The 69,077-nt window shown below is 39.7% G+C and overlaps 9 protein-coding genes and 1 long non-coding RNA gene across 11 annotated transcripts; 3 read left to right on the plus strand and 7 right to left on the minus strand.

Moving 5' to 3' along the window:
• The first annotated feature begins 2,941 nt into the window (after window positions 1–2,941).
• Window positions 2,942–4,524, plus strand: LOC133733496 (uncharacterized). Its single transcript, XR_009857740.1, has 2 exons — window positions 2,942–3,860; window positions 4,018–4,524. It is a non-coding gene; the product is annotated as an uncharacterized LOC133733496 (long non-coding RNA).
• A 129-nt stretch (window positions 4,525–4,653) lies between these two features.
• On the plus strand, window positions 4,654–7,384 carry LOC133729811 (calcium/calmodulin-regulated receptor-like kinase 1). Of its 2 annotated transcripts, none has more exons than XM_062157389.1 (7): window positions 4,654–5,079; window positions 5,157–5,310; window positions 5,404–5,530; window positions 5,905–6,002; window positions 6,079–6,150; window positions 6,561–6,764; window positions 6,926–7,384. In XM_062157389.1, exons 1-7 carry the CDS (start codon window positions 4,784–4,786, stop codon window positions 7,214–7,216), a joined length of 1,242 nt encoding a protein of 413 aa, XP_062013373.1. In that variant the 5' UTR covers window positions 4,654–4,783; the 3' UTR covers window positions 7,217–7,384. The 2 variants fall into 2 exon arrangements, with proteins under 2 accessions (XP_062013373.1, XP_062013374.1); XM_062157390.1 differs by having other exon boundaries at window positions 5,905–5,990.
• A 71-nt stretch (window positions 7,385–7,455) lies between these two features.
• On the minus strand, window positions 7,456–9,875 carry LOC133729813 (anthocyanidin reductase ((2S)-flavan-3-ol-forming)). The gene is made up of 6 exons (XM_062157391.1): window positions 9,435–9,875; window positions 8,868–9,034; window positions 8,570–8,770; window positions 8,281–8,440; window positions 7,940–8,153; window positions 7,456–7,817 (listed from the first exon to the last, which is right to left on the minus strand). Exons 1-6 carry the CDS (start codon window positions 9,565–9,567, stop codon window positions 7,673–7,675), a joined length of 1,020 nt encoding a protein of 339 aa, XP_062013375.1. The 5' UTR covers window positions 9,568–9,875; the 3' UTR covers window positions 7,456–7,672.
• Window positions 9,876–13,924: 4,049 nt separating this feature from the next.
• Window positions 13,925–16,512, minus strand: LOC133729814 (protein HEAT-STRESS-ASSOCIATED 32). Its single transcript, XM_062157392.1, has 5 exons — window positions 16,255–16,512; window positions 15,890–16,081; window positions 15,593–15,800; window positions 14,347–14,570; window positions 13,925–14,259 (listed from the first exon to the last, which is right to left on the minus strand). The coding sequence occupies exons 1-5, from the start codon at window positions 16,375–16,377 to the stop codon at window positions 14,149–14,151; spliced, it is 858 nt and encodes a 285-aa protein (XP_062013376.1). The 5' UTR covers window positions 16,378–16,512; the 3' UTR covers window positions 13,925–14,148.
• A 989-nt stretch (window positions 16,513–17,501) lies between these two features.
• LOC133729815 ((E,E)-alpha-farnesene synthase-like) lies at window positions 17,502–20,515 on the minus strand. The gene is made up of 7 exons (XM_062157393.1): window positions 20,268–20,515; window positions 19,892–20,177; window positions 19,249–19,639; window positions 18,913–19,131; window positions 18,629–18,770; window positions 18,145–18,387; window positions 17,502–18,055 (listed from the first exon to the last, which is right to left on the minus strand). The coding sequence occupies exons 1-7, from the start codon at window positions 20,436–20,438 to the stop codon at window positions 17,765–17,767; spliced, it is 1,743 nt and encodes a 580-aa protein (XP_062013377.1). The 5' UTR covers window positions 20,439–20,515; the 3' UTR covers window positions 17,502–17,764.
• A 12,862-nt stretch (window positions 20,516–33,377) lies between these two features.
• On the plus strand, window positions 33,378–34,131 carry LOC133729817 (protein DESIGUAL 2-like). Its single transcript, XM_062157394.1, has 3 exons — window positions 33,378–33,535; window positions 33,617–33,825; window positions 33,894–34,131. The coding sequence occupies exons 1-3, from the start codon at window positions 33,437–33,439 to the stop codon at window positions 34,120–34,122; spliced, it is 537 nt and encodes a 178-aa protein (XP_062013378.1). The 5' UTR covers window positions 33,378–33,436; the 3' UTR covers window positions 34,123–34,131.
• A 57-nt stretch (window positions 34,132–34,188) lies between these two features.
• On the minus strand, window positions 34,189–34,920 carry LOC133729818 (probable histone H2A.3). The gene is made up of 2 exons (XM_062157395.1): window positions 34,652–34,920; window positions 34,189–34,532 (listed from the first exon to the last, which is right to left on the minus strand). The coding sequence occupies exons 1-2, from the start codon at window positions 34,838–34,840 to the stop codon at window positions 34,326–34,328; spliced, it is 396 nt and encodes a 131-aa protein (XP_062013379.1). The 5' UTR covers window positions 34,841–34,920; the 3' UTR covers window positions 34,189–34,325.
• Window positions 34,921–42,960: 8,040 nt separating this feature from the next.
• On the minus strand, window positions 42,961–44,505 carry LOC133729819 (probable transcription factor At1g61730). Its single transcript, XM_062157396.1, has one exon. It carries the CDS (start codon window positions 44,411–44,413, stop codon window positions 43,175–43,177), a length of 1,239 nt encoding a protein of 412 aa, XP_062013380.1. The 5' UTR covers window positions 44,414–44,505; the 3' UTR covers window positions 42,961–43,174.
• Window positions 44,506–50,153: 5,648 nt separating this feature from the next.
• LOC133733500 (putative disease resistance protein At1g50180) lies at window positions 50,154–53,116 on the minus strand. Its single transcript, XM_062161126.1, has one exon. It carries the CDS (start codon window positions 52,989–52,991, stop codon window positions 50,397–50,399), a length of 2,595 nt encoding a protein of 864 aa, XP_062017110.1. The 5' UTR covers window positions 52,992–53,116; the 3' UTR covers window positions 50,154–50,396.
• Window positions 53,117–66,831: 13,715 nt separating this feature from the next.
• LOC133733501 (oxygen-evolving enhancer protein 3-2, chloroplastic-like) lies at window positions 66,832–68,122 on the minus strand. Its single transcript, XM_062161127.1, has 3 exons — window positions 67,697–68,122; window positions 67,135–67,433; window positions 66,832–67,036 (listed from the first exon to the last, which is right to left on the minus strand). Exons 1-3 carry the CDS (start codon window positions 68,001–68,003, stop codon window positions 66,938–66,940), a joined length of 705 nt encoding a protein of 234 aa, XP_062017111.1. The 5' UTR covers window positions 68,004–68,122; the 3' UTR covers window positions 66,832–66,937.
• Between the last annotated feature and the right edge of the window lie 955 nt (window positions 68,123–69,077).

Genomic DNA, 69,077 nt, shown 5'->3' on the forward strand with positions numbered 1-69,077 from the left:
GAAACATCACAACGACCCATTCCTGATCACTGTGGTCATCGACCACTATCGCTGCCATCGGGTCCTGGTCGATAGCGGCACGGCGGTCAGTGTCATGTTTGGCAGCTGCTACGAAGGTTTGAACCGAGATAAGAAGAAACTCACCCAAGATCACGAGCCCCTGGGGTCCGACAATTTGCGGATCACGCTTGGTGGAGGTAGTACTATCGCCACCATGATAGTGCATTTTATCGTTGTCGACTGTCCCTCTTCCTACAACGTCATCTTAGGGCGTGACGCCATCTGGGGGCTTCAATGCTTCGTCGCAGGGCACATGTTGATGATGAAAATACCCACCTCGGGGGGCATTCTCACCATCCGAGGCGATCAGGAACTAGCACGACAGTGCAACTCCTTGACTATTGTGAGGGGACATGGCAGGCGAGAAGTACTCCTAACCTCAGACTTGCCCTCCCCATCCGACAAGCCTGACGACCCAAGGGAAGACCCCCGAGACTCCGGATGCCTGCAATACAGGTAGCAAAAAGAAGGAAGATAAGGGCAAACTCAAGCACCCGAGACCAGATGCTTTGGAAGATCTGATATCGGTCTCAATATCCGACACACACCCAGAAAGAAAGGTCAAAATCAGTTCCAAGACGGACCCACACTTCCAAGCAGAATTAATCGCCTTCCTCAAAACCAGACAGGAAGTGTTTGCATGGTCATACGCCGACATACCATGGATATCGCCAGAACTACTGACCCACAAGCTCACCATCTCACCAGACGTTCCCCCGATTAGACAGAAAAGAATAGCCTTCACAGAAGAAAAATACAAGGCCATCCAGGCCAAGGTCAAGAAACTCCAAGATATCGGGTTCGTCAGGGAAGTATCCTACCCAACATGGTTATCCAATGTTGTGATGGTAAAGAAACCCAATGGCAAATGGCGCATGTGTGTCGATTACACCAACCTAAACAAAGCTTGCCCAAAGGACAGTTTTCCCCTGCCCAGAATCGATCAGCTAGTCGACTCCACCGCAGGCCATAAGCTCCTTAGCTTTATGGACGCCTTCTCAGGTTATAACCAGATCGCCATGGAACCTTCCGATCAAGAGCACACATCTTTCACCATCGACAAGGGTCTATATTGCTACAAGGTAATGCCATTTGGCCTCAAGAACGCCTGGGCCACGTACCAAAGACTAGTCAACGTCATGTTCGCAGATCATATCGGGAAGATAAGGGAGGTCTATGTGGACGATATGTTTGTCAAGAGCATCAACATCGAAGACCACATCAAGAACCTGGGCATCGTCTTCGACATCTTACTTCAGTACGGTATGCGACTCAATCCAGACAAGTGCGTGTTTGGCGTACTTGGCGGAAAATTCCTGGGCTTTGTTGTCAGCGAGAGAGGCATTGAGGCAAATCCTGAGAAAGTTCAGGCCATCCTCAACATGGCACCGCCAAAGACGAGAAACGAGGTACAATCCCTCACCGGAAAGGTCGTCGCCCTCGCCCGGTTCATATCGCGCTTGACAGACAAATGCGCTCCCTTCTTCAAGCTCCTTAAAGCTCACCATACCGAGAAAATCAACTGGGGACCCGAGCATGACAAAGCTTTCCAAGGCATCCGAGACTACCTGGCATCAGTGCCCACTCTTTCTAAACCCATCCCAGGAGAAGTCTTATACATCTATCTCGCAGTGTCAGTCACAGCAATCAGCGCGGCCTGGTAAGACTAGAGAACAGTGATGTTGCAAGGGGATTTGAGGGTTGAGGGTTGCAATAGCTCTTGATGTTGCAAGGGGATTGGAATACCTACATTATGGGGTACACTTTCGTGTTAGTATCCAGGTTAATTAAGATACCTGATATTGAACTTCCTACTTATTCAGCTTCACTCCCCTTCTTATGACACGATGTTCCTCCTGTTGTGCACTGTGACATCAAGTCTTCCAACATACTGTTTGGTCCAACAATGAAGGCTAAGGTATGTGCCTTTTATTTTTGGGAAAAATTTATGACTAGTACCCGAAGTAAGGCCCCCTACGAATTTCAGTACAGCAATTTCCAAAACATAAACTTTGGTACATCAAATATGAAGTCAACCCAATATACATACACGACGTTAATGACTCCGTCAGACGTCGTGCCATTACGCACATAATGAAGGACAGAATAGGTTTTTCATTTTTCAATGGTTTCCTCTCTCACTCCCCCCCCCCCCTCTCTCTCTCTCTCTTGAAATGGCTCTGCAACACTCTGGGATCTCTTTTCCTTCTTCTTTTTGTTGTCACCGATCACCACGCCTTTCACCACCTCCGATTACTTCAGCTGCCTCGAGGGCCGATCTTCACTGTGCCCAGGCTCTCAGTGAGTCCAGTCCGGCCTCAATTCAAGCCCTCCTTCGTGTCGCCAAGATCACCGGTAGAGCACCCAACAAGCTCTCCAAGATGTCAGACCCTAATTTTGTTTGTTTTCGGTTTTCGGTTTTGGTTTCTGTGTTTTTGTGAATCAGGTGGGATTGATGTGTTTTGCAGTAAGGTTGTGAGGCTTGGGATTGCTCAGGTGTTGACAATGTTCTAAAAAACGCTAGGCGCTAGTCAGGCGGTGACCCAGGGACTAGCGCCTAGGGGCCTAGGTTGGAGCCTAGGCGGGGACTAGGCGGTTTTTATTTTTTAATTTTAATTTTAATATTTTAATAACAAATACATATAAATAGAATAATTCTTGTGTTGTTGATAATTTTTTATTACATAATTATATTCAAAACACTAAACCCACCCATTAAATAGTTTAAAATACTAATTAGATGATATAAATAGACGTTTTATCCTAAACTTTATCAGAAAAACTATTAATTTAAGTTGTAGTGGTCAACTTTGACCAAACCACTTAATAGTTAATACCAAGCAACTGACTCACCTTTCACATTTAATCATGTTTCATCTTCTATCACCTCCAGTTTCTGCAAATCTCTCTCTCTCTCTCTCACTGTATTCAGAATATATGACCCTTTTCCTCCCTCCTTTCTACGGGGTCATCGAATCTCCTTTCATCTCCCCCATAAAGAAAATCAAAGAAAACTACCAAATCATCAAGTGCACGACGAGATGAGAGAGAAATCTTCAAGCTATTGATCATCAACGTCAGAAACGAGAGAGAGAGAGAGGAGAGATGTGACTGCCCAACGCCCAGCACCCAGGCCGCCTACCCCACCTAGTCGCCGCCTACCCCGCCTAGCCACCGCCTAGTCCGCCTAGGCGGCCGCCTGGAGACCCAACGCCTATTGACTTCGCCCAGGCCGAAATCGGAACGGTACACTGGCGCCTAGCGCCTAGGCGGCCGCCTAGGCCGATTTTTAGAATACAGGGTGTTGATAGTGATTTAGCAGAAGTAGAAGGCAGAGGTAAAAAGAAAAAATAGAATGAGTTTGATTCTGGGCTGGGTTTCGGGTAACTGGAGAGATAGAGAAGAAGAGCTGTGGAGATTGGAGCGGAGAAGAAGAGAGTGAGGGCTCTGATCACTTCGTCGGAGGTCTGGGCTGAATTCTAGGTGAAGAATCAAGCCCAGAAGAATAGGGATTCATGAATCCAATGAATTGGAAATTTTGGGTTCGTGTAATTGTACCCAAGTGCTATAGTTCTCGTTGTTTCTGTTGTTAATCGGCCTTCGATGGAATCATGGAAATCGAAGACCTGAATTATAGAGGAAAGTCTATAAGGGATGAGGGTAATGGGTCTTCTTGTTGTTGTTGTTGTTTAACGGGATGGTGATGAGAGGGTTGTATATATTTTTCAACCCACAATGAGAGAGAGATATGAAGCAACCCAGATAAGAAAACTAGCAGCTTCTAATTCAAAGGTATAGTGGTGAGTCGCTCAACTTAGTTCAATCCTAGTCTTCTTCTATCTTTTTTTTTTTTTTTTTACCTTACGATATATTTAATTTAAGGTTTGAGTAGTATAATCTGTTGGATTACTTATTGATTGGAAATTTGGTGCATTTTTTAAGAGTTTAATTTTGTAGGAACATGAAGTCTTGGAAATCATTCATCAAGTTTTGTTTCAATCTTCAAAGAAAGCAAGGAACCAAGATAGTCGTTTTGAGAGTTCAGTGAGAGGAGGAGAGAGATGTGGAAGAAGAAGAGATAAAAATAAAAAATAAAAAATTAATTAAATGAAAAAAAAGTGAGGGTAAGAAAGCTGCCTGCCCAGAAGAAGAGAAAAGAGACAGCTGGGTGCTAAAAAAGTTGAAGAGACCATTTTATCCCTTGAAATATGACAGTTGGCACGAAACTAACGGCGTCATTGACGTCGTGTATGTTTACTGGGTCGGTTTTGAAACCTCATGTACCAAAGTTTATGTTTTAGAAATTGATGTACTGAAATTCGTAGGGGCCCTTACTTCGGATACTATTCATGAATTTTTCCCTTTATTTTTTGTGTTGATGAAGAAATAATCTTTCTTATTTTGTCCAGATACTCAATTAAATAGTATATCCTGGCAAATAAATTCATTCCAATTATTTCATTATTTTTTACCTTTATATTTAAATCCAAAGACATTCAAGCATAATTGAGTACAAAATCAACTCACCACCAAAGCGGACGAATGTACAATCATATGATTGATAAACACCTAATTTACTCGTTGTGGGGGAAAAATTATTGCATAAGACAAAAAGAAATTTACTCAAGGTTCCCACTAAAAAGGAACAAAGGGGAGGACAACTATTCCCTGTGTCTGGTTGACTGTGGCAGAAATCCACGCGCCGCCGTCTTAGTCGGAAGTAATGGAAGGGTTGGCAGTTGCATGGGGAATGCTGATAGGCTCCGTTATTGGGTTCTTACTGGCAGTGTCCGTAGTGATTGGAGCTCTCGTCTGCCTCAAATGCCGGACAAACCTCCGTACGGGTACGAGTGTGTCAGCGTCGCAGAGGATCACAGCCGCCAGCGCCGCCGAGTCGGACTCCAACCTCGGCCAAGACTCACCGCGAAGTTCGGAGTGGAGCAACATGTCCATGTGGCTCGAGGCCCTTAAGAAAAAGACCGTCGTCTCCGCTTGTGGTATACCCAAGTATAATTACGGGTATGTGTACCATATGTATAGTAATTTTTCTACGTATACGTATAGGTATGTTTGGTGATCGTGGGAGGTTTTGGCAGAGACATAAAGAAAGCGACGTGTGACTTCACGACGGCTATTGGGCAAGGGGCGTTTGGACCTGTTTACAAGGCCCAAATGAGCACCGGCGACACTTTTGCTGTTAAAGTTCTTGCTGCGGATTCCAGGCAAGGCCAGCATGAGTTTTTAGCTGAGGTAATAATCATAGATTTACCGAGGTTGTAAAATGTGGTTATTATAGTGTGTGTTAGTGAAATAGTGAGTACTTTTTTTTTTTTTTTTAAACAGGTTTTGTTACTTGCAAGATTACACCACAACAACCTTGTGAACTTGATGGGATATGCTGCCGAAATGGAGCAGCTTATGCTTCTTTATAATTACATGAGCAATGGCAGTCTTGATTCTCATTTACATGGTAAAAAATCTTCATTACTCTCATAGTTGAACACAAATTACCAAAGTGGTTAACTTTTGGAAGTTAATTGAGTGATTGTGTGCCTGTTTATGGTCTTTATGTGACCTGGCCGGTGTGTTGAATTGATTGCCAAATTGTTTGAGGGGATGTGCACATTAACCACGGAGCAGGTTAGAGCTCACGGCATAAGCTAGAGTTCACAAAGTTTATGATCTTCACTGAAGAAGCTTAGCTTCCATTATGTTATATGACAAGGAGACATGTAGTTGCCGGTTTTTCTTTTGTATTTCTCTTCCTGTAGTTCGAAGTTGGAGGTTTTGATCATTTTATGCTCCTTTTATTCTGCACTTTTCTTAATTTGCTTGGAAATGCAGATGATAATCAGGTGCCATTGAGCTGGGATTTGAGGGTTGCAATAGCTCTTGATGTTGCAAGGGGATTGGAATACCTACATTATGGGGTACACTTTCGTGTTAGTATCCAGGTTAATTAAGATACCTGATATTGAACTTCCTACTTATTCAGCTTCACTCCCCTTCTTATGACAGGCTGTTCCTCCTGTTGTGCACCGCGACATCAAGTCTTCCAACATACTGTTGGACCAGTCAATGAAGGCTAAGGTATGTGCCTTTTTTTTTTTTTTTTTTTTTTTTTGTGTTGTTGAATATTGTCCGATCACACCGGGATAAGAGATATGTGGTATTAAAACACGAAAGATACACTTGTGGAGTTGAATACTAGTGAAGCTTCAGTCAATTTCTTGCTGAATTGATTGTTTTATCTACTTCAATGCTTTTGTGATATAGTTCTAATGCCCTCATGCATCAAAACTCAAGACTTTAACAGTGTGGACTGTAGAATGGTTTTCCTGTCCATTTCTTCTAAAAAGTTAAAAAGAATGGTAACAGTTTTAGTTTTTGAAAATTCTTCTTACTGACTGTACTACCATCTTCTCCTGTTTCTGGTAGTGTCTTCAAATTCATCATCAGAAGATCATTTACTAGTGCTTAACTATCGTCATTGCAATCAGGTTGCTGATTTCGGGCTTTCAAGACATGACAAGATTAAATCACGTTCATCTGATATCAGGGGAACTTTTGGATATGTTGATCCTGAGTATGTGGTTACAAGAATCTTTACCAAGAAATGTGATGTTTATAGTTTTGGTGTACTGCTCTTTGAACTAATTACAGGCAGGAATCCACAGCAAGGTCTCATGGAATATGTGGAATTTGTAAGTTGCGGACCTTCATTGCTTTCTTTCATGAAATGAACCTTGTTATTTTGATTATTGACCTTCACCAAGTTGCATGCCTTTCGCTCCGAAGTCTGCAATTAGTAATGATAACGCATGAACAGTACTCACGATCTACGATTTTCCATGGTGATGAGTAGGCCACAGTGGACGCGGCAGGTAAACTTGGGTGGGAAGAGATTGCGGACATTCGTCTTAATGGAGAATTTGATATACAAGAACTAGCTCAGGTTGCTGATCTTGCTTACAGATGTGTTAGTGATGTCTCCAGAAAACGGCCTTCTATGAGGAACATAGTGCAGACATTATCAGGCATTTTGATGAAGAGACGTAGCGCAAAGAAACCCCAGCAAACCCCAACTACAGCAGCTGAAGAAACTTACATTGAAATAGATCTTATAGAGAAGCAGGATGCTTTAATTGAACGCTGAGGAGAGATAAGTAGACAGCAAACTCATACACCGGAGCATCGAACTTGTAGATCAACCTTTATATTTCACTTCCCTTTCTCTCCTTTGAGTATTTCAGGGGAGCAGCATTCAGACTGGAACTATGAGGCTCACTTGATTCCATTCAATCAGTTTCTTTTGTTCATAGTATATAGCTACTTTGTGTTGTTAAAATCAAAAACCTGTGCTTTTCTTGTTAGTACTGAGAAAGAGAAAGAATCTAAGCATGTAACATGTTGTTCGATTGTTGTTGATGTTGCATTTTATTATCAACTAGGAAAATTCAGATACACCATGCTGAAGTACTCGGCATGTTATGATGCCCTATCTACTAGTAGTAGTAGTAGAAAATCAAGAGCATAGCTAGATAAAAGCATACATATATGATCCATGTAAACAGGATCATATTTAAACCACTGAGACCACCAGTCTCTAGTTCTAGCTCTGCAGCACCCCCTTAACTTTCAAGTACTCCACAGCTTGGTCATAAATGTCTTCAATCCCATACTTGAAAGTGAACCCCTCCTTCTTAAGCTTTTCCGAAGAGAGTATGGTCTTGGCCTTGGATGGAAAATCTCCAAACCTACATTGCAAAAGGATTATAACTATCTGAAATGGTGCAGTAACAAAATGAAGTGCAGTTCAAGTTTCCTGCAAGTTCAGTCTTTGCGTTAAATGGCCGTTCCCTTTGAATAGAGGACTTACTCAGTCGGGACTTTGTAGCCGGGATATCTTTTGCTGAGGAACTTTGCAACCTCGGGAACACTGCTATTTTCAGCACAGCATATGTACCGACCGGAAGCAGATTCTTTCTCTGCCAAAAAGATATGAGCTCGGCAGACATCCTCCACATGTGTAATGGATATGGAACCTGATAGCATTTGCATGCCTTTCAAGCCATTTATAAGGAATTCATTTCCTGTAAGAGTCAAAATGGACCATCAAACGGCGCGGTGCAAATACCTTTTTGTTCTAGCTATAGCTACAAGGCCTTCTGTAGCCAAGTTAAAGCAATGGACAACATATTCTAGCTTCTGGTCTGGTACCTGTAATTAAAGATGTGGCGAGGCCTATACTGCTGGGGATGTCTGGAGTGAGAGAAGCACCAGCCATGAGAGAAGGGATCACAGTGATGAGATCAATGTTGTTTTCTTCAGCAAATTTCCAAGCTGTCTTCTCAGCTAGTACCTTGGAAACAGGATACCCCTGCAAATTTGAGGGAAAAAGCTTCTGTTTGGTCACCTGGTTCATTTATCTCAATATAGGTACTCTATTGCCTAGCATCAATTACACAAGACAATTACTCTTATAAACTAAAACAATTTGGTGATTTACCCAAGTAGGTGGCTTGGCAGTGGTCAAGAACTCAACATCAGACCAATCATTTTCGTCCGCAATCAAGCCTGTGCCACTAAGAGTATTGACAGTTACTGCAGCTGCTGATGATGTTAAAACAACTCGCTTAACTGTTTTTGCTTTCACACATGATTTCAGAACATTTAGTACTCCTTGGACTCCTGGCTTGATCATGTCATTCTGTATATTGGAAAGGGAAAAAAGTACATTGTTCTTAAGCTGCAGCAAAAATATTTCAAAGGCAAGTTTTAGCAAAGCAATTCCTATGAAAATGTACCTCCGGGTCCGGTGAGCCAAAGTTGACTGGTGTGGCAACATGGAAAACAAGATCAGAACCTGCTATAGCAGCATCGAAGCTCCCTTCATCGGTTAAATCACCACGAAAAATAGTCAGCTTTCCCAACTCTTGTAGTGCTGTGAGGTGGGAGATCTTCTTCAGATTGTCTGTGCCAAAATGTACAAAATTAGAAGACAGTTCACACCACCATAATATACACACTAAAATCAGAAATTTTACTCTCAGTACTAAAATTTAACAGAGAGATTAACCCCAGTAAATTCCCAGATTAAGTATTTCACTAATGCCCTCCTCAGAATGAAGGTTCATAGCGAGTGATCAGGACCATAACATTTTTTGTGTACTCTCTTTTGTTTCTTGGTTCCAACATCACTGTACATCCTTATCATGTACTCAAGCGGTCCAAAAGCATATGATGAGAAATATTACACAAAACTAATTAGTACTTTTCCATTTCCAATGCTAAGAAAAAATAAAAATATGGGTAAAGCCAAATTATGGGTTTGGAGAAATTAGGGAGAAGAAGGTAGAGGATATAAGTCTAACCAGGGTCTCTAGCAGTGGTTTTGACGACATACCCCTTCTCTAGCAAGAGCTTGACCAGCAGAGACGCCACGAAGCCGGTGCCGCCGATCACACAAGCAGTCTTGTTTGAGACGATGGGTTGGGGGGTGGCCATGGCTTAAGTTCTTCTTCTGCTTTGGTTAATTTGTCTAAGAAGTTGATGGAAGCTAGGTTTGGTTTCTTTTGTGAGAAGTGACTGGATTTGGAATAGATAGCTAGGCAGACGCAGGGACTTCTATATGAGGATGGTAGGTGTCTCAGTGAAGGGGTTTAAGCACTGATTATATAGAAGAGGAATTGAGGAAGGTTATTGGTTCTCACGTCTTCCATCTAATTGAAACTATGTATGAAGAAGGTGAGCACGTGAAGATGAAAGCACCACCAACTCTCTCAGATAGGCAAATACACCATTTGCCATTTGTCTTGTGTATCTCCCTTTCTCTCAACCATGGGAATTTGACAATTTACAGAATTGTTATGTTCGACTCTATTAGAAAATATTGTCAAAGAGAAACTGAAATTTAAGATCATAGGGTTGACCTAAGGCTCAGTTTGGCATAGCTTATAGTGCGTCAAAAGCTGTTTAATTTATGTTTTCGTAGTAAAAAGTATTGGATAAAATTTAGGGTAAAAGTTATAAGTGATTTGAGGTGATACTCAATATTAATCTTGTGGTTTCAAAATATTTAATTTTACCCCTTATGGTTTGCGAAATTGATTAAAGTTGGTCCAAAAGCTAATTTTGACAAAAACTTTCCTATGTACAAGTTATGTGTTAGGATAAGTTTGTCATCTCAATAGAAAAAAATAAAACAAAAAAAAATTAATTAAAATTTTTATAGAAAATGAAATTAAAATTAAAAAAAAAAAACCAGAATTCCACAACCTCCTTTAGTTTTATTTTACAAATGGTATTTAGTTTAATTTCTTTTACTATTTTAAATTGAAATGACAAATTTATCCTTGCACATAAGGGGTTTTTGTCAAAAAGTAGCATTTGGACCAATATTAATAAGTTTCGTAAACCACAAGGTTAAAATTAAATATTTTTAAACCACAAGGTTAATTTTGAGCATAACTCCAAACCACAAGGACTAATTATAAAAATAATTTATTTCAAAAGTTACATAATTAAGTTGCTACTTATAGAAATTGATAAAAGACAGCTTTCATAAGCTAAAAACTAAAGCTATTTATGGTTTAAGACTTTAAGTTTAGTTACCTCAAACTGGGTTTAAGCGATGAAGGGGGTTGGAAATTGAGTTAGGACATGATTTCAGTTCCCCTCCAACGCAATCAAAACAGGAAAATTGAGATTAAGAATTTCAATTATAGACAAACTCCTTGAGTACTTACAAAGATTGGAGTTCTTTTTGTCGTTTAAGTTGAAATTTCAACTCTTATATTATTTTCTTTGAAGTTTTGAACGGCTAATTGACAATCATTTGATTGAAAAATAATGGATATAGAAGTAAATCAAAAGTTTTCAACTCTTATACTGTTTCTTTTCTCAATTTTGGTCAAATGAAGTCTAAATTTTGTTTCTTCTAGTGGACTGAAAATGTTAGATCAACATGACTTGAATTAATTAGTATATACTTTTCTTTTCCATTTATATAATGGTTACCACTGGATTTTAGCTTTAGAGAAAGATTTTCTTCAATGAGATTGGCATGTTGTCTTATTGCAAAGTACTTTATCATAAACAATAACTTGAACGAAGTAACGATCAACAAGTGAAGCATTTCGAATAGAAAAAGAGTGAAAATAATTATATTATTTTAATATACTCACTATTTGTTTTATGTATTATTTTCTCACAAATATTAATACTATGTATGTCGATTTGTATGATGATTAGGAGATGATTAAACAGGTCAAAATCGTGAGGGATTATTATTTGGTGCAAGCCAATTAAAATATCTAATGAGGAAAATGAGGTTATGAGAATAAGGAACCTACACCGGCCTGAGCATGATATACGGAACACGTACTTCTCTAGTGCTTCTTCATATCATACTGGGTCCCTTGTCTAGTTCAATTATGCCCTCCACCTTGCTTACACCTGACCAGCTGATGAGGTTCGGGGAAATTTAAGAGGTTAGCTGGCCACCTAAACCTTGTGCATCACGTGAAATAATACTAACAACTTCCAAACATGAGTAATTCTTGCGTGGCCAGCCGCACCACGTGGCGATGCAGTTGACCAATCAGCATCCAAGTAGATGTGGATATTTTAAGTATTTCACATTTAAAAATTAGAGACAGTTTTAAAATAGGAATAAAAATTTCTGAGATTTGATTGGACAATCGCACTGACACGTAGTGCGGCTGCCCGTACCTAAGAATTTTTCTCCAAACATTACACTCTGACTCTTTTACGATCAACTCTTGAGAACTGGATTCTACTTCAGTGTTCCCTTTAATTGATTTCTCTTCGGGTAATTATTACCTTACTTGATCTCCAAGGTGATCGATATACTTATCATATTGATATCTATAGGATATATACTTACCATATACTACGTAAGGTATAGACCATATTACTTAGTCATCAAAAAGTTCATCGTCGAGTATTCTTAAATTAAATGAGTTAAGAAATTTATTTCCTTAATATTAAACACGTGTATGTGTGATTGGGAGTGTAACTATGAATTCCTCAATCAGTTGATGTCCGAAAACATGTATGAGATATGTAACAAATCTTACATGGTGTGTGTGTGTGTGTATGTTTTGCACTTTGAGAGATATTTATTATCGAAATAAAAAGTTTTACACATGAAATCCATCTATACAATAGAGAATATGTTTCAAACTGTAGCACCGAATCACATAAATTACCAAAAAAAAAACAGGAGTGTAACTACTTAAATTTAGCCATTCATGGTTTTCTAATCATAAAAAGAAATAAAAGAGCATTGTTAGTTATAAAACTAAAAGAAAAACAAAACTGAGAGAACTCTTATCTCAATCTTTAATTGCCTTCGCAAATCACCACAAAACAAGGTAGAATAGCTCTGGAATCTTGTACGTATAGATCGTGGTCATTAAGAGCCACTGCATCAAACTGATCCAAAGTAGGGGCAATCTTTCGCTGAGAGCACAACCTAGGCTTTACCTTCCCGGCAATCACTCTGCACATTAGTACTGCCTTCTTTTGCCCCCGGCTTAACGTAACATGCTTGTTTCTAAGCATGGCCGTTACAGCGGTGGAGGTGGTCACTGCCTGTCCCAACCCCTCTTTGAGAACCAAACATAAACGACATTGAAACGAATCGCATAAATCTATGGTAGAAGTAGAACTACTGCTCGAGCTGCTGCTAAGTGAGCATGAGACAGTTGTGCCATAGTACCTTTGAAGCTCATTCCCATTAGCCCGGCAATATGCTGGTTCATTCAGCCTTCCCACCCCTTGTCCTTTTTCCTCTTCAAACCCGGGAAAGTTCACCTCATTAGCCTGGGAAGATGGTGGATTCCTAGCTCTTGTCATCACCGCTTGTCTATATTCTTCGAACTCAGAAAAGGTCTCCGGTATATTCTTAACTTCAAACACCCTCTTGATCTTCAACGCGCCTTCCTTCTTCAACCCTTGCTGGCAATCAAGTTCTACTGCTTTCTTTTCATCTCCATATAGTTCAGTGAGACCGGCACACCTGGAGACATGTTGACGGCAACGATCTTCTAGATCTCGCACTTCTAGCACTATATCATCGATCACAACTAGACCCAGTGTTATCATAAATATAGTCTAATGTGTCATCTAAGAACTCCGACGGTACTCTTGACATTGAAGATGTCTTAGCGGCCGATAAATCTGAGGGAATACTTGACCTTGTGGATTTATTACCACTGCCTTTTCGAGAACCCCCATGCCATCTTGTACTATTTGCTATTGCTCGGAGGCCTCGCCTTCTTATGGTAATGCCTTTACCCCGAAACAACTTCTTCAGGATAGCTAAATTTTTCAGAAGATTTTGTATCCCGGCCATTATTTATCTCTCTAGATCAGATCACTGAAAGAATGTGCAAGCAATTGTGTTTCTATGGTCTCAACCCTTGCACCAACCTCTTAAATAGAACTAAAACTATAGAAAAGCGATACCGAGATCGAAAAGGATAGTTTATTACTTTACTAGATCGATAAGGATTTATTATGTTGTCTTACCGATTGTGAAAACTTTCCAGTTTTGAGATGGATATAGAGGAGAATGTAGTCCTGATAATTCATAGACATCAATGGTACACGCTAAAGTAGCTGTCTCAGAATCGTGTTCTTCCTCAATTACCTTGCTTCCGGAATACCACAACATGGAAGGTACTATCCTTATCCAAAGAGTGTTTCTGCAGCTACTATCTGACCTATCGCAGTTCACAACCTTTGGTAAACCATGGCCGGGTGTTCTCAGTAGAATGGAAAAATATATGAAGGTGGAGGTTTGAGCTCCATAGATAGTATTCAAATAGTATTCAAATTCGAAGGTTGAATCGTACTGTGACAGAGCAAATTTTACTGAGCAAAAGTTTTCAGTAATGTTACAGACCTTGGAGTAATACATACTTGATAAAACATTAACAGCACAAATTCACAAGACAACAGGACAAGACACAACAAGAGACATCCACACATAGGCGCACATCTTGTGATCACATTCTCTAGTTTCTCCTTTTTTTCCAGGTTGAAGACTGATCACAGTGTTTATAACAGAAAATACGAGGAGCCCAACACAGAAGCATGGTTTCTACCTAAGTTGCGTCCCCGGAGGCACTCCAGGTCCATCACATGAGAGTGGTCCACAAACAGATTGACCTGAAATTCGGCACAATATCTAAATGAGAAAACGATATATAAAAGAGAATTATATATGACAAAAGGACATGTAAAAGAGAGTTCTACCCTTGGACCATAATGCTGGATGAACCACTCCGAGGTTCTTGGATTTGATGCTTCAAACATGGTCTTCTCGACACCAAGGCGCCCAATGACCTTTGCAATTATGTCTGGCCGCATTGAATCAGCCTGTTTACAGACATCATCAGCCTCAATCATTATCATGTCAGCCCCAGCTTCTAAGCATCTCTCAGCCCTTCTAATCAACAGATCAACATCTTCAACAAATTCTGCAGAAAGAAATTAAGGCAATGTTCATGTCATAAGTTATAACTATACAGGTGATTGTACATTTGTACTACCTCTCCATCTTGGGTCAGAGCACTCTCAACAAAGTATTATCAACTTATCTTCACAGTGAAAAAACAGTGCTGAGGAAGTGAATGCAAGAAGGAACAATCATCATTGATAAGAAAAGACGGCAGAAATTTCACACAGAACATGTAATATTGTCAACCAAAATTGTATTACAGAATCATCATCAATACAGGACCAAAGATTCATACCAATATTCATAACTCCTTGATATGTTATGCTGGCCTTAAAGGAACATTGATAGTTACCATCCCTTTTCTGGTGTACTATTTGGGTTTCTATCCTTCTTTGGAGATTCTACATTTGCTATTCCACATTGAACCCCGTTTTCTTCCCTTTCACTTTCATGGTTATCCACTTATTTGTGGAAAGAGGAACCGTGCATTGATATTACCTAGGGACAAAAGAAAGAGGCGTAGCAGTTTCAATTTTATTTTCTCTATGTTCTAATGCTCAGACTATCAACTGTGCCCCAAAAAAAAAAAAAAGGGTTTTCTACTCAGTTCTCTTCTGATGTCTGGTAATTATGCAGGTGACAAATCGGTCATTTTTGGTCAGTGCCTCAGTGGCAACAGCATAATGGGGTAGCTTATACTCATATCCTTCCTGAAGAATCACTGAATTACACATGTCGAACATGTCTGCTGACCCAATTCAAACTAATTTCTCTGGAACCTACGCACTATTGTTATGTAAACATCCTGGTGCTAAAGAAGTAAAGATGATAAATGAATCTGAACTATTTTTATTAGACACCTCAGAAAGTGATTGATATAATTTATGTAACCAGGATATATAGGAAGATGGCATAATACTAATAACATGAATGAAAGATTAGCAATTCTGGACCATCACTAGCCAACTACGAAAGAAAGAGCACCAAAACAATTATCAAAAAATTTCCGAAATGTTTCAGGAAAGAGTGTGCATATCATACCAGATGATCTTGGTCTCGGGACAACATAGGCTCCGAACGCTCTATCACCAATAGGAATGTCAGACTCGTTAACCTTGACTTCAAACAGAGGCTTCACCTTCAAGCCACCGCTCTTAATCAAGCGCACAAGTCTCAGAAGCGTTTCCTCAGGCATTCCGAGAGATCCCACATTCAGCTCAATTGTGTCAAATCCCAAGCTCTTACACTCCTAAACAAATACATTGCTTTAGACACTGAACCAAATCCCCTAACAATAACCACATACATACATTTATGGACACCAAATCCAAAACTCACCTCCACATACTCTTTAAAAGCCGAAGGGCCTTTTCGAAGTAAATTCTCAGCCCAATCACCAGTGCTTACATACACGTTATGTTGGTGAGCCACATCAATCACCTCTTTAACAAACGACTTCGGCATCAAGCTATGCGAACCTCCAGCAAACTTCAGCCCATCCACAATGTCCCCCATCGACTCGAAAATATCCTATAAACAAATACCAATCACAAACCCAATCGTAACTTGTACCAAAACCCTAAACCCTAAAATCCCAATACCAATGTCCAATCTCAAAAATGCGAAGTAAAATTGCTCTCAATTCCAACCCTCTAGGTACTTGATCAATCAAATTAACACGAGGATCGGTTCGATTTGATTACCTGAAGGACGTTTTGGGTCAAGAGAGTGTGATTGGGGCCTCTCATTTCTGTGACGCCGTACCGGCGAGGCTTCTCCGGCCGGTCTTCGTTCTCGTGAAAGGACTTCCATCGGTACGCCGACATCGTTCAAACCACAATTGCAGAGATAAAGAGAGAGAATTGGGATGAAAGGGTCAAAATTTCCAGAGGATATTTCCTTTTATAAAATCTCTGGAATGTGAATTTTGAATCTTCCAGCATTGGAGAGAAGAGTTGAGCTCTTTCTAGAAATGTTTCTAATCATATACAGGAGGCAACCGAAACTAACCGCCACTTGTCAAGCCCTCCGTTTTTGCTTTAAAGTATTTGTATTTTTATTTTCTTTTATTTGGCACATAATTTTTTTTATTTCTTTTCCGTCTTCAACAAACTGCTATTTTCAAATTTTTAACGGTTTTGGCAGTTCAGAATTACACATATCTTTCACTAATAATGCTCACATATTCAGTAACGGACGAAGAAAATCATGTTCGATCACATTTAGATGTAAATCTAACAGTGAAAGTAATTATACTGATAAGGTGAACACCATTATATCATGCACTTCTTTATCACCACATCATTTTTCTTTATCAAAAGAAGAGAGGGGTCGAACACGAAATTTTGACAAGAATTTAAAAGAAAATGTTTGGACTACTAGATAGAATACTACTTGACATTAAGACATCATCTTTTTCTAGAAAAAAAAAAACAATTTAATAAGTCAGGATTGAAAGAAGAATCTACCAAATCAATGGAGTGACAACTCAAAATCGAGAAAATCTTGTGCATTATCACACCATCGAATCCTATCAATAGGAGGTATCATCTGCTTCTTTCATGATTAATAGGTGTCTCTATATATAGAGGATTACATAGACGATATGCTTGGAGTACAAGTAAAGAGACTTATTACATTGTAACTTAGATACTGATAGGATATCTATAAGATTATTACAGTTAGGTTAAGCAACTTCGTTTGGACAAGGCACACTAGACTCTAACTCCTGCAATAGATTCTATAATTACTTTACTCAACATAGCCTCTGTTAATTTAGAATCCTTGTTGAAAAGTTGAGTATCTTAATCTGCCTCATGTCCATCCTCCACAATGACAGTCTCTTGTCATGTACATTATTATATCTTATTATTCATGAGTTAAAGACTTTTAGACTCCCAATCAATCAATAAGAATTCTAAAAATTACTTTACTCAACAAAATCAAATCATAAATAGTAATATCGATCGATTTATTTATTACACCAGAAATTGTCAACACACCGTTTGAATGGTGCGTAATAAAACAACAAAGAGGGGTAGAACAGTAAACCAATATGGATGGTACTGTTTGTTCGCTAGTGCTTTAGTTTAGATAATTGTTTATGACCGCTATACTTTCGACAGACACTGACATTGCCTACAACTTTCTAGCTAATATGAGTACGACAATAAGAAACTATTAGGATCATTACTACTAGCTAGTTTAACTCCATTAAGAAAGCGGTTCAACTAGTAAAGATTGGATCTGTCCCCGAGTCCCTTGCTCTTGATCACCAAATCCATCTCCATCTTGATAAAGGTTGTGACCAACTCGAGCTATATTTGTGGTAATGTTGATGAATGAAGAAATTTCTGGAACTTGAGTGAAGCATTTTTCATTTATTTTCTTCCATGCATTGTCTATCATGCCTTTGATGTGCTTTCGAGCTATTTCTTCTGAAGCATTCACTTCTCTCATGTAGCATAGGATTGATGAAGCAACATCGCCTCTCTCTTGCTCGACCTGTTATTTAATCACTCAATTAGCATATAGTACTCAGAAGATCGACAAAATAGGCTCTAATATGGAGCAAGCAACAAGAATAAAATTACCGCAGAAGTTCCCAGATCATTTAAGAGTCGAAGTATCAGAGAGATATTGTACACGAGATCTTCATTCTTGTGCAGAAATTCATCCATTCTCTCCTCATGTGCTGTGGCGAAGAATGCATGAGTGAAAATCAGCGAAGCAGATGATGAAATGCAACCATTGCTAAGGTACTCTTCAAAGGACGGTGTGTAGGCCTTATTGTACCACTCTGCCTCCACCAATAACGCTTTACAAAAATCTGTCCACTAGAAGGTTCGAAATAGAAAAAATAGTTCAATTCAAACGTATCATTCTGGTCATAGTTAACCTATAACAATTTAGGGGGTTTATATGAAATATCGAGACAGGACACCTCACTAAGTTCTATGTGCATAAATTTGAAGCCATGTCTCGAGTTTTAATTTTGAAGGCTAAAGATGGCGGCAACTCTCAGATAGGGCTTAGTAATTGGGATGATGAGATCTATGAAAGGGACAAGGCTCGTACCACTTTGCACAGATGAGGTAATACTTGGTTCTGACCCTTCTCCTCCTCGATTTCGTAAGCAATTTCACAAGTCGTGTTGTAAAGTACTTGGAAACAGATCTTCATACACTCCGGAAGCTGCTCAGTTTCCCTAACATCCCACCTGTTCAATTTAAGACAATATATCATTGAAACAACCTTGGGTGGAATTCTAAGCTAGCAAAAGTGCTTACTAGAGTACAGAAGCACTTTCATATATATAACCCTAATAATATTCATGCATTAATTCATCATTTTGAAACTACCTTTCAACAGCTTTGGTGAAGTGATTTAGCTCTTCCAACGAGCCATAAACATCATAAACGTCATCTATGATAAGTATCAAATTGATAACTTTAGTCAGCGATTTTCTAAAAGACTTGTACTGAGGCTCGAAAGCTAATCCCACAGCACACATGAAACATTCGACCATTCTATCTCTTGCAAAGTCCAAGTTCTTTGTGAGACCCAGATTGTTCCACCACCTGATCGAAACCTCAAACCACAATCAACCAAATAAGTAATATGAGGACGCCTGTCTTTGGTAAAGACAATAAGGTTCTTTCATTCCTCAAAAACTAAGGGTCTTTTGGTTTACTTACTTGGATGCTTCCCTTAGATCTTTTTGGAGTGTGGCTTGAACCATGTTGAAGTTAAGTTTAGCCAGTTCAAGTAAAGTGGTCATGTTGGCTTGCTTCGTATTGTCTTCCCCGTAGGCTTTGATGTGCCATTTCACATTAAACCACTGGACTCTCCTTTGTGATGAAAGCTTCAAGGCATAGGCCACATGCTTGGAAATGCAACGGTCTATATCATTACACATGGTATTGGTATCTCTGAGAGTAACCATTAAGAAAGCTTTAGCCTCATCTAGGATGTTTTCACCTTCTAAAGCTAAGTTTGAGGCCTCCAAAAGTTCGAGCATTCCTTTCACATCCCCAAATGTGCTCTTCTTTAATGTACCAATTTCGTCTATGAAAACACCAAATACATCTGAAAAGTTTAGTAAACTGGATTAGTACGTTAGATTAGTTAGAAGATAAATTAGACCACATTTTTGGGTACCACCTGTATCCCATCTTCTATGGTTGTAGATGTAGCACATGCAATACCCAATCTATCAGAGGATTTCATTAAATTACGTGATTGTGCTACATCAACTGCCACATAAAATGGGATGCATGTGGTACCAAACAAGTTATACACCTAGCAATGTTCAACTAATTAGTACATCTGCGTCTATACCTTGTGAAACTTTATAACCATGCTGCCTTAGAATCTTAAAGAGTAGTGTCGTAGCGTAGAGATCACCCTCTGAACTAATGAAGGGATTGTTGTTGTCTTTCAGTTCGACAGATGCTATGGTGTCTAAGGTTTCCTTGATTTCCTTCTCAAAGTAGCTGTTCAGGCCTAGTTTTTGGATGTTGTCAATCAGCTCCAACTTAGCTAGTAAACCCAATTCCTTACATTCACCAAACAAATCCTTAACATCTTCTATTAGCTTCTGAATCTGAATTCGATAACATTCTCCCTGCATGCATTTACATATATTCTAATTAATTAATAAGTTAATGTAGTTAATAGCGATCGACTAATCAGCAAGAAGTTAGTCAGAACTCACATCAAATTTGCTGTTAAGAGATTCAAGGAAATCATACTTCCAAATATTCGGCTTGTAATTGGCAGATCGTCTTTGATCATGTACCGAGGAAGGGGGTTTGGATTTCGTTTGCCATTGCAGTATCTGTTGCTCATCAGCTTGATGGTTATGCAAGTGCATACCACAATCCATAGATATAGTTGAGGAAATTTTGGAAATGGAAACTAAGATGGTTTAAAATGTACCAAAGAACTATGTGATCGACAAGAGCGAATTGTTGGGGTGGCAAATGAACCTTTTTATGAGTATTTATAGGCAAATTTATGCGCACCTAATGTTATTAGACATGTTATGGTTTTTGGTCAACATCCATAAGCTCGCATTTCACGTGAAATCTGAGGTCTACAATTAATGTCACCGACCATCTACTCAGGTACGATCTATTATTGAGAAATAAAAAATATGAAAGAGAAAATCTCACCCACATATTTGGATATGTATGTCGCGTACAAGAAAAATCAAAGAGAGTATAATATCAATGTATCAATCATGATACATGAAAGGGCCCGAAAGGGATATATTCAATTAGTTTTCTTTAACACGTAAATAAAGACGTCATACCAACAATAAATAAAGACGTCATATTAAAAACTTTCTTTTTGTATCGAAGACTATTAAAGTTATGGGCTAAATACAAATTACTACCCTGTGGTTTAGGTCCAAAATCAATTCAGTCACTAAACTTCTAATTTCATCAAAAACACCCCTGCACTTTCAATTTTGATCTAATAGGTCCAATTTGTTAGTTTTCCGACAATTGAGTTATTTAACTTGTTAATGTGGATCATATATGGCCTATATTTTATGATGTGGTGTCAAGGTGGTCTGCATTGTCAATTTAGGAGTGAGTCCTACTATTAAAAATAAATAGTTTTTCAACAAATAATCCAACTATTTGAAAGAATATTAACAAATTGGACCTATTAGATCAAAATTGAAAGTGCAGGGGTGTTTTTGATGAAATTAGAAGTCCAGGGACTGAATTGATTTTGGACCTAAACCACAGGGTACTAACTAGTATTTAGCCCTAAAGTTATTTTTTCACAGCTATTATTCTAATAGTATAATATAAGTTGCTTTTTATTTTATTTTATAATCACAGCTACACCAACCTCGACCTTAGTCTATTCTTGAGAAATCCTTCCAGTACGTCTAGCTACTTCCATAAAAGAGAAAATCTCATCCAAATACAAGGAAAACATAAGAAAGCAAAAGTTAATATCAATGTATAATGCACACAAGATAATCAGGAATGTACTCAACTAGTTTTCCTTCAACACCTAATGCCAAAAAGGTTCTTAATTTTCGCATTGAAGACAATACTCTTAGCTGGACGTTTTTCATATGAGACGAGGTTGTACCTTGGTAGTGCATGGACACGTCCCTATCAACAGTTTTAAGGACCTCCATATCAAAACCAACATGATACTTCTGAATGAGTCTTAGCCGATTAGTTGTAGCCTATTCATTATTTAAAATAACTAATGTTGTTTTTTTTTTTTATCAGGTAGTAATTAGCTGTTAGTAACTCACACACCCATGCAGTGGTATTCTAGCGCCAGGACACCTGCACAGACATTGCGGCGAAAGCCAGACTAATCCACTGCACCGCAGACGCACGAATCCAAATGATCCCTCAAATCTGCTGGCCACAGGGTTATAAGTTCAATTCTTACTAATATCATGGAATAGAGAGGTGAAATTAAAAAATTGAGTTTTTTCTTATATATATATATATAATATTTATCCAAAGCGAGGCCTCGCTCTGAGTAAAGTGCGAGGTTAGAGTTTAGGGTCACTTTTCGGTCTCATATCCACATCTCGACAGTTCAATTGTTAGGTACTAATGTATAGATCATCTCTGCAAAATTTCAGCCAAAATGATGATCTTTAAGGTATCTAACTCGTTTAAACCAATAGATGAACTGAATCTGTCCAACCTGAATCATACTAGCTTTAAGGCAGTTATTAATGCCTTAACGACCATCAATTTGGCTGAAATTTTGCAGAGATGATCTATACATTAGTACCTAAAAACTGAACGGTCGAGATGTGGATATGCGACTGAAAAGTGATCCCAAACTCTAAAAGCGCACTTTAATTTCAGAGCGAGACCTCGCTCTGGATAAGATCTATATATATATAAATGGTCTAATCTACTCCATATAGAAGAGAAAATCTCATCCACATCTGTTTGAATATTTATGTGACAAGAGAGCAATAATATTTATGCGACACAAATAATTGGCTAGCTAGCTAGTTCCTTAAACACGTAAACAAAAGAATTACCATTAATTAGGGCTCTTTTCATGAAACAGGCTCGTATACCCCTAGTCTCGAGCACCCCTAATATCAAAATACCGTGATAGTACTTAAGTTTGTTTTCCATCAGCCGTTAAAGTACCTACTTTAAGTTTGGTAAGTTGCAAGATAAAAGTGCTTTGGCTGGATATAATTATCAAAATAGTCATACATGTTAATACACTAGGCACATTACTCATCTCATCATCTCCTTTTTGTACTGTACTATTAAAATCAAACCAAGAAGCAACCTTGTTAATTAACTCAAGGGCTTGTGAGACATTAATTCTTCCCATGAACATTGCAATTTCTATTTTGCCATAAAAACCAAGCAATCACTGCAAACCATTCTAGCTCCCAATCTTTAGCAACAGTTGCAACATGATTAAAAAGCTCCATGAAATTTCGTTCTTTCCAGACTTTGCAAACATCCACCAAGAAAGTATTTTTCCACACATCAGTAGCTACTTTGCAGTCCCACAAACAATTAATGAATAGCAGTCTCTTCCCTGAAACCACAACTCCCATAGCATGCACTAGACCCAATCTTTCGATAGAACAAGACATGTGAGTTCCGTGTTTTCAGCCGTGTTCCGCAAAAACCATTTTCAAAAGCTACTAAAAGTAGCTTCTGATTTCCTGCTGCCCAGAGAAGCGCTTCCGCCCAAAAGCAACAATTTTGAAGTTTATCAAACAACCTCACTTTCCTCCATAAGCACTTTTGGACCAAAAGCAGGTTCCAAAAGCAATACCAAACTAGACCTAGGTATACTAGACTAGATCTCACCCAAAAAATAATAATAATAATTTTTATAAAATAAAACTTGTGGTTATATGAGATATCATTCGACCACTTACGACTTCATCATATATAAAGATAAAACATGTGACGTCATAAAAAAAAAGATAAAACATGTGGCATGTATATATCTTAGGGTTTATGAATCAGTGTGTGTGTACATCCTCATGGTTAAGTTTACATGCAGATTCATGTACGTACATGACGTTTTTCAGAACCTCTCGTTGGGTTTTTTTGGTTTGGTTTACGTACTCAAGTCGGTATACCGTATACGTGATAATGGCGTGAGACTTTTGGCTGAATGGAATACTGCAAATATAAGAAATGGGGCAGTAGCTACAGGCAGTGGAGTTGCTATTAATGGGGATCGATGTGGCTAGTAGGTGGAAGGTTCCAGAGGTAGGCTTTATAAAACTAAATTGTAATGGAGCTGTGAAAATACAAGGATAAAACGTTTTTCTGGAAAATGGGGATTGCAGTGCACTGATCAATCCTTACTGGGCAGCAGAAACCAAAATAACAAACTAGACACCAGATTTTGGTTACGTAGTGAAAACCTCAAATATGAGATTAAAAACACTGCGGGGCTCTTACTCTTGAGAACCCAAAATAATAATCATCTTATTCAAAAGGATATGTTCTTGTACAAACTTGTATAGCACTTGCTTGGCTATAAGATTTAGACAAAAGCTAACTCTAAGTTTGTCTTCCTTCAAGAACTCCTTCACTTGAATGATCTTCAAATCTTGTTCTTCTTTCTTCACAGTCTCTCTACTGATCTCGAGAGAGTATTATGCATATGAAACTATGATCACAAACACTTATTCATGGACCAAGTGTTTTGACTATTTGTGAAGATACAAACTCAAACAAACATGCAAGACCCTATCACCAATTCTTGCGTTTGTAAATACACACCAGTTGCCGAGTATATTCCTGCAATATATATTCAACCAGCGGCAACTACTCAAACAAAACAGAGACAACCCTAATTAGACTTCTATTAGGAAAGAGCTTTTATTCCAAGATATCCACAAAATCCTAGAATACCTAGGACTTAAAAACTACCCTTTTATTTATCAGAGAAAATCTTTTAAGAGTGTAATTCCATAAAGCCCAAAACCAACTTCCTAAAAACTGACTGCAGATGCAAATGCATGTATACCTGATTCTCCGAGATCAGTAGAGGGACTCGTTGTATGGGAATGCCAATAGTCCCAATACGACAGGTACAAGAGTTGTACCTACAAGCTGCTTCCATCCAAGCAAAGCAATTTGGTACCCCAGCAATTTTGTGGTGAGAAATGATCAAGGTACGTACGTATAATGGTGTTAGCTGGTGGACAAAGGCTGCCCCAGCAAGTTTCAAGTGTAATTGCCGAACTATTGGCAATTAAGGAGGGTTTAGAGACCGTACGTGAAGGAAAGGGGAGTAGGAAGAGTTGTTGTGGAGACTGATTGTCTATTGGCTGTGCAGTTGTTAAATCAAAGAAAAAACACTGCTGAAGGAATAATTGTGGAAGAGATTCAAAACTTTAACGTCAGATCTTAATGTCTCTGAGATTATACATGTTCGAAGGACTGGAAATCAAGCTGCACACGTGGTTTGCAAAGTTTGTAGCATGGGAACAAGGGCGTGTCGAATGGCTAGAGGTTGGGCCTTCTTGGCTCACGTGTCCATCGATAGTGATAGGCCTTTAGCTGAAGAAAATGCTAGGAATATGGGAAGTGCTTGGACTTCTAATGTGTTAGGAATTCATGAGGTTAGTCCCACCATATGTAATTTCTTTTCGTATTAATAAAGCGAAAATTCTAGTATGGACCAAGGTTCACATGCATCGATCATGAATTAATTTCCGATACTGTTCATGAACAGTATCGGGAATTAACTAATAGTGCATGTGGACCTTGATCCACCGGCAGCAAATCCTCTGTCCCTTATTTTCATGTCTCCATCCATGTGACCCATTCGTTTTATGACACCTGTTCATTTTGATTCATAGAACTTAACTCTGTCAAGTCTTAGGTTTTAATTTCAATTAATTATGGGGGGTGAAATTTGCACACCCCTAATTGCAAATGGCACACTCTTTCATTTTTTTAATACTATTTCATCTCACAACTTTTTACACTTCCTAAAATACCCTAAAATCATATTTTTTTTCTTCTTCCCTTTTTGGGTCCCCTCTCTCTCTCTCTCTCTCTCATCTCACAACAATCTGGGCATCTCTTTTCACCATGCAATGATCGATTGTTCTTATTTAATTTGTTTCGGTTGATCATCGTTTTACTTTCTTCAAAAACTATTGAACATAATTTAAGAATACATTCTTCTATCCAGTTTGCTTTGTCATTATTTATAAACTGTAAAGTAATGAAACATGCAACAAAAATGTCCAACAAGAATCCAAATCCATGCTCAAAATAATGCTATCTCAGAGCTCTGAACAAGGGTGAAGTAGAAACCAAAACCCAGAAAGTAGATCCAATTTCAATCCTTCGACAAAAAAAAAAAAAAAAAAAAAAAATCTGAATCTAGTATTAGTGTTCAACTGTTCATCATCCATCACGAAATCCATTTGGCCATATCCATTTCATGCTCCTAACACTTTGCTCATCCATTTGATTCTCCAAAATTCCAAAATAATGATTGGATGGAGAAGCTCATTCTGCACATCAATTTCAAAGGACATAGAGACCAAGGTCCAATTAGCAGAGAAGCAACAACAATGTCAGTAATGTATAATTACAAAAGACCATCAATTAACACATGTTTCTTCTCCTCCTCAACGTCAACGATTCGCCTTCAATCTTAGCCAATCTCAAGCTCATTCCTCCGGTTAAGAACCATCAGCACAACAGAGAGAGCTATGCAGGTGATGAGTAACAGAGAGATGAAGATGATGGTGGGTTTGTGAGAAGGGGTTGAAGTTGAAGAGGTCGAGTCCGTGTTGAAAGAGAGCAGAGCCGCAGATGGGTTCCGCGGGTCGTCGTCTTGGGTCGGAATCGGGGAGGGTTTCATGGGTAATGTATCGGAACCCATCTGGAAAACAGTGATTGTTGAGATGGGTTCGGAGAATTGAGGAATCTGGGAGGTGGGTTGGTCTCAGATTGAGAAAGAGAAAAGGGAAGGTGCAGTTTTGAGTGAGATTCAAGGGTGAAAGGTTGGGTCTTGGTGGAACAGTCTGGTTTTGGGGAGAGAGAGAGAGGACTCAAAAAGGGAAGAAGAAAAAAAAAATGATTTTAGGGTATTTTAGGAAGTGTAAAAAATTGTGAGATGAAATAGTATTATAAAAATGAAAGGGTGTGCCATTTGCAATTAGGGGTGTGCAAATTTCACCCCCCTTAATTATTCAATATCATTTTTATCCTTCTTCCACTTCTGGTCCGTAGAGTTTCTCTCGTTGCCGATTCCTAGCAAAGTCGACCGACAGGACATCGAAGACACATGCAAATGATGCAATCCTGTGCTAATCATCTGAAGTCAAACCACGTACATATTGGGTTAGTAAGTTTTACGTGTCACCATGAAACCGAGTTTAACATCTGCACCCTAGCCAATCTTCTTATTCTCTCACAGCATACTTCTATGACATCTCTATTTATACATCTAAATTTTGAAGGCCATTATGAAAAATCTTTATATAATTGATTAACCAAATGTAGTTATTTCCCTAACCCAGACTTAAACTCACAATTTTCTTAACAAACTCAAACTATTTATCCTGATTTAGATCAAATTTTCAATTGAAATCTCGGAGCCACTTCACAATTTGACAACTTCTCATTCTACTAAGGTAACCATCTGATAGGAGGTTTTGTGGTTTGATTGTTGTTCTAGACAGGTGGTGGTTTTGTGGTTTGAATGCTGGTCTGATCTGGGTAGATTTTGGGCTCTTGATCGTTGGAATAGTTTTGACGATGGTGGCGTTAAAGAGTGCAATGGTGGCGGGGATGATGATTGTTTAAGAGATATATATTTCTAAATTTACAGTACTCATTTCGTGCACAGTAAGCAACGTCCGCCTCTAGCAAATGGTACACATGGGCAAGTCGCTTCCCCAAGTTTTCATTCTAAATTTGAAAAGATTAACCTAGATATGTGTAAACACCAACCTCAAAATTGGCATCTCAATGACTCATCTGCAAAATCCCAGTAAGCACAAGAATTTTGTCTCTCTCAAGCAAGTCTTTATCTTATGTGTTTCTTCTATATATGTCTCTGTGTATATTTGAGCTTCTGATATATTTCTAAATTTACTCCTTAAACACTTTGGTTTTTAATTTCTAGGAGCAACCGTTAACGGTGTTAAGCATACGTTTGTTAAAGTAATAGGTGTCATAAAACGAATGGGTCACAAGGATGGGGACAGGAAAATAAGGGACACAGGATTTGCTGCCTGGTCCGCCCAAGACTCTTCTTTAATAAAGTTTCTTATTCTCAAAAAAGAGGAGTCAAGGGTTCTCACGTTCAATGTAGTAGGTGCCAATAGGGTCAAAGTACTATAATTAATGAGTGGTTATTGGTTAGAGTTTTTCTATTGGACCCTCCAAATTTACTCACTTGACCTCTATGCTTTTTACACCTCTTATCAAATTTTCAAATACTAAATTTACTCACTAAACCTCACTAAACTTCCTCAAATAACCTCACTCATATAATTTACAAACAAATTATTATCTTTAAAATAAAAAATTTAGTCATTTCAATGATTTAATCACTCTATAAATCTTAACTAAATATACATTTCTTAATCAAACTTGAGTTTCAAAAATTAATGTCTAATCAATAAGAAAATGCCATGAACTATTATGTTTTTTTTTTTAATTTTTTTTCTATTTTAGCTGTGCAAAAAAAAAAATCATTTGTTTTTATTCTCAAAAAAAAAAATCATTCGTTTTTTAATGTTTTTTTTCTGTATTTTTTGTACCACATGATTAATTATTTAAATATTTTTTTTTTTTTTTTTTTTTTTTGCAAATATAATGGATTGACTTAGATTTAAGTCATAAATCATAAGAGGATTTATTTTGTTTTCCTTCACCAATATGCGTTCAACATATATATCATACATTTTTATGTCACATGATCTTAATCATATTTTTAATTCTTATTAAATATATATGAATGCTTTAATGAGTATGTAGTGAAATTGGAAAATCAAAATAGATAAGGAAAATAATCAGGAATACAATCTAATATTATTGAATTGGAAAATCTACAGAAAATAAATATAATATTTTTTTGGTATAATTATTGTCCTTAATAGTCATTTTATAGTAGGTTATATATGTCATTTAATAACTCATAATAGAGTGAGGTCAAGTGAGCAGATTTGGAGGTCCCAATAGAAACTCTCTATTGGTTAATGGTTTTAGGATTCAAATTTGCTACGGTCCTTTTTTTTTTTTGAATCAAAGGAGGTCAGTCAAATTTATAATTCAGCAAGCAGTACCAGAAACGACACACCCCAGAGGGGCCGACAGTAAGAGTCGTCCTTTAGGACATACAAAGGACCTATTCTAGAAAAACAGAACCTCGCACTCCCGGGTACACCCACCTTTTAAGGACATTTAAGCACCTTTATTCTAACAAAACCTAGCAACTCAGAAGCGAAATAAATAAAGGTAACAACCGAGCAACTAGATCCTGCGACCCAAGTAACATTTAAACAATAAAGAAAGAAGCCCTAAGGGCCTTTTGGGCCCAAACCAGCCCTATCCAACCCAAGCCCAATATCCAAGATAGATCCCAACAATCCAAGGTAGCAGAAACCCTAGCAATCGATTGCTCCACCCCGCAGCCACCACTGACGACTCTACTGACCATGCCAGGCTCGTCATCCCTGCCAGGCCCGTCACCGTCACCTGCACTCCAATCAGCTAACGAGCCAAGTGGCTCCTCCAACGATAAGTGTATGGTCTTCACCACCAACAAAGGATCCGAAACCGACAGAGCCAAAGCCACCTTAAGCTCCGACCTCCCTGATGCAAAGCCACCGTCGTCGCAAGCCCGACAAAGAGGCCATATACCGCCTCCAGCATCACAGATCGGATCACCTACCGTCGATGATCCTCCTGACCCAGCCACTATACCACCTCCCGCCCTCACACCTTGAGGACTTCGAAGAAGAAAACCTCGACCACCGGCCACATAGGCCGTGATAACAGCAAGAAGAAATAGGCCGCAACCTATCGATACAGATAGTTGCCGTTCAAGCCTACAACCACCATAGTTTAGACGAGAGAGGAGTGAGAAAGCACCCATCACCGTCACAAGTACAGGACTGCCACCAGTCAAGACCAGCCACCGTCGAGAGAACTCTCGCGTGAGAGACAGAGAGAAAAGCATTGTTTGAAAAAAAAAACAAATATACACCAACTTGTACATTTTGAAGCAATCAAATTTGCTACGGTCCTAATTAAAGATTCAAATTTGCTCACCACCAATACTTTGGTATTTGATTTTTTAATTTTTTTCCTAATAAAATCATAATCTGATTTACTCCCATTTTTTAATTTTTTTCTTTCAATTTTAATGTTCTCTATTTCAATCTATGTAAAAAGATTAGTAAATTTACAACTATGATCAATGAAGAAGAGATTGATTTTTTTTTCTTCGTTTTTTAAATTTTTATTTTCGGTGTTCACAAAGAATATTGCAAAAATTTTAATGAAGTTAAAGGTAATGGTTTTGTGAATTGAATAACGAATTAACGATGAGGAGGCAACAAAAAGACAAAAAAATAGTAATAAATTCAAATTTGGGTGGAGAAGATAAAAATTAATGTTATCCAATGAGAAATTAAGTAGTCTTTGTATTTAATTAATTACTTATATATTTATTTTTTCTTACATATTTGGATTTTAGAAAATTAATGTACTTATTAATTATTTTACACTTGGATAATATAGTCTTTCAATAATTCAAATGTTTGTAGGGTGAACTAAGAAAATGGTAGGGTGGCAATAGCCGCACTCAAAACATAATTATAGTTAATCATGATGTTTTATTAAAAAAAAATTAAGCATTAAATTAATTCTACATTACGTGGCAAGTTTTAATAGGGTGGTGATATCACCACAAAATAAAAATGGTGAGTAAATTTGAATCCAGAAATTGCACACAAAACAGGTAATGTTGTCAACAAAAACTGTATTATAGAATCATCATCAATACAGGTCCCAAGATTCATACCAATATTCATAACTCCTGGATATGTTATGGTGGCCTTTAAAGGAACACTGATAGTTACAAAATCCCTTTTCTGGTGTACTATTTGGGTTTCTATCTTTCTTTAGAGATTCTACATTTGTTGTTCCACATTGAACCCCCTTTTCTTCCCTTTCAACTTTCATGGTTATCTACTTATTTGTGGAAAGAGGAACCATGCATTGATATTACCTAGGGACAAAAGAAAGAGGCGTGGCAGTTTTCTCAATTTTACTTTGTCTGTGTTCTAATGCTCAGACTAGTAACTGTGCCCAAAAAGATGTCTGGTAATTATGCTGGTAATAAATCGGTCAGTTTTGGTCAGTGCCTCAGTGGCAAAGGCATAATGGGGTAGTTTAAACTCATATCCTTCCTGATCGAAGAATCACTGAATTACACATGTTGAACATGTCTGCTGACCCAATTCAATCTAATTTCTCTGGAACCTACGCACTATTGTTACGCAAACGTCCTGGTGCTAAAGAAGTCAAGATGATAAATGAATGTGAACTGTTTTTATTAGACTCCTCAGAAAGTGATAGATACAATGTATGTGACCCGGATAGGAAGATGGCATAATACTAATATCATGAATGAAAGATTAGCTATTCTGGACCATCACTAGCCAAATAGGAAAGAAACAGCACCAAACAATTATCAGAAAAGTTTGAAACTGTTTCAGGAAAGAGTGCATAGCATACCAGATGATCGTGGTCTCGGGGACGACATAGGCTCCGAATGCTCTATCACCTATAGGAAGAATGTCAGACTTGTTAACCTTGACTTCAAACAGAGGCTTCACTCTTAAGCCACCGCTCTTAATCAAGCGCACAAGTCTCAGAAGCGTTTCCTCAGGCATTCCGATATATCCCACATTCAGCTCAATTGTGTCAAATCCCAAGCTCTCACACTCCTAAACAAATACATTGCTTTAGACACTGGTCTAAATCCCCTAACAACAACCACACACACATTTTCGACACCGAATCCAAAACTCACATCCACATACAAGGAAGCCGAAGGGCCTTTTCGAAGAAAATTATCAGCCCAATCACCAGTGCTTACATACACGTCATGTTGGTGAGCCACATCAATCACTTCTTTCACTAACGGCTTTGGCATCCAGCTATGCGAACCTCCAGCAAACTTCAGCCCATACACAATGTGCCCCATGGACTCGAAAATATCCTATAAACAAATACCAATCACAAATCCAATTGTTACTTGTACCAAAACACTAAACCCTAAAATCCCGTAACTTCGTTCTCGTGGAACGTCTTCCATCGGTACGCCGACATCGTTCGAACCGCGATTTCAGAGATAAAGATAGGGAATTGGGATCAAAGGGTGAAAATTTGCAAAGTATTTTTCCTTATAAAATCTCTGGAATGTGAATTTTGAATCTTCCACCATTGGAGATGAGAGTTGAGCCCTTTCTAGAAAAGTTTGTAATCATGCGGAGGCAACCGGAATTAACTGCCACTTGTCAAGCCCTCTGTTTTTTCTTTAAAGTATTTGTAATTTTTATTTTGTTTTTGATCTTCAACAAACTTCTATTTTCAAAACACAGTTTATAAATCCCGTGGCCCGCAGATTTGAGGGACCTTTTGGGTTCGTGCGTCTGCGGTGCAGTGGATTAGTCTGGTTTTGCCTGGCTTTCGCCGCAATGTCGATGCAGGTGTCCTGGCGCTGGAATACCACTGCATGGGTGTATGAGTTACTAACCGCTAACTACCCGATCAAAAAAAAAAAAAAAACACAGTTTATAAATACATATATCTTTCACTGATAATGTTCATTTGATCCGAAAAAATTATGTTCAATTACAATAGGATGTACATCCAACGGTGTGAATAATTATACTGACAAAGTGAATACCACTATATCATTCACTTCTTCATCACCACATCATTTTTCTTTATCAAAAGAAAAGAGGAGTTGAACTCGAAATCTTTGACAAGACTTTAGAAGAAAATATTTGGACTACTAGATAAAATGCTACTTGACATTAAGACATCATTTTCTTTCTTGAAAAAAAAAAAAGAATAATTAAGTCGGTATTGAAAAAACAATCTACCAAATCAATGGAGTGAAACAAAAATTATGAAACTAATCCAAAATTGTGAAACTGATATTCTCACTTAAAGATAACGACTCGAATAGTAGAATGGCCAATGATTTAGCTTTAATAAATATTTAATTAACGAACCAGATGTACACCTGTCACATTATTAATTAGTCCAACAAGTTCTTAACCGTTGGTTAAATCTGAGTGTTACTATTACTATTTTTACTTTCTTGACTAAGTTAAGTAGCGTTTTGATTTATTTTATCGAAACCTAACTTTTACTGAAACCGTCCATTTTATCTTATCATTCGGTGTTGTGAACTATGTGATGAATAGAAACGTGCAGGAGTCCTACAAGTTGGAACACATTCTCAATAGGATCCAAGACTTGTGACCTGGGTATTGCTGAAGAGTTTTCACTTTCTGATTCAAAGAACAGTGTGAAGTAGGATTCTTGGCGGCTGTCACACACGTTAGGATCCATGTTAACCCATTTCCCCACCTGGAGATGATTCTCTGCTTTCCTTCCTCTCCATGAAACGAATATGGATTCAGAAAAGCAAGGAATACACAAAAGAAAGTAGAATAAAGAAAAAATGTAGAGACAAAAGAAGCTTTTTACACTTAAAATCACAGCTAATTTCACTTTCTCTATGTCACATTATCCAGGCATACCACTCCCTCCTTTATTCCTATTCCATCTATAAATTTCACACCCTTCTTCTCCTCCTTCACCCAACCCTTTCAAAATGGCAAGAAACATCAGTCCTCTCGTGTGTCTCTCGGTCATGATCATGGATGCTATCGCCGGAATACTTGGCATCCAGGCTGAAATAGCCCAAAACAAGGTAACAACTACACATCATATAGCAACATAATTCGACAAGCTAATCGAAGCATTCACTAACAATATTGCATTGTGAAAACAGGTGAAGCATTTGAAGGCGTGGATTATCGAGTGCAGAGACCCGAGTTACCAAGCTTTCAAACTCGGTTTAGCTGCGGCTGTGCTTCTAGCGCTGGCACACACCATTGGGAACTTGCTCGGTGGGTGCATTTGCCTCTGGTCTAAGCAAGACTTCACCAAGGCCACAACAGCTAACAAGAAACTAGCTTTTGGGTTCCTAATTCTCTCATGGTATGCACATTTGAACACCCAAATTCACTCCCGTCTATAATCAAATCCTAAATGGTTGCTTTTCACAGGATAACTTTAGCACTGGGATTTTCGCTGTTAATCGTTGGAACAATGGCAAACTCAAAATCAAGAAAATCTTGCGCATTAGCACACGGTAGAGTACTATCAATAGGAGGAATCATCTGCTTCTTCCACGGATTGTTCACAGTGGCATACTACGTCTCAGCAAAGGCCACAATCAGAGAAGAAGAAAAGCGCAGGAACCCTACAAACCAAGCCAGCCATCCTCCGGCTTAGACAAACTCCGAATTAGGGCACAATTTGTGAAATTTGATGACTGATGTAAAAATTAAACAAAAGAAATTTGGGACCAAAAGCTAATATCTCTGATTAGATTAAATTTCGAACCATTTAAGTACAAATTCCACCATAAACACTCTTAAATCACTCTACATTTCAGTTTCTAAACCAACTCAAAAGTTTCAGTCTAGGGTTTTCAGTCAGTCCTCGTCGGCCGGAGCGCTCTTGGAGGTCTTCTTGGGAAGAAGCATGTTGTGGATGTTGGGCAAAACGCCGCCGTTTGCGATGGTGACGGATCCGAGAAGCCTGCCGAGCTCCTCGTCGTTCCGGACGGCCAATTGGATGTGACGTGGCACAATCCGAGTCTTCTTGTTGTCCCTGGCTGCATTTCCGGCCAGTTCCAAAACCTAAAACACACAGAAAATCAAAATCAGAATCAGGTTTTCAGAAAATCAGAATCGGAATTAGGTTATCGGAAAATTTAATTTGACGGTGAGAGTGAGATGAGAAGGATTGAATCGGTTACCTCGGCAGCGAGGTATTCGAGGACGGCGGCGAGGTAGACGGGGGCGCCGGCGCCGACACGCTCGGCGTACTTGCCGGATTTGAGGAAGCGAGCGATACGGCCGACGGGGAATTGGAGGCCGGCTTTGCTGCTGCGGGAGGTGGCCTTCTTGGCGGCGCCGGAGCCGAGCGATTTGCCTCTTCCGGCCATTGAGATTTGAGAGAAGAGGAGGAGTCTGGAGAGGTTGAAGATTTGAAGAGAGAGAAGAGTTGGTGATGGAGATTTTGGCTTTGGAGTTTTGGGGGGTTCTTATATAGGGGAGAGAGGAAGGAAGGGGTTGAGGAGCCAATGAGAGGGAGTCACGCGGATAGAAGTTTTTGGCCGTTGGATTTGGGGAGGGTTGGAGGGTTGGATTGGGGTTCTTGAGGACGAATGAGGACTGTTCACGCGGATCTCTATCTGTGGCCGTTGGATTTGGAATGTTTGGACGGCAGATGGGGGTGTGAAGAGTCTGGCGTTTGACTCTGGAATTCTTTTTGGGGAAGCGGGAAATATGAATTTTAAACAGCGCGCTTCACCTTGATCGAAGAAACGGAGCGGTTTCCCAGGCTCTAAGAAACAAACAGAATTTAGCAAGAAAAATTCAAATATTCTTAGAAAAAAAAAAAAGGGGTTTTGTCTATTTACCCCATTTTTAGGGATTTTTTTCCCACTTACCCCATTAAGTTTTTTTAATTCCCTCTTACCCAATACATTCTAAGGGAGTCTTCCCTAATACCCCATTAAGATTTTTTTTTTTTTTAAATTTTTTTTTAATACAATTTTACCCCTCACCCCTTTATTACTTAGAGAGAGAGAGAAAATGGAAGAGAGAGAAACCATAGGAGACTTCGCTGGAGCCCGTCACCGGCCGCCGGAATCCGGTCACCGGTCGCCGGATTCCGGCCAACTTTCACCGGATTCCTGCCAACTTTTGCCCATCGGAATTTGCTGAAAATCTCACCGAAAAGTTTTTTTTGCCCCCAATAGACATCTATTGCCCCCTAATAGAGGGGTAATAGACGTCAATTGCCCCCCAATAGACGTCTATTGCCCCATAATAGACGTCTATTGACCCCCCAATAGACGACTATCAGCCATGTATTGCACCCGAGTGATTCTTGCGTGGGGCAGCCGCACCGCCACGTGGTGCGGCAGGCCAATCATTCCCCTAGCAGGGGGGTATTTTGGGTATTTCACATTTAAAAATCAGGGACAATTTCGGAACAAAGACAAAAAGTTCTTAAATTTGATTGGGCAGCCGCACCGTACACGTGGTGCGGCTACCCGCACCTAAGAATTGGCCATTGCACCCCAATAGACGTTTAGATTACCGAAATGGTAATTAATCTTCCTAAAACTACACAAATAAAACTTTGATTAAAGAAAAAAAACGAGCAGATTACATCAATTCAAAACGTCTATTGCCCCCCAATAGACGTCTATTGGCTCCTAATAGAACTTTCAATTGCCGGAATGGGAACTAATCTCCCTAAATTTAGACAAATAAAACTTTGATTAAAGAAAAAAAAAAGATTACATCAATCCAAAACGCCTATTGCTCTCCTATAGACGTCTATTGCCCCCCAATAGACCTTTAACAAGCCTCTATTGCCCCAATAGAACTTTTTTTTTTTTAATTTTTCTTTCATTCTGACCTTCTGCCCAAAAAGAAGAAGAAGAAAGAAATTGACTTGGGCACCCAGAGAAAAGCTCTGGGCACCAAAATGTCGTTCACCTCCGCCACCGGCGCACCAGATCAACGTTCTCATCTGCCACCGGCCTGTGACGAGCGCCGGAGAGCCTGGATTGAGCACCGGAGGTCGAGCTCGAGCGCCGAATCTCGCCGGAGATGACTGATTTGCAGCGGGCAGCAGTGGAATTGAGGCGAACGCCGGAGATAACGGATCTCTTTCGCCGGAGATCAACGCGATTCCAGCTCGGTCAACGATTCCAGCTCTGCCGGCGCTTTTCTCTTCCATCATCGGATCTGCAGCATCGACTCTGGTTCCGAGTTGTAATTCCAGTTTAGATTCAGGCTCCGGTTGAACATCAAACTCTGGCGTTGGCTCCGGTTGAGCGCCGGAGAACCTTGATCTAGCGCCGGAAAGCCTTCATCGACACCGGAGAACCTTGGTCTAGCGCTGGAGAACCTTGATCGAGCTCCGGATAGCCTTCGTCGAGCACCAGACAGGCTAGATCGAGCGCCGGAGGGCCTACGTCGTACCCCGGAGACGCTGGGTCCAGAGCGCCTGGGTCAAGCGTCGAACGCCGAAAGGGTTGGGTGGAGCGCCGGAGGGGCTGGAACGTCGCCGGAGCTGGAGGTCAGTTGGGGGGAGAGAGAAAGAGAGAGAGGAGAGAGAGTAATCGGGAATGAGAAGCTCGAGTGGCAGTATGTAATTTATTAATTAAGCAGAGGGCAGAATAGTCATTTCTCTTTAAATTGGGTTAGTGAGAATAAAAATCTGTTGCTGGGGTAAGTGGGATAACTTTGGCTCATTTTGGGGCTTTTGGTCAAGAACCCAAAAAAAAATAATAATAATAATAATAATAGGAAATTAGAAAGGATTTTCTATTGGAGTATTTTTAAATTTCAACATAGGTATTGGATCAAAAAAAAAATTCAAAACGTAGGTAGATAGAATGTACACTAGTTTATAGTTAGAGAAAAATTCAGCTACCGTCCCCAAACTATGCTGCCAAGGCCAATTTGATACCCGAACTCTCAAAAGTATCAATGTGATACCCAAAGACCTAAATTGATATCAACGTGATACTTCCGTCCAAAATTTCTGACGATGTCGTCTGTTTGCTGACGTGGCAAGCACGTGGGTCCCAAATGATAGCTAAATTTATAAGCTATTGATTTTCCTTATTCACACTTAAGATTGTCAATTGTAGCAAGGGTAAACAAGGGTCTTTCCCGCAGAGGACTAAGGTTATAACTACTCAAAACAATGTCACAAAAGTGACCACTGTTCCTAGCGAACAGCAGTCGAAAACCTAATTAAAAACCTAATCTAAACTACTCAGAAAATTACAAAAATTTACAGAGATACACTAGACACACAGGGAGTCTTGCACACAAAATTTGGTATTATTCGGATTTGATTTACTATTCTAAACAAATACGAAAATATAGAGTACAGAATCTGAAAATAACAAAAACTGGTTTTAAGATGGTTTGAAAACAATATGATAAAGATAGTTAGGGAAGATGCATCCACCCCGGACAATCACACACAAGATAATTTGTTCAACCCTAATTCAATTAATCTAGATGAAGATACTCAGATTGGCTCGGTACGCTTGAACACAACCTATTACCCTTTCTTACTTCGTACGCTAGGCAGGAAGTGCTCTACACCTAGACTATTCCCAAGCAATGCAACCTAAAGGTACGCTTATTAGATTAAACATACAGAGATCATTAAGGTCTAAAAGAGTTTGAGACATCACTAGGCATCGCAATAAACTTAGCGCCTTGCTAAACCTAGGACTTAGTTTACTTGATAGTGAAAACTAACAATTGCTTCTCTAGAAGGTTTGAGGAATCCAACTATTGATCCAGGCATCAAACAATCAAAGCATTAGAATCCAACATGCATACTAAGCGTGCACTCAAAGCATACAAGCAAGAATTCATCAATGGAAAAGCAGTAAACAAAAGTCTCATCTTGGATTAAAAGAAAATAACATCAAAAGTCAAATCATCTTGTAGTTCATGTCTAGGGGCTTCAAGCAGCCCCCTAACTAATAAAAACTAGTTAAACATAGAAGAAACAAAACAAACTAAAGAAGGGGAGGAAGAGAGAGAGAGAGAGAGCTGCTGCAGATTGATCTCCTTTTATATCCTTAGAGGTTAGGAAATCCAAAACCTAAAAGAATTAGGGTTCACGTGCTTAGGTGGAGTTTTCCTATTGGCTCTTGAACTTGATGACTTATTCTAACCATTCACATCGTGCCATTTGTCCATCATAAGTCGGAATATGAAGCACAAACTCGTCCTCGGGCTTCTTGGTGTGATTTGGGCCTCGAAACATAAATTCCCGTCCAACCTCAGATTCACGGGCAGCCTGACCTTCTTGTACTAAATCGGCCATAACTTCTTCTAGAAAAATGATATTGATGAGCCGTAAAAATATTCGGAAACTAGACATCCGAGGCTATCCATCAATATAAAGATCATCCTCTGGATCGTTCTGAGATGGTCTCAGTGCTCTGTCGAAGTTAACTGATCTGCACAGGCAGATTTCCTGATTTTGCTTTTCAATCCCTCTTTTACTTCTTTTCTTCTTCTTTACTCCAAGATACCTATAAAACAAATAAACAAAGTAAATAACTAGAAAATACACTAAACTAACAAAGAAAGTATAGAGATTAACGCTATTAATATCGCATAATTATGCTCCTATCACCAAAAAAAAGTGAAATGACTAATTTACCCTTTTTTTAATTCATTTTTTTTCCTTTTCTTTTCATTTGTTTTTCTTCCTTCTTCTTCGTTTTCATTTCTTTTTCTTCCTTCTTCTTCGTTTTCATTTCTTCTCTTGCCCAGATCGGCCCCCCTCTTTAGACCGGCCTCACCTAGCCTTCAGCGTTGCCGCCTGCAACAGACAGCCATCCCACACAGCCAGACCGGACTCGTCCTTCGTCCCCGCCAGACCACACGGGCCTCCAGCCCAACCCAGCGAATTGCAGCACCGCCCAGGAACTGCAGCACCGCCGCTGCCTTGCACCAGAGTCTCACCTGCTCCCCTTCACCGGAGCCTCACCTACTCCCCTTCATGGGAGCCTCAACCGCTTGCACCGATCCCCCCCGCGCTGCTGCACGATACCGGTCGAAGAACTTGCTGGCACCGTCGAGCAAGGTAGCGATCTTGGCATGGGCTTTCTGGGATTTCTTCTTCTGTAAAACTCCTCAACTGGGTGTTCTTGATCGGTGAATTTCCTGCCTGCAAATGTAATTCGAATTGAGAATGGGCAATAGGGAATGGAATTAGCTCAAGAAAATTTAAGGGTTTGTTTCAGTACCTGAGTTGGAGTACATTTTAGAAGCTGAAGTAGAGAAATGGGTTCGTCTTCTGCCTCGGGATGAGTGAAAGCTTCTTGATTGAATCCGTTTCTTTTCTTCGGCTTGGGTTTTGTTGGGCTGTTCGATTTTTCCTCAAATTGCAGGCGTAGCTTACTAATTTGGGTCTTGATACAACGTCTCTCTCTCTCTCTCTGCAATTTTGGGCATGTTAATTTGTGATTTGTTTAGTTAGTTTCTCTATTTAAAATCAGATGGTTGAAGCTGTTAGAGTTGACAACATGGTTGAAGATGGTGGAGTAAAGATGGTTGAATTTGATCATAGGAATGAAGACAAAGCTTCGGGATTGAGTAGGGGTGAAGACGATGAACTGGAGGAGAAGGAGAGGAGAGGAGAGAGAAGAAGAAGAAGAGTGAGGTTGAAGAAGAAGAAGAAGAAGCCATTTTTTTTTTTTCTTGGGAGAGTCACCATCGTCGTCAGACTGGTATTGGGCTAGAAGAAAATCTCAAACGAAGAAGAAGAAGAAGAAGAAGAAATGAAAGAAAAGAAAAGAAAAATGAATTAACAAAAAAGGGTAAAAGGTCAATTTTGCCCTCTTTTTTTTGCCCACGTGCTTGCCACGTCAGCAAACAAACGGCGCCGTCAGAAATTTTAGATGGAAGTATCACGTTGATGTCAATTTAGGTCTTTAGGTATCACATTGATACTTTTGAGAGTTCAGGTATCAAATTGGCCTTGGCAACATAGTTTGGGGACCTGAGCTGAAATTTTCTCTTTATTTTAGAAATGTATGTTCAGTTTTGGGGATTGGGAAGTGTTATAGGAAGTTGAGATGGCGACGGCGACGGTGACGATAGTTATGTACTTCAGTGATAATTGTTCTCCAAATTTTCATGAGCTTTAGCTTAGAATTAGTAGGGAATAATTGTTATGCTGAATAACTCTTAAACTAGATATTGTGATAGTTTGTTCATGTACTTCAGTGATAATTGTTCTCCAAATTTTCATGAGCTTTAGCTTAGAATTAGTAGAGAATAACCGTTATGCTGAATAACTCTTAAACTAGATATTGTGACAGTTTGTTCATCGTTTCAATACTTAGAAGAAAGGATAAAGAGCATACTCAGCATAACTCTTAAACTAGATATTGTGACAGTTTGTTCATCGTTTCAATACTTAGAAGAAAGGATAAAGAGCATACTCAGCATAACTCTTAAACTAGATATTGTGACAAGAAAGGATAAAGAGCATACTCAGCATAACTCTTAAACTAGATATTGTGACAGTTTGTTCATAGTTTCAATACTTGGAAGAAAGGATAAAGAGCATACTCTTAAAAAGACGTTATTATATCTTTTTCTTACTTTAATTATGTTTTTTTTTTCCTCCCTTCTTAAAAGTGCATTTGTGTTTCTTGACCTTCAAGTGTGAATATGTTATGGTCCTTCTTGATGAACAATTCTTAGGTTCACCCCTAGGGTGAATGAGCATATTCACCTCCATTGTCGATTAACGCATAATAACTTTATAATTTTCTAATCCAACCATTCATTTTGTATAACGTAATACAAAGATTAGCTTTGTAAAAAATCAATCAAATTGAAGACCTTTCAGTTATTCATTTCTATGAAATACATGGACGGTTCATCATAATAGTAGTAAGTGTTGTTACAACCATCCATTTGTTTGATTCAATTAGATAATTAAACGATTTCTGATTCGGTTGATTTTTTACATAGATGATCTTTAAAAGCTAATTTAAGATATGGACCGTTGGATTATAAATTTATTAAATAAAAGTATGTTAATCGACAATAGGGGTGAACCTAAGAATTGTTCCTTCTTGATATGTTTTGTACTATTTCTAGAGGTTTAACTGATATTGTTTTTTCGCAAGGAAAAATGGAAAGAATAGTCAATTAAATTAAGATGGAAAAAATATTGTGACGGCCCAATACAAGTGAAACCCCAAAGGCCCTCAACTCCTCAAGGCTTTCGGCTTTTGCACTGGACTTTAGGAACTCTTGTCAAAACAACACCAACTAATGGCATTCAAGGCCTTGAAACATCTCAAAGATTCAACTTCTGAAAAAGATCTAAGAGTTTTAAGCAATCCATTTACAGTTCAAACACATCCACCTAAATCCCAATACCACCAAATATAGTGGTGAGATCTATGAAAGCAGAGACTACAATCTCAAACATTAGACTTCTTGAAGACATAATAACATCATCATTTACGTACTCCCTTGAAACGCTAAGCATATGTATAAGTCTAATACATTGTCCATACAAGAACCTATTCCACAAATCCATGATGCATACCTCTAAACAAATTCTGCAGCAACCTAAATCCCAATACCACCAAATATCGTGGTGAGATTTATGAAAGTATAATACAATCTCAAACATTAGACATCCTGAAGACAATAAATTAACATCATCATATATGTACTCCCTTGAAACGTCAAGCATATGAAGTAGTCTAATACATTTCCATACAAGAACCTATTCTACAAATACCCTCTAAACAAATTCTGCAGCAACTTGAAAGGGAAAACAATTCATGGAACTCTACAACTAATTTTATCGTCTACTGCAAAGATAGATACAAGAAAGTACCTTGAACAAAAAAAGTCACGAAAAATCAAAACAGCTCTATGTAGGAAACCCATAGACAAGCTACAGCTCCTGTAGACATTACATGGGTGTATCATCCCATATGATCAAATAAACACTCTTCAGTAATGAATCTTAACTCACTACATCTACTAAGACAGAACAATATTATTCTAAGATTTCCAACAATATGCTAAAAGTTCCTGTTTTTTTTCCGAGGAAATCATACAAACTACCCGATGTATATGGACAAGAACCACTTGTAGTGATCATATTTTCAATTTAGTTACTCTCTCTTCCACACTCAGAGTACTCACTACAAACTTCCAATGCAATACTATATACAAACCTGAAACTTTGATAGTATGCACATCCCTTCAGTTCATAAGCCAAATGTATCATTCATCTAACTACTTTCCAGTTATAGATGTTTACTCCCTTCATTAACTTGGCCAGCCCTTACTGAATGTCTTATACTCCCCAAATCAAGTATAATTTGTAATCCACAACAACATAATTTGAAACACACCCATGTGATTTCAAAAGTTAGCATAACCAAACAAGTATCACAAAGATAAAGCAACTAAAGATTACCGCAACATTAAGCATCCCTGAAACTAGCAATAACACAAGAAAGGATTATTACCACACAAATTAAAATTAACATTAACTTATGGCAAATCACTTCACCAGTTCACCTAGAGGAGCACAACAATGGCAAGTTCTATCCGAGCAAAAATAGACAAATTATGCAGATACTTGCTACAAGTAGACTGACACCTAAACAGGATAACATAACCTAAAACAAGAGCTTTCTAGTTCATCTTGATTTATAGGGTACCTGACCACCATTCTAATGGTCTGATTTCTTGAAGGCCTCCAAGATCAACTTGCCCTGATCTCTCATGAGCTCAGTCCTCTGAACAAAAAGCTCCAATTCAGCAACATGCAGCTTGTTCCACCTATCCTCCAAATCAGCACGCTTTGATCCACCAATCAATTCCATACCCTGCTTCACAATAGTCTCCGACAACCCCAACTCTTTGAAACCCTTATGAAACCCAATAACCTCACTCAACACACTATCTGATGCACGTGGTCTCAGCAAAGCTTCACTCTTCTCATCTTCCTTTGTAGTCTCCGGCGACGCCAACAGCTCAGCTTTCAGAGCAGCCAAAGTCTTGCTGTTACTCTTCTGATTACCCTTAGCCTTCCCATTAGACTTGGGCTGTTCCCCCTTCCCAAAAGAAGCAATAGTAACCTGCCCAGTTATATCTTCACCCCCTTCACCACCTCCCCACACCTTCTTCGACAACTCAAAAGTCTTCGAGTCATGAGCCTTAGTCGGCTTGTGCTTCTTCTTCACATTGTTCTCAAACTTCTTCCTCATCCTCCTAATCTTATCTTGCAATTGGATCTTAGTAACATCCACCTTCAGCGATTTCTTGATAAACTCATGAAATGCAGTCATGTCAGCATAAGGGTCCACCCCTTTCTTCGTTTTGTACTCATTCATCCCTTTCAGAATGATAATCTCATCTTCATCGCTCCAAAGCCTCTGAAACAGTTTCGATTTCTTCGATTCCTCTTCCACACCATCCTCCTCTGGATCATCTCCCTTCTTCTTAGCCTTCTTCGAGTCCTTAACCAACTCGCTCTCGCCGCCCGGCCGCTTCGTACCGGATTTCGCCGTCGCCGGAGGAGAAGAAGCCGACGGCTTCGATCTGGGCTTGGTGGCCTTCGGCGGCGGCGTCACCTCCTCCATGGGCTTGGACGCGATCGGCTTGACATTGACTCTGCGCTGGGCGAGTGTGTCGCCGTCGGATTCCGATTCAGACTCGGTTTCGGTCTCGCCGGAGGAAGAAGACTGAGGCTTTGCCGCCGCGGATTCCGGCTTCTTCGCTTGCGGCTTCTTCTCGGGAGTTGCTTGCGCGGACGAGGTGGTCTTTTGCGGCTCGGTTGCTTCGGCATCGGATTCGGACTCCTCGGATCCGGATCCGGATCCTTCTTCTTCGGACGAGGCTTCTTCCTCTTCCTCCGATGAAGAAGCGGCCGGCGGTTCGTCCAAGGGAGACGGGCGCTTAGGTGCCATGGAGGAAGGAGATTGGGGGAGTTAGGGTTTCGGTTACCGGAAATTTAGGGTTTTCTACTCAGATATTGAAATTGGAGAGCTAGTGAGCTAGTTGGGTTTTATGTCGAGTGGGGGCACCAAGGTGTTGGCTTCGGCGCTACCGGGTCGGGTTTGGTTCGGCTTTACTCTGACCCACCCGTTCCAAGTGAAGAGTTGGGCTATGTGGACCTGGGCCAAGCCTCTGGGTGACGTGGTTCTTAGGCTAGAGGGCACAGCGTGAAGGCCCAAAAGTAGATCATCATGTAATATAAAAGGGTTAAACGCTGCAAACCTTGGCTCAGTTTGGTATTTTGTTCTCACAGCCAGTTGTCAAAAAACTCAGTTGTTAAATTAATCTGTGGTGAAAAAACTCAGCCGAGCGATTGGTAAATTGTGTTTTTAATATAAATTAGTTTATAAAAGGTATCGTTAAGTGTGTGGTAAAATTATAGGACGAGACTAGGGCTGGGCATAAACCGAGCCGGAAGTGCAAAACCGGCCGAACCGCCCCGGAAAACCGGCTCGGGGACCGAACCGGACGGAATACGGTGAAAAAAGTCAGTTTTCCGAACCGGACCGGATTTTTCCGGTTCGGGACCGGGTTCAGTCTTTGAACCGACCGGATTAAAACCGAACCGGCCGAATAATTAAATATTTAATTTTTATTTAAATTTATATAATTTATATATAAATTAATACTTTTTTAATGGTTGTGGAGTTTTCATTGGTTGAAATCAGGTTACACATGGACCTAATGCACCAGATTCCTCTCAATAAAAAAAAAAAACCCTAACTCTAAAGTCAAACTTTGTGTTTCAAAAAAAAAAAAAAAAAGTCAAACTTTGAGGCTATCTCTCTCACGTCGCTCTCATCTCTCTCACGTCGCTTTCATCTCTCTCTCATCTCTCTCACGTCGCTCTCACCTGTCTCATCTCTCTCCTCTCTCATCTCTCTTGTATATCTCTCATCTCTCTCAGACTCATACTCATACTTGGGACGACGACTTCGACCCTCTCATCTCATATCTCTCAGACTCTCATACTGAGGACGACGACCAACGTCGATCAACGCCGACCAACGCATATCAATGCCGCCTACCAACGACTGCCGATCAACCGAAACCGAACCGGGCCGACCTGAAATTTCGGGTCACCGATTTTTTCGGCCCAGCCGTTTAAGATTCAGTTTCCGGTCCAAAAATTAAGCCCACCGAAGAATGCGGATCGGATGCGGTTTTGGCCCATAACCGACCCGGGCCGACCCGCGCCCACCCCTAGACGAGACTACTTTGAAACTGTAAAATGACAAAAGTATTGTTGTAATTTTTCCCTGTACATTGTTTTGTTTTGACGAAATGAAATCAATCTCACATGGTTTCAAAATTTTTTAAGCAAGACTGTATTATATTAGAGCTTTAGTGATAACAATATTACATCCGCTGTCAATAATGAGATCCCCGAATCCTTTCTCCTTTTTTTTTTTTTTTTTTCCTTAATTACAAAATTCTTGCTCAAGATTGCTAAGACAAACAACCTACTTATTGATTTTACCGTAATCAGATTAAATTCCCTAATCAAAGGATCAGTGCAAGCTTAAATTTGATCTTGGAATTCCCATGTTTGTTGATTCAGTCACTAGCTATGCTAAAGAATTCCAAAATGATCCTAAACATTATACAAAGCATTTTAGTTATATACAGTTAAAAGGTTCTCACCCAGAAAGTAAATTTATACTGCAAAAAACAGTGTAACACAAAACATAAACCTAGAAAAAGTCGATCTCTAACAAGTACCATGTTTTTTGAAGTCATAGTGTCTCCTATTTTCATGTCTTAGTCGCTCTCTGACCCTTACAAAGTTATTTTAGTTTTATATTTCAACGACTTTTTTCCTTTTCTGAAACAAGTTGTCAATTCATTTATAGTTTAGCGAAACTACATAACGACATGCTCCAGTGGAGCTAACAAAAAAAGCCATTATATAAGCAGTTCAATCTTTTACAATCCTATAAAGCGCATCAAAAATCTAGCCAACACTACCCATGGGTAAAAAGAAATCACAGATAGTGTGACTAGCATTGGCGACATCTCGTCTAAGCAAGTAGAGAGGTCGCAAATCCCCCCATCCATCATGACAAAATAGAAAATAAAATACAAATAACATGCCAAACCCTAGTCAGAAATGAGGCCCAAGCCCAAAGAAATGCCCAAACCAAATCACTTCTGCTAAGGGCAGCCAAAGCTGCAGTGACCATTGTCACTGCGCCGCTGCCTGCATTTGGTCCGCCAGCGCCGTTGCCCACAGCTGGTCCTCCTGCGCTGTCCCAACCTAGAATCCGGTCGTCGTTAGAAAACCCAACATCACTCGTTTGATCCGATCCCGAGCACGAAAAATCCCAATCTAGAGCGGCATACCCAATCAATCCCATCCGCATATAATTCCCAAACCCCCCAACCGCTGTTGAGTCACAAATTACTTGTGTATTTGTGCCCCCAAAATTATATAAATTGATTTGTCTTCCATGCTATTTTACCCTCTTTAATCCATTTTCTTTTATTTGTAGGAAACCATGCATTGAGAAAAAAAAGAGATCAAATGAGCCTTGAAATGCGAAGATTTGAAACTAGGAGAAGAAGACACGAAAATTTAAAGAAAACTGCAAATCGACTTTTCCAGCGAATGTTTCCGACAAACTTTTCTAGTGACTTTCCAACGAGCCGCCACTCATGGAGGACCTCTAGTCTAGCCAAGGATGACCATAGTGGTGGGAATTTTCTACCATTTGAAATTCAAATCTCTCCTCACACATTGTCTTTTTGGAGCTTTGCATGCATTTTGGGATGGTGTAAGAGCATCTCTTCCATCTTTTGTCTCCTAACATAGCTGGTCTTGAAAACCCAAAGATACTTTATCTTCATTATCTCTTAAACCATTCATCAATTCTCAATTCACTTTAGCTCCATCTTCTCTCCACAACTCCACCTCCCTTATATCCAAACACCAAACTCTATCTCCACTACTTTCACCGCCCATCAATTCCACAACCACCTCGATCAACACTACAAATTAACCATCACTAGCTACTCAAAGATTCATCATCTCTACACCATCAATGAGCTTGAGGAGCAAAGAGGAAGAGTCAACCACCACAACATCACATCATGACATGAGAGACCCATCTCCACCACCATCAATAGTCACTTCTCACTCTCTATCTCTCTCTAATTATTTGGCGTATTGTAGTATGTTGAAGCTTTTTTATTTAGTTATAAGTGGGTAGTGAACTTGTTGGGGCTCAGGTTGAAAGCCCTAGTCAACCTTGCTTGTAATTGATGATTTATTTATGGTTTGATAAAATTCATGTTGTCACCTCCACGGGCTAAATCAAAAGTTGAATGCATTTACTTAGACCTAATCAATTTGAGTTAATGTGTTTGCTATGACATGAAGTTTTTGCTAAGAGATTGATTACATTTAGGCAAAAGAATGCCTGAAAGCACACCATGTGTACGTGCATGTGAGGGCAGTGAGCTAAAATCACCTAGAGATATGATTGGTTTGCTTGCTTGGTTATCTAAACTCTAAGCTTTATGCATTTAGGGGCAAAGGATTGAGACCTATTCGGTAATTGAATTTTTTCCTAGGTAGTTAACTGTAGACTTATTCGGTTAGAGTTAATAAAATCAAAGGATTTTAGGCCTTAGTAGTCATATCCGGATGCTAAGAGGGTAATTGGACAATAGGTTTAGCATAATTCATATTCAATTGCATTGTTGCATCAAGGGAGGTTAGTGGTAGACAATCCAAACCTTAACTCCCATTCATTTTTCTACAACCTCAGCTTAACTAGTCTTAGTTTACTTTCTTTGCATTTAGTTTAGTCAATCAACTAATCACTCAAACAAACAAACGTTCACTATCTATTTGTGCATAACATCATTCACTTGCCACAACTTGTAAAGAGCTTTGGTTTTGTGAACTTGTAAATTGTGTGCATTCTTTCTAGTTTTCCTTAGGTTTTCCCTAGCTAGGAAATGATTTGCCAATCCTTGTGGGTTCGACATCCTTACTTAATCCCTCTATTCTATAACTTGACCCTTCTACCAACCTGGTCAATACCGTAAAATAAAGTATATACCAATTAAAATCATTCAAAGTTTGATAAAAAAGATCATAGCAAGAAGAATTGAGCATGCAGATCTGGGAAATGAGATTCACTTACAACAGCGACCAATATGTTGTTGCATTGCTCATGCACTTCACTCTAAACTACTCCTTGTTCAGAACCAAAGCAAAAGGTCAGCATAATATATGTTAATCCAAACCGGACAAAACTCAACAAAAAAAAATGCTAATAATAGATTGTTTAGTCGAGGAAAATAAAATAAATTAAATTAATTCACAATCTTCTACATACAAAAATCAAAGGCATACACTTCAACACATTTGAAGACAAAATTACATAAATCACAAATTCCTGCAAAATTTGATCAAAAATTAATAGCAACCAACACAACCGAAACTCAAAAAAACTTTCAAATTGCTAAACAATAAAACTACAGCCCGAAACTCTCTCAATCATTTACCCAGATTCCATATCCAAAGACAAACAAAACCCCCAAAACACAAAAACCCATATTAATCCAAAACCAACAACAACGAAAACACAAAAACCGTAGCTAGGAAAAGAAAAGTTCCAAACCTGCAATCCTCACTCTCCCGAAACCCACCAACACAACAGACTGAAGTTTATCGAAACCAAACACTCTTACTTCTCTTTCTATCAAAACACCACAATCCCTTGTATCACGTAAAACAGAAAGATTAGTCTAAGCAGAAACTGAAAAAAAAAAATCCAAACATCTTAATGAAACCAAAAAAACGAACTTAGCAAAAGAATATCTACAAACTTTCGATCGCTCCATAATTTTCCAACACAAACCCAAACTAATCGCTCTCCTACTCCTTTACTTTTCTAAACCCCACGACATCTTCCCACACCTAAAGACGCATATGTCCAGCCGGCATCGTGTCGAACACGACTACGAACCTGAAATTATAATAGTAAAGCAAGGGCAAAAACGTCAACCGCTGTCAAAAGATGCATATGGCCAGAGGACATCATCTCAGACACCAATCACTCCTGAAATTTAACCAAAAAGCAAGGACGAAAAAGTCTTCTCTTGCCCTTGATGAACAGTAGTAACAGTGGAACTCACCTTTCGTATATTATTTTTTTTGGCAAAGGAGTATTTGGGAGGGGGGAAGGCAGGACCCCCCGGCTCAGGAACTTTATGATCGACCGTTTGCCCCGATTACTCGAGGCATGCCTTAGCAGGAGCTCAACTAACATCTGGGCCCCGAACTGGTTACAATTGGGACTTGGGAGTAGACAGACCCCCGCAATGTCCCAAAGCCCACACTGCCACACCCACCTTTCGTATATTAGTAATTCGTAATTGTAAGCTACAGGCCTACAGCTATAGTTAATTATGCTTCTAGCTTCATCTTGCTGCAGGTTACTGTCAACTTACCACTATGAGTATAGTTCTTAACCTGTGCTCTAATTTTTCTATATCTTCTTCAGAGGCTTTTTTTTTTTCTTTTGAAACTGATCGGTTAGATAGGGAATCAAACCATTCACTTTGCATAGTTCTAATCTAAATGATGACGATGATGATGATGCATATTTTGTACCAAATTAAAGAATTTCTTCTTCGACCACTGAAAGAAAAAATAATCATAAGCGAAGATTTAAACCCAAAACGTCGGGAGTTACAATAATCATCAATTTTGGGTGTGAATACCCTCCTTAGAAAAATCTGATAACTTATACCTCTACATTATTGAAAGGGAATAGTAGTCGCATTTCTAACTAACGGATTGAAGACCATTTCATAAAATCGTAGCTATGTCTTTGCACGAATTTGATCGAGTATTTTCTTGTGAATTCGATCAGGTCTTCATTAGTTCGAAGCATGCATGTGTTCAAACTCAGGTGATTCACATATATCCAATTCCTGAAGAGTAGCCAATGACTTCAATCCTTCTGGAACCTGCTGTAATTTTGAACAACGGTATATCTTTAGCTGCCTGAGCTTCTTCAGTGCCCTTTCTTCCACCTTCCAAACCTCCATTCTCTCCCAAATTAAGTGCAGAACTTGCAGTTGCGGAAATCTTTCCGAGGAGCAAACCAATTCATTGAAGGGGTAAGATCCATACCCCAAGGAAAGCATCTTTAAGTTTGGCATCCTCTCTAGTATAACTACTGAATCTTTTGGGAGGTTGGATCTCATCAAAACTAGCTTTACGAGGTTTCCTGGGAATCCATTGGCATCAGGTAGCTTCTCTATCTTTCCACACAAACGAAGCTTCTGAAGATGGCCACAGCGAGATAGTCCCTCAAGTGGTGGAAATAATTCATCTTCACGTTCCTTATTGGTCAGCGACAACGATTGAAGGTGGCGCAATCTTTCTGCAATAGAAATCACTAATGTCACTCCATCTCGTGATAATGTTCTTATCTTCAGTCGTTGAAGACTAATCATTTTGGTCAAGCCATCTTCTATCCATCTTCCGCCCTCTATACCTTTTAGAGTTTGTAAATGGATCATGGTACCCAATGTTAAATCAAATGGATGACGTTCAGGTAAGAGTAAATGTCTCAGATTCTCTATCTTCAACTCTCTGAACATCCACGAAGGAGCATAACCACAGAATCTCATATCAAGTGTTTGTAGGTTCTTCAAGGATGACAGATATAAAGGATACATTACGTGTCTAAGTCCAAGAAACCTCAACTGAATTAAGTCTCCAACTTTACTAAATCCCCTGTAGGGATCTATATCCTCGCAATATAGTTCTAAGACCCTCAGCGACTTAAAATTCTTGCGAGTGAAGTCAATGATTTGATCAAACTTGCAATAAAAATGGAGGGAGCGTAAATGGGTATATGGGTCTAGATTTACGCACCTATCAGGTTTGGTGTGGATGGCAAGCCTTAGAGATTTGGTCGAGTCGTGGGATGCTGATAACTCGTGTTCTTGCCCTGTATATATTCCAAGAAAATTTTCCTCACTCCCCTTTTTGAGAGAGAAATCTCTGAGAACATCATGGATGCGAATGGTTTTAACGCTGCCAAGATATGTTCGCGTTCCCACCTGGATCATGCACCTATCAATCAACTGATTCAAGCAATTTTCACCCACCCCTTCTTCGATTTCTTCTCCTTGTTGTGGTAAGAATCCTTCCGCAACCCACAGTCGAATCAAATACATTTTCTCTATAGAGGAATCTTCGGGAAAAATACCCAAATGGAGAAAACATGATTTTAAATGTAGAGGCAAGTCAATGTAGCTTAGGGCTAAGATTGCGGAGAGTCGATCTTGAGCACTGATCAAATGCCAACTGATGTTTTGAAGCACGCGCTCCCATTCCACTGTGGTCTTCGATTTCGTGGAAAGTAATCCTCCGAGCACAATTACTGCCAGCGGTAGACCACCGCATTTAATCACCATCTCTCTTCCAAGGCCTTGCAAGTTAGAGGGGATATCATCCACTCCCGGGAGTGCTTTCTTGAGGACAAGTTCCAAGCTCTCGTCTTCTGTTAACATCCGTGGCTCATGGGGAGTGCTCCTTGGATCAACATATACAGCAACATCCCTAAAGCGAGTGGTGACCATCACCTTACTTCCCATCTCCCCACTAGGAAATGCAGCTTGAAGACCATCCCAAACCTCCTTTTTCCATATATCATCAAGAACCACCAGATACCTCCTATCTTTCAGGAACATATGCAGCATTTCTACCATCATCTCCTCTTCTAGTTTCCCCAACTCATCTCTGTTGTGAGGACAACCTACATCTTTAATGATTCTCTGTAGAATCTCTCTCCTGTTGAACTCTTGGGATACATAGACAAAGGATCGACAATGAAATTGGTTCCCAAGATCAGGATGATTGTACAATTTTTTTGCTAGAGTGGTTTTGCCCAAACCTCCCATGCCCACAATAGAAACTACAGAACGACTCCTCTCCATAGTGCACAGTTGTGTTATCAACGCCTCGGTGTCTTCAACAAGGTCAATCAAATCATCTTCCTGGATGTTCGGTGAAGGTTGTCTCCACCACCGCAACCTTTCATTTTTTGAAATCAGCGCTTCACCTCCTTCCTGATTGTTCATGCTAGCTGTGCCGAAAATTTCCTTATCTTTGGAGATTTTCTCCATCCTGGCCTGGATCTTTTCGATTTTTTTTCGGATTCTGCGACGATAAATTGGCTTCAGGACTTTTCTCCATGACCTTCGTGCTGCTGCCTTGCTGATGTAACTTTCTATTGCCACTTCAGCATCGAATGCCACTTCTCTTATTTGTGACACCAAAGTCTGAAATCTTACTGATCTCTCTTGCACGGCATCAGCATCCTGGAGGAAACCTTGCATCCAACTCAGTTTGTCTCTGAGATGCTGAACTTTCTCACTCACACCTTTCAATAGAACTGCTTCTTCAATCAACCAAGTTGTGAGGCTTGTGACAGCAGTCGAAACAACATATTCCACCATGTCTCGCTTCTCCGATCTCTCACCTTTCCTTCTTTTAGTTTCTCTCTCTCTCTCTCTGTTTTTTTTTTCTTTTTCTTTTTTCAGTTTTGGCTCTTTTTTCTCTGGGAGACTAGAACTGGGTTAAGAGCTTCTGAGCTTCAGTAGGTTTTCCAGCGAAGTATGTAGGTTGCTGTGTTTAAAGGCACAATAACTATTCAGTTTTTTTTTTTTGCATTCAAATTGTGTTTGAGACTTTGAGTTATGACAACCATGTGAATTGCCATCGACTTTCTTAGTAAAACTGTAATGCAATCCATGGCCCAGGGATTCCTTTTGGGCTGCTTTTAACAACCATGCCAGCTTTGCTTTTGGAAAAAAGCGCTTCCTTGAACAGTGAAAATCAAGAAGCTGGAAATCGTAGCTTTTAAATTTTACTTTTGCGGAAATCACATTGAAGACATTAATAAAATTTCATATACCGGTGAAATTGTTTTTATGGTTTTTTAGTATGCACATTTCTATGCTGTAATTATATTTTAAATATTAGAAATAAGTTAATGCTTAAGTTAATTAATTTATTTTTATTTGTTTTGTAGAAAATAAAAGAAGATGTGGATTTTGAGACAAATTGAAGTAAAGTTGGAGTAAATGGGAGTTTTCAACCACGAGTCGATTCATCAAAACGGTTAAATTTTTTTTTTTTTTTTTGCCCACCTCACCATTACATATGTCAGTGAGAATCGAACCTATGACTTTCACAATGTTAGAATTATAACTTACCAACAGGTCACAGCTCAAAATGGTGCAACTTGATCGATCTGAGACAAAAATGAAAATGAGACAGCAGATTTAATTAGTTTAATTGAAGATTGATGGCAGCTTAACAATGAAACATCGATCTAAAGGCAGATTAAGGTGAAGAAAAATCCCCTCAAGATGAATCTAGGTGAGGAGAAATCCTCTCAAGGTGAATCTAGATGAGAAGTAATTTCCTAAATGTAAATCTATATGAGTAGATTTACATTTAGGGAGAAATTCTCAAGGCGAATTTGGGTGAGGAGAAATCCTCTCAAGGTTAATCTAGGTGAGAAGTAATTTCCTAAATGTAAATCTATGTGAGTAGAGATCTTCTCAAAACGAATCTGGGTGAGAACTGAGAAGTATTCCCTTCGAGGGAAATCTGAGTGAGGAGTGAAATCCATGAGAAAAAATTTCCTCAAGATGAATCTGGGTGAGGAGAATTCATGATGGAGCAATTTCAGCAAAAGAAAACAAACTTGATGGAGCCATGTTTCAAAAAGTAACTCATTCTAGTTCAAAAACTTGATGGAACCACTTAGAGTCTCTGTTTGGGTATAGCTGAAGTTGGCATTTATATCTATTTCTAATAAATTGACTCTTTCAAAAAAGATATATTTTCTAGAATATCCCTAATATATCTCCAATATTTCCGATATCTCATTTTTTAAAAGTTCCGATAGATATGTAAAAAACCGATATTCTAATACTTGCTTATGAAGACCACAACCACTCACCCAAAACTCTATTCTCTTCTCTCCAGAAAGAGAGCACCGAACCCCACCACTCTCCCATTTTTCCAATTCTCTCACCCATCACTCACTACTCTCTCCTTTCCTATTCTTTTTTCATTTTAATATCATCTTTTTGGGAACTCACTCAAGACTTCAGAGAATCATCATCAAGAGCACCACACCTTAATTTTGGGTATTTTGGTGAAGAAATTGTTTGGTTCGTACGAGCCCATAACTAGGAGTGACCAAGCTAACTCTCCCCGCTCTTCCTTGTTATCTATTTCATAATTTTTGTATACTTTTGTTGATGAATTCTTGAGTATCAATTGTAATTGAATTAGGAGATTCATGTATTATACTTGCTTGCTAATCCCAAGTGCAGGAGTCGCGTAGTAGTATAGACTCAGAAGTACGAGTGTCGTTTCCGCCGAGAGTAGTGAGAAAAACACAGAATGATGAATAAACTGAAAAGAAAACAATTTGAATGAGTTTAGTTGAAGAGAAAATTCAATAAGGACATACACTAAGGTTTCGGGGTTCCACCTCAAATCACCTATGCAATCATATTAATTCGACTCTTTTCCTTAAAACTTATTCAAGAAAACTGACACTAAAGATGAATTCAATTTAGGATAGTTCAAACACACAAAGCCCAATCAATTTCTCTAGGAATAGTTCAAGTATAAACTGTACCTATGGCAACAACCTATCAAGAAACAATTCCAACGAAATTGTTTATCAATCTGCAACTCTACTTAGTCTCAAAAGCATGGATATTTTTACTACACTATAGGAAAAACATGGCTGATCCTATGAAATAGATTATCAAATACCCATCAATCAATCAAAAAGTAAACGCAGAAATTAAACTTGAACATCCAAAAACTGAATTTGCATTGAAGTTCTTATTGAATCGAACTAATAAAAACTACATAGGAAATCCAAGGTTTCTCCCCTAGCCTTAGCTAGGAGATTAGTTCTCCATAAGAAAAATGAAAGCAAAAAGATCCATGAGTTTGGAAGAGTACAACGCAGAAGACGAACTTAGGTTGAAGGAAAAGAAGAGAGAAGAGAAATCTGCTCCAACCTCTCTTTATAACCTTTCACTTTTTCCCCAAGAAAATCTGAAGAAGAATCCAATCCCCAAAATACTAGGAGCCATTTGATGAAGTTTAATTGCTTTCCACTTCTTCTCAGAATCTGGTTTAATGGGGAGATCTCCTTCCATCTTGACATGACGTCCATCTTGATTCTCTGAGATTGGGCTCTTCATACTTATTTAGTTTCCTTCACTCCCCCTTAATTAAGGGTTATTGGTTTTGAGTATTTGGAGCTTGGGCTGCGGCAAGAGAGATGCCTTCCAATGGATAGAAGAAAGAATGGAGAGCAAGGCACGTGGGAACACTTATCTCCTCCTTAAAGATAATTATACAAAGCAATTAACCAATAAAGTCAACTTGTCCACCTCCAAATCCAAGCACAGCAACTCCTTTGGGCCTTTAATTGTCCAATTCCATCATCCAAGTCTCAGACCTAATAAAGCAAGAATATGATATAGTCAGATTAAATTAGGCCAATAAAATACTCACTAGTTAAGCAATTATGAAGATATGACTGTATTTTTAACCACTTATCAATTCTTGTAATTGAATTAGGAGATTACATAGGATTATTTACCATATATTAATTCTTAGATTGTATTAGGATCTTGTATGTCAAGATATCTCTTGTATAAATATTCTCCATATGAATCAATAAAAAACATCTTCAACCAATATTCTCTTTTTCAATTCTTGTATGGCTAGTGAGTAGTTGAATTTTGAGAGTTAGGGTTGTGAAGTCCTAACTCATTTTGTATAAATGTTGATGTTTTTTTTTTTTTTGAAAAGAATGTTGAGTATGCTTTAAATACGAATCTATTGGTCCTTAGAAGCCTGTTTTTCGGCTCTGTCACCGTTTAAAATTATGTTGTGGACAATTGTGATGAATAGATTGATAGATTGACAACTTATTAGTCTTGTGGCATCTAGGATTTAAGTGTGGTAACCACTAACTAGCTTAATTGTAGCTAAGCTTGCTTGAGTCTATTATCTTGCTCTCTAGGCCTCTAATTTTTGATATTGCGGCCTTAACCGGCCTAATGCCTAAGTTAGAGAGTTGATTGTGACCCTAACCGGTATAATCAATGCATTGAAAGGATAATTAGTTTAGTAACCTTGATTGGTACTAGATACGGGACTCGACACATATAGGAAATGCATTTGTGAAATTGGCATCGATATTTGCAAGATAGTTAGTGTGAATCACCCGACACTCCCATATTCACATTCATTTGAAAATACCTATTTAATTTTCTCACTCCATAATTAGAAGTTTAATTTTAATTTTTTGTTTGCGATTAATTTAAAAATTCACAATTTGTTTAAGGATATCTCTATTTGTGTTTGGCCCAAACTCTAGGTCACTTGACCTAGTGGTAATATGGTTAAATTAGAAGGATCTAGATTCCTATTCAATGTATGATTACTTTCCTTGTACGATTGAGATTATATGAATTGTAATCCTCTATATAAAGAGGCCCCTATTATCAATGAGAATACACAGCAAATTCCTCTCAAATTCAGTTTCTCTACAACACGTTATCAGCACGAGCCCTAACCCTAGCTTTAGAAACCAAAACCCCAAAAATTGATCAAGCTCCACCAGATTTGCCTTGCCTGCGCTACTACTGCCCCCGCAGCCCCCGCGTCGCAACTCATCGCTAACCCTACTAGGTTAGCCTCGCTGCCCCTGTAGCGCCCGCAAGCACTGCTTGCCTTCAACCTTCGCAACTGTCCAGCGGCCTCGCGGCATCTCCACAGCATCCCCGCAACTGTCCTCGCGGCCTCGCGACATCCCCGCATCAGTCGCATCCCCGCAGCGGCCCCGCAACTGTCCTTGCGACATCCCTGCAACAGTCGCATCCCCGCAGTGGCCCCGAAACAGTCCTCGCGGCATCTCCGTAGCGTCCTCGCGACATCCTCACAACGACCCTGCAGTATCACTGCACAGCCCAACCAACATCTTTTCCGGTCAAAAATTCTGGCATCTTTTCAAGGTAAACTTTTCTAAAAGTTCCCGTTTTTGAAGTTTTTCAATTTCTTTTTCTTTTTCTCGGGGACTTCCAACATCCCTTCTTCTACCCCCCTTTCTTCTTCATAGGGGAGACCAATAGCCGAACTGTGGGGGTTCGTGCTCACTCCAAGCTTGGAGCTTGTAGAGTCCTCCAAACTTAGAGTTTGTTGAGAAGAAAACGATCGACCACATACATCGTCGTTTCGATCTAATCCAAAAACCCCTCTTGGAATCGGATTTTCTTGGAAGCGACTACGCTCAGAAAATCCCTAATTTCTTGGAAGCGACTCCGCTTAGAAATTTTATAGTTTTTCGTGGTAGCCTTCTTCGCTCCGAAACTAACCCTATTTTCTTGTTGTTTTTCAGGATGAGCAACCTGAACAAATTGAGCTTCGCTCCACTAGAGACAATAGGCGCTGGATACCGCAAGCGGGTCCGTGATGTGCGCCAGCATCTTAAGGCTGATGGGATCCTAAGTACGATCCAAGAGCCAAGTCAGGACGTGCGTACTCCTCAACAAGCTGCTGTTTTTGAAGCAAATAGAGCTACGAGAGAGGCGAATGAAGCTAAAGCCATCATTCTCATGACAAGGCACATGAATGACGCGCTCCAAAATGAGTACCTCAATGAGGAAGACCCAAGAAGACTATGGGTAGAACTCGAGCAGCGTTTTGGCAACGTCCGTGATTCCCTGCTTCCAGACTTAGAAGTGAGATGGCATAGCCTCCGCTTCTGTGATTTCAAGTCTGTACTTGACTACAATTCAGAAGCACTTCGTATCAAGTCTATGATGGAATTCTGTGGACAGAACATCACTGATATGATGTTGATCGAGAAAACTCTCTCCACCTTCCCCGTCTCTGCATTGATGATAGCCAAAAACTATCGGATTGATGTCAATGCTAGACGCATCACAAGATTTCATGAGCTAATTGGTGCCTTGAACGTAGCTGAAAAACACGACAACATACTTGTGAAGAACTATAACTCTAGACCCGTGGGAACCAAGTCAAATTCGGAGTCTAATTATAGTCGCGCCTCCAAGGGAGGACGCAAGGAGCGAAACCCTAAGAATAGGGATAATTCTGGACGTTCTGGTCCATATTCTCGCCCTAAAGAGGAAGGAAACCGCCAAGATAGGCGTGCACGGTATCGTGGAGGTAAACGTGTGAAGAGAGAGAGAGAGGCCAAGCCTCCGGTTATGGTGGTAACGCCACCAAAGGCAATAACCGTCCTCAAAATGCTCCCAGAGCGCCTCGATCAAGGGAACCTGACCATAATGATGCTTGTCTCAGATGTGGATCAAGTGGACATTGGGCAAAGAAGTGTAATGCATCCCAGAACGTTGCAAACGCATACAAGATGTATCGTGAAGCAAGGGAGGCAAATTACATGGAACAAGAAGATCAAGATGGTGATCTCGATCTAAGGGTGGAAGACTACAAGGATCAAGACCCAGAAACTGGCGATTTTGATTAAGTCTTTTTATTTTCCAAGAGATGTAGGCAATTGCCATATTGGTTAAAGAAACGATGATGTAATTCCGTTTGGCTTATTAATAAAAGTTGAGTTCTTTTCTTTATGACTCCTTTTTAATTTCGAGCTTTTCTTTTAGGAATGAATGAACTTCAATGTCTTGCGGATAGTGCGACTACGCACACCATTCTACGACATAGGCAATTATTCTTGGAGATGTTGCCTACATATTCATCTGTGACTACGATGGCTGGGCCATCAGGTTTAGTTCAAGGACATGGAATGACCCATTTCCTTTTGCCTAATGGCACCTTGATTAAAGTCACTGAAGCTCTCTACGCTCCTAAGGCAAATCGAACCTTATTGAGCTTTAAAGATATTAGAGCCAACGGATTCCATGCGGAAACGCATAGTGAGAACGGAATAGAATTCCTTTGCATTATCTCTAATGATTGCGGAAGAAAGCGCATCTTAGAGAAGCTTATGTGTCAATCTAGTGGACTTTATGTCACTACAATTCAACCTATTGAATCCAATAATGTCATAAGAGAAGATCTCTTGGATTCAGACACATATTGGCTTTGGCATGACCGACTAGGACATCCTGGTCGTGATATGATGCTCCGTATACTAAAGACTTCACACGGACATCCATTCTTCAGAGTGAGAAGAAGCAAGCATCGAAAATTGATTCCAGGACTTAGCAAGACCGCAACAATTGCAGCATCTGGAGCTGCAGCCGTCTTGGGGCGCCATAGGGCCGCCCAAGTCCCATGTGATGACGCCATTAATGGCACCAACCATGAGCTTGATGCCATGGTTATTCCTCCTAGTGGCCATGACGCCACACACACCAATTTCCATGGCTCTAACGCCATAATGGGAGATGTAGTCACACACTTTGCTTCTAATAGCGCTACAGACGCTCAGGCCCAACCAAAATCCTCATTGGTTGTTTCTATGGCCCCTCGCTCTTTCTGCAAAGCCTGTTCCTTCGGGAAATTAGGACCGAGACCGTCCTACGCAAAGGATCCCAAAATACTCATTATGTTCTTACAGAGAATCCAAGGGGATATCTGTGGACCAATTCAACCATCATGCGGACCTTTTAAATACTTTATGGTATTGGTTGATGCGTCGACACGCTGGTCACATGTCGCGCTGTTGTCCACTCGAAATGCTGCTTATGCTAAACTCCTCGCCCAGATTATTCGTCTACGGGCTCACTACCCTGACCATCCTATTAAGTCAATTCGACTTGATAATGCTGGGGAGTTTACATCGAAAACATTCGATGACTATTGCATGTCATTGGGGATTGATGTAGAGCATCCAGTTCCCCATGTTCATACCCAAAATGGTCTCGCAGAAGCCAATATCAAACGACTACAGATGATAGCACGAACATTGGTTATGCGCACCAATCTCCCTGTTTCTGCTTGGGGATATGCAATATTGCATGCAGCGACGCTAATTCGTCTACTACCCACTGCCACCCAATCTTACTCTGCGTTACAGCTAGTGACTGGGTACGAGCCTGATATCTCGCACTTACACATTTTTGGGTGTGCCATTTATGTGCCTATTACGCCGCCACAGCGTACTAAGATGGGTTCACAACGACGAATGGGCATTTATGTTGGATATGAATCTCCAACGATCGTCCGCTATCTTGAACCCTTGACAGGCGATCTCTTTACCGCTAGATTTGCGGATTGTCACTTTGATGAGACAGTCTTCCCATCGTTAGGGGGAGATAAGAACACATATGTTCAACAGGAACGACAGGAATTGTCGTGGTCTGTCCCCACTATGTCTCATCTCAATCCCCGTACCGCACAGTCCGAACTTGAAGTGCGAAGAATAATCGAGCTCCAGAACGTAGCAGACACTCTGCCTGATGCGTTTTCTGATGTTGCCAAAGTGACGAGATCACACATACCTACTGCAAACGTGCCTGCAATGATCGATGTCCCAAATACTGGACATCACGCCTCTCTTGTGACACCAGGAGATGGCGCCATTGCCCAACATGGCAATGATGTGGCATCTATGGCCGCAGGTCCCGCAAGGAAGCGCGGTAGACCGATTGGTTCGAAGGATACTCGCCCTAGAAAGAGAGCGAATGAGGCACAAACAAATCCTTTGATCATCGATACTCAAAATCTGTCCCATGAGAATGTTCCGGTTTATGGTTATGTCCAAGAGACATCATTGGGGGACGCCTCAATGTCAGAACCTATCCCTGAGAACGTAGAGATCTCTGTTAATTACACTAGTGTACATGGGACGTGGGAAAGAAACTCCATCATCATTGATGATGTATTCGCGTATTCAGTGGCGCGTGAGATTATTGAGACCGATGACATCGAACCACGCTCCGTTGATGAATGCCAACGTAGAGTTGATTGGTCAAAATGGAAAGATGCGATCCAGGCAGAACTTGATTCTCTAGCGAAAAGAAAGGTATTTGGCAATGTTGTGCCAACACCGCCCAATACCAAACCAGTTGGTCACAAATGGGTATTCGTTAGAAAGCGTAATGAGAAAAACGAGATTGTAAGGTACAAAGCTCGCCTTGTGGCGCAAGGTTTCTCACAACGCCCTGGAATCGACTACGAGGAGACCTATTCTCCCGTAATGGACGTCATAACGTTCCGCTACCTTGTCAGTTTGGTAGTTTCCGAAAAACTGAACATGCAGCTTATGGATGTGGTTACTGCGTATCTATATGGGGATCTAGATACAGAGATATACATGAAGATTCCAGACGGAATTCAGTTACCCAAATCAAGTGACTCTAAACCACGGAGCGCGTTTGCGATTAGATTGAAACGCTCACTATATGGATTGAAACAATCCGGACGGATGTGGTATAACCGTCTAAGTGACTACTTGATTGGAAAGGGATATGTCAACAATGAACTATGCCCATGTGTGTTCATAAAAAGGACAAGTTCCGGATTTGCAATAGTAGCGGTTTATGTCGATGACATGAACATAATTGGCACCCTTAAAGAGTTAAGGGAAACCGCTGAACACTTGAAATCCGAGTTTGAGATGAAAGATCTTGGGAAAACACGGTTTTGCCTCGGTTTAGAACTTGAGCACCGTAGAGATGGTATCCTGATTCATCAATCAGCTTATACCCAAAAGATGCTTAGGCGTTTCAACACTGACAAGATTAAGCCTTCAAGCACCCCAATGGTCGTCTGTAGTCTTGATCCAAAGAAGGATCAATTTCGTCCAAAAGATGACGATGAAGAAGTGCTAGAGGCAGAAGTGCCCTACCTAAGTGCAATAGGCGCATTATTGTACTTAGCACAATGCACAAGACCGGATATCTCATTCGCTATGAACTTGCTAGCTAGATATAGCTCTACGCCTACACGACGCCATTGGACTGGTGTTAAAGATATCTTTCGATACCTAAGTGGTACGATCGATATGGGCTTGTTCTATCCCTACAGAGAGAATATGGATTCGAACCCATCAAGTGCCAGGGACGCCACACATGGTGGACTGCGTCCCCTATCCCCATCCCAAAACGATATAAGTGTTTTGGAAGGTTTTGCTGATGCTGGGTACATCTCTGACCCATACAAAGGTCGCTCCCAAACTGGTTATGTTTTCACCATGGGAAAGACCGCGATATCTTGGAGGTCTACAAAACAGACATTAGTCGCTACTTCTTCGAATCATGCAGAGATTATTTCTCTTCACGAAGCAGTTCTTGAATGTATATGGCTTCGATCCATAGTTACGCATATTCGAAGCAATTGTGGTTTGAAGTCTACCACAGATGAGCCAACGAGCATTTATAAGGATAGTGCTGCTTGTATTGAACAAATGAAGCAAGGCTACATCAAAGGCGACAACACCAAGCATATATCGCCCAAATTCTTCTACAATCAGCAACAACAGAAGCTCCTCAAGATCAAAGTGAACCAGGTTCGATCTGAGGACAATGCGGCAGACTTGTTTACTAAGTCATTGCCTAAATCCACGTTCGAGAAACATGTGGCAAGAATTGGCTTGCGGAAATTATCTGAACTCCCATGATCGTAGTCATCAGGGGGAGGCGCAGATATCAGGGGGAGATGTCTACATGTTCACCTCGAAACGTGACGGGTGTGTTGTGCTCTTTTTCCCCTTCGACCGAGGTTATTTTTGTCCCACTGGGTTTTTGTTACTCGGCAAAGTTTTTAATGAGGCAACGAGAGAAGCACCGCGTTTGGACAACACAAGGGGGAGTGTTTAAGGATATCTCTATTTGTGTTTGGCCCAAACTCTAGGTTACTTGACCTAGTGGTAATAGGGTCAAATTAGAAGGATCTAGATTCCTATTCAATGTATGATTACTTTCCTTGTACGATTGAGATTCTATGAATTGTAATCCTCTATATAAAGAGGCCCCTATTATCAATGAGAATACACAGCAAATTCCTCTCAAATTCAGTTTCTCTACAACACAATTCACACTTTCCGAAAAAATTCTATCTTTCATTATGCATAACTAATTTGAGCTACAAGTTAGTGGGTTTGATTAGGATAAGTGTGAGCTAAGCCGAGCATTGCCAAGACTTAGTGCCTTGTTAATATTTTATTTTACTTTGTTTTACCTTACTTTTCCTTGTATGTTTTTTTTTTTTTTTTGAGCAAAGGGAGTGTCAGTCCATTAAATGTAATAGTAGGAAACATTACAAAGAGTGAACTCACCCAATCACCCGAACAACCGGACTACGACATAATTAAGCTACGAATGAAAAGTCTAAAGCAGAACCTTAGACTAAACAAACATAATGTAACCATGGGATTAAGCTTCAAGTAACCAATAACCTTGACACTATCAGGAAAACTCTGGATGTAGCCAAGACCCTTCCCTAATTTATTCATGTACCCAAAGAAACACCCTTCACAGAAGGGGCTTCCCGGGCTCAATGAACAGATAAAAAAATAAAAATAAAGACTAAAGGCCCAAAAGACCAAATATGAGATGAACAGGAGCCCAAGCCCTAGCTACAAGCCCACCAGCTTCAAGCCCATGTTCCATTGCAACCATGTTGCCGCCGCTTTCGACTGTATCTCCCGACTTCGCCGGAACCCTAGCGAGGCTCACGGCGCCTCCAGACCACCTCCGTTGCAACAGACAAGAGCCTGTGCCCTAGAGTTCTGCACCAAAGCCACCAGTGGTGGTCGCGCTACCAGGCCGTAACTCGTCAACAACAAGGAGTACGACCCCTGCATCGTCTGAACCACACCAACACCTAGTCTGAGACACAACTCCTGATCTGACACCAACAAGCCAACCATCAGTCACTGCTTTGCCGGAGCATCCTGACCAATCAGTAACACAGCCATGAAACCACCCAGAACGTCCCTCTGCAGGCGTAATCAGTTGAGAATCCTGAACCCACGAGATATTTATCCTCACCTCCGCAGCCGCTAGGAGAGGATGAGGAAGAAAAGAGAGGATTAGCCGCAACCACCCCGATGCCTGAAGCCAACCAGGGCTGCCGTCACAAAAACCACCACCGCCACTATCCCAACACCCATGCCGCCATCAAAAGAAAAGTTGAGGGCTAGGGGAAAAACGAGAGAGAGGAGACTGGCTATTTCTCTTAATTTATCTGAGTAGGTAGATTTCAAACATTTGATTTGTATGCTTTTAAGTTTTCATAGTGCTAATTACCTCGGTTAGGTCCAGCACCTAATCCCCGAGATACAATAATAAATGTTCAAATACTTGACAATGATACGTACGCTTGCGTAATTATGTATCAAGTCAATTTTCTTGTTTTTTATGCCGAGTGAGGGCATCGAGTTGTTGGCTTTGACGTTACCGGATCGGGTTTGGTTTGGCTTTATTCTAACGCGCCAGTTCCAAGTGGATAGTTGGGCTATGTGGGCTTGGGCAAAGCCTCTGGGTGACGGTTCTTAAGGTAGAGGGCACCGCCTGAAGGCCCAAAAGTATATCATCTTGTAATGTATATAAATGGTTAAACCCTAGAGTTTAACCATTTATATCTGCAACCTCGAGTTTACTGCAAAATAGATCAAGGTAAACTTCTTAATTATTATTATTATTTTTTGTTTCGATTTTTTTGAGCTTTTCTGATAGGTTCTTCAATGAAATTCTTTTCATTTTCTCTCCTGTATATATGTGTGTGACATATGCATATAATTCTCTCTCACTCTTTCAAACTTAGTCGCTCTCTCACCCTTAACATGTTTTTTCAAGTCATAATGTCTCAGTCCAAGAACAAAAGGTATTATCTTCTGCTGATGAATTTGCATATATCGAGTCGATATGTATAGAATGGGTTAAAAGAAATTGTTATATCAATATGTGAAGATTATTTCAAATAATTACTTGTCTTTTGGTTCCTCTCGTAGCTTTGCTATCAAGTTAATAAGTAAAAATAGGAGAATGACTGAAGAAGTATATGTGCTTCCTTTTGATGTTATCCTTGAGATTTTGACTTGGTTGCCGGTAAAGTCTTTTCTAAAATTCAAGTGTGTCTGCAAGCAATATTGGTGTTCCTTGATCAAGGAAGATCGCAAGTTCATCGCAAAACATATATATGGATCGGGCTACTCCTCTCCAACTTACTTATGTGCACAAATACGGAGATTTCTACAAAGTGGACTATGGCCATGGCTTATTTCTGGAAAAAAAGTGATGATTTTGGCTATCGTATCAGAAATCCTGCAACCCAACAAGTACTTTACTTACCCTATGCAGATGAGGATATTGTCCTACACTCCTACTACGTTTTTATTATGATTCGGTCACCGGTGAGTGTAAAGTGCTACGTCGCAATTCAGATTATGCTTTATCTGTTTATCATATACATTTGAAATTATAACAATTGGAAAGGATGACCAATGGAGACCGGCCCCTCTATAATATTGGCAAATTATCAAGGTCTGTACATTTTTATGGGACAGATGAGGGTTCAGATTGGTTATATAACGACTTCAATACAGATAGCGGGCAAGACCTAGAAATTCATTCTTATCATATGACGAGTGAATGTATCACGACTAATACTGTACCCCCAGGAGTTTTTACAGATTTGAAAAAAGTATCGGTTCTCTGTTGGAACTGTTAGTGATATAGCAAATGAAGCCTTAAATGTCTTGGTGTTAGAGGACTCTAAAGAGCACAAGTGGAGCAAAAACAAGATCGTTGTTCCCTTTAAATTTTTAAAGGATGACCCTCTTTTCCAGAATCAGACTCCAATTCCTTGGTCGTTTTATTCTCAGAAACTCATGTTCGTTATAAGGGTGAATGGATCATTAAGGCGCATTCTTTATGATACGAAAAGGGAGATAATTATGAAGATCAAAGATGAACGGATGGAGCCTGGGAAGGAACAGATGGAACTCTATAGGCCAAGCCTAGTGACTATTAAGGGAATGATCGATACCTGAAAATGCTGGATCAATAGCTAGTAACATCAGTTAAATGGCTTTCTTGTTTACTGAATTACATGTATTTTTCTGTTCTATCTTATAGACTCATCTCGTTATGCTACGTGATTGTTAATCTAGTTATGTAACAATTAACTTGAGATGATACTTCTCTATCTACTGATCAAATTGCGATGTCCTGGTATAAGAATGCGAATCATTTCACAAATAAGGAGCAATTATGCTTTAGCTCGTCACGTTCTACTTCAATTTTAAGTGTTTAGCTCGTCACGTTCTATAAAGTAGTACTCAGACCTAGCTAAGATCCCCCAAAGTCCAAATAGCATATATATGCAATAATGCAAATGAAAATTGTCTCATGAAATGTCAAATAAAGCTTACATTATCGATCAAATACATAAATTCAATTTAACCAAGCTTTGCAACAACATTATTAAGGCTAGATACAGCTTCGGCATAGTACTTCTCCGCTTGTGGGGTGCTTTTGATCTTTGCTGCATAGTCCAACTGCAAAAGGAGAAGAAATTAGTACATGCACTAAACCATTGCAGCTTTCATTTTCAAAGTAATTAATTAGGATTTTGCCTAAGTTTATGATCACTCACATTGTCAAGGTCTTGGAAGAGCTTTCCGGTGAGTGTCTTCAATGACTCCTTCTCTTCCTTGGACTTGGCAGCTGCGAGGACTGTTTTGAGGTCATATCGGAGATATGAAGCCCTGAGACGAAGATCGTTCTGGACAAATGGCCATGCCTTCTTGTCTATGAACGACTTGACGGCAAGGATTTCCTTGGCTGACTCCTTTGCCCTCGCGGCAGCCTGAGCTGGAGTCAGTGGCTGCAAGAAGAACCTCTTCTGCAATGGCAGATCAAGGTCTCTTGCCTCATCCGAGTTCTCAGTTCCAGCTGCCACAACACATCAATTGCACACATATAAGATACATTACCTCTTGGTATTTTGTAAGCTAGGCAAGACTTAACATATCCTATGTAAATTATAATGCAAATTCCAATCCAATAGTTAATAATGCGATCAGTAATCACATCCATTGTGTGTTTTAACTGTTATACCTCTGATTCCTTCGTATATTGTAACGCAAGACTTAACATTCCCAATGTGAAAGTAAGATAAAATAGTAATGACAAAAAAAAAAAATTATTTTGCTTACGCAATCCACCGGATGGCGGGGGAGGAGGGCCGATTTTGATGGGCTTAGCCTCAGCAAGCACAGCCTGAACGAAAGATCCCGAGGCCAAACCAACTGCCACAAGACCAAGCATAGCGCGACGGCTAGTCTCAGGCTCAACGGGCACTTGCTGAGCTCTAATGGCGAAGCCGGGCCTTGTCACGGCTAGCCTGGTGCTGTTACCAACTATGTTCAAGCGAGATGAGCCGCTTAGATGGAGGCTGCTGCCTTCCAACACAGCCTGGGAGGAACCGTGTAGACCAGCCATTGAAGCCATAGCTTGTGCCATTTTGCTTAATCTCCTTTCTCAGTTTCGTATGTTCCAAGTGATAATTAAACTGAGGCAGAAAGGTGGAAATATATTTTTTTGGGGTATGATTGGTGGTGGATGATATTCGATCGATCAAATTTTGTTCTATACTTCTGTGATGTAGAGTGATTTTGGGCAAGCACCTTATCTGCCATTTTCTGGTTGGATAAGTAGGATATGGAATTGGCCAATGGAAGGTTGACATGTGTCTCTTATGGCATTTTCTATTTGACAAGCTGGATAATGTTCCAGCAAGGACTGTGTCATTCTGACAAGTGGATTCTAACGGATTATGATAATGATGTTTAATAGTCTCTTGCTAGCTAACAAAGCATCATTGGGTGATTTCACCCCTCTCAATCATAGAAATCAAAAGAAATGTTGGTTGCTTTACAATGCATAGTTTCAAATTGAAATTACTATTGTAATGAAAATGGATTTGAGATATCAACTAGCTTGTTAGTGGTCTACAATTTTAATAAGATCTTAAGTTTAAATTTGACGCAGTCAGAATGATCGGATTGATAACCTAGGTTTACTAGCAATAAACCTAACAAAGAATTATGGAGTCCACCAGAGATAAAAGAGAAAATCTCTATTTTATTGATAAAAGATGAAAAATGCGTTCTGCAGCCACATACGGCTGCTTAAATAAGAGAAATAAAACCCTAGGGCGACTAACATTGAACCCTAAAGCCCATGGGTAAAAACAAAACAAACTAGAAAACCTAAAATAAAAAGAATGCAAAACTAGCCTAAAATATTAAATCCCGAATCGGATAATTAAAACGACATATTTTGGCCTAAATCTATTAGAACTCACTAAAGTGAGTCTTGAAGATCTCGTCGTTCCCATTCTGGAAAGGTATCATGCGTCTCAAACGGACATTCTGGCCAAAAGTTAGTCAAATCTGATTCAAAATCAAAACCTGACTTTTCGCACGAAAAACCCGAAAAGTCCAAAACCAATTTTTCTTGAATATTCCAGCAGCTAATAACCTCTTTACACGTGAGTTACCTATTTTCCAATCACTTTTCTTGATTCTATGCCGC

This window comes from Rosa rugosa, chromosome 2, assembly GCF_958449725.1.
Source record: "Rosa rugosa chromosome 2, drRosRugo1.1, whole genome shotgun sequence".
Classification (NCBI taxonomy): Eukaryota; Viridiplantae; Streptophyta; class Magnoliopsida; order Rosales; family Rosaceae; genus Rosa; species Rosa rugosa.

Excerpts from the sequence above, each read along its gene's own strand:
- LOC133729811 (XM_062157389.1), top strand. The coding sequence starts at position 4,784 with ATGGAAGGGTTGGCAGTTGCATGGGGAATGCTGATAGGCTCCGTTATT. Across the intron at positions 6,003-6,078 it reads ATTATGGGGTACACTTTCGT|GCTGTTCCTCCTGTTGTGCA; the intron begins GTTAGTATCCAG and ends TTCTTATGACAG. Across the intron at positions 6,151-6,560 it reads ACCAGTCAATGAAGGCTAAG|GTTGCTGATTTCGGGCTTTC; the intron begins GTATGTGCCTTT and ends CATTGCAATCAG.
- LOC133729813 (XM_062157391.1), bottom strand. The coding sequence starts at position 9,567 with ATGGCCACCCCCCAACCCATCGTCTCAAACAAGACTGCTTGTGTGATC. Across the intron at positions 9,035-9,434 it reads AACCACTGCTAGAGACCCTG|ACAATCTGAAGAAGATCTCC; the intron begins GTTAGACTTATA and ends ATTTTGGCACAG. Across the intron at positions 8,154-8,280 it reads CGCCACATCTTTAATTACAG|GAAATGAATTCCTTATAAAT; the intron begins GTACCAGACCAG and ends TGACTCTTACAG.
- LOC133729814 (XM_062157392.1), bottom strand. The coding sequence starts at position 16,377 with ATGTCGGCGTACCGATGGAAGTCCTTTCACGAGAACGAAGACCGGCCG. Across the intron at positions 16,082-16,254 it reads TGACCCAAAACGTCCTTCAG|GATATTTTCGAGTCGATGGG; the intron begins GTAATCAAATCG and ends ATTTGTTTATAG. Across the intron at positions 15,801-15,889 it reads CTTTTAAAGAGTATGTGGAG|GAGTGTAAGAGCTTGGGATT; the intron begins GTGAGTTTTGGA and ends GTATTTGTTTAG.
- LOC133729815 (XM_062157393.1), bottom strand. The coding sequence starts at position 20,438 with ATGGATTGTGGTATGCACTTGCATAACCATCAAGCTGATGAGCAACAG. Across the intron at positions 19,132-19,248 it reads GATCTAAGGGAAGCATCCAA|GTGGTGGAACAATCTGGGTC; the intron begins GTAAGTAAACCA and ends GGTTTCGATCAG. Across the intron at positions 18,056-18,144 it reads ATGATCTGGGAACTTCTGCG|GTCGAGCAAGAGAGAGGCGA; the intron begins GTAATTTTATTC and ends ATTAAATAACAG.
- LOC133729817 (XM_062157394.1), top strand. The coding sequence starts at position 33,437 with ATGGCAAGAAACATCAGTCCTCTCGTGTGTCTCTCGGTCATGATCATG. Across the intron at positions 33,536-33,616 it reads CTGAAATAGCCCAAAACAAG|GTGAAGCATTTGAAGGCGTG; the intron begins GTAACAACTACA and ends TTGTGAAAACAG. Across the intron at positions 33,826-33,893 it reads GGGTTCCTAATTCTCTCATG|GATAACTTTAGCACTGGGAT; the intron begins GTATGCACATTT and ends TGCTTTTCACAG.
- LOC133729818 (XM_062157395.1), bottom strand. The coding sequence starts at position 34,840 with ATGGCCGGAAGAGGCAAATCGCTCGGCTCCGGCGCCGCCAAGAAGGCC. Across the intron at positions 34,533-34,651 it reads TCGAATACCTCGCTGCCGAG|GTTTTGGAACTGGCCGGAAA; the intron begins GTAACCGATTCA and ends TGTGTGTTTTAG.
- LOC133729819 (XM_062157396.1), bottom strand. The coding sequence starts at position 44,413 with ATGGCACCTAAGCGCCCGTCTCCCTTGGACGAACCGCCGGCCGCTTCT.
- LOC133733500 (XM_062161126.1), bottom strand. The coding sequence starts at position 52,991 with ATGGTGGAATATGTTGTTTCGACTGCTGTCACAAGCCTCACAACTTGG.
- LOC133733501 (XM_062161127.1), bottom strand. The coding sequence starts at position 68,003 with ATGGCACAAGCTATGGCTTCAATGGCTGGTCTACACGGTTCCTCCCAG. Across the intron at positions 67,434-67,696 it reads CCCGCCATCCGGTGGATTGC|CTGGAACTGAGAACTCGGAT; the intron begins GTAAGCAAAATA and ends GTGTTGTGGCAG. Across the intron at positions 67,037-67,134 it reads TCTTCCAAGACCTTGACAAT|TTGGACTATGCAGCAAAGAT; the intron begins GTGAGTGATCAT and ends CTCCTTTTGCAG.